General features: G+C 38.4%; 1 protein-coding gene across 1 annotated transcript; it reads left to right on the plus strand.

Annotated features, from left to right (window-relative positions):
* Positions 1–22,652: 22,652 nt before the first annotated feature.
* Positions 22,653–49,807, plus strand: Hpgd (15-hydroxyprostaglandin dehydrogenase). The gene is made up of 7 exons (XM_036166648.1): positions 22,653–22,773; positions 23,007–23,130; positions 25,353–25,459; positions 32,393–32,489; positions 45,720–45,796; positions 46,985–47,148; positions 48,869–49,807. Exons 1-7 carry the CDS (start codon positions 22,681–22,683, stop codon positions 49,005–49,007), a joined length of 801 nt encoding a protein of 266 aa, XP_036022541.1. The 5' UTR covers positions 22,653–22,680; the 3' UTR covers positions 49,008–49,807.
* The last annotated feature ends 22,282 nt before the right edge of the window (positions 49,808–72,089 follow it).

The following is a 72,089-nucleotide window of genomic DNA, read 5'->3' on the forward strand; positions in this document are numbered from 1 at the left end:
GCAATAGTAGATCTGTGGCCAGATTGGTGCCTAGACCAGTGGTCATCAGAGAAGCATCATCCAGCAACTGATGGGAACAGATGCAGAACCACAGCCAAACATCAGATAGAGTCCAGGAAATCCTGCAGAACAGAGGGAGAAAGGATTGTGGGAACCATAGGGGTGAAGGATACCACAAAAAAACTCACAAAATCAACAAACCTGGGCTCACAGAAACTGAACTGACAACCAGGAAGCCTGCATGGGACTGTCCTAGTCCTTCTGCATATAGGTTACAGCTGTGTAGCTTGGTCTTCTTGTGGGACTCCTAACAGTGGGAACAGGGGCAGACTCTGATTCTTTTACTAGCTTTTGGGACCTTACTTGTCATGCTGGGTTACCTTGCCCAGCCTTAATATATGGGAGGTGCTTAGTCTTACTGAAACTTGATGTGTTATGTTTTGTTGATACTAATGGGAGACCTGCCCTTTCCTAAGCAGACCCAGAAGAGGAATTGACTGAGGGGTAGGAACAGATGTGGGGGTGAAGGAGAGGAACTGGTAGGAGAGGAAAGAGGGGAAACTGAGGCCAGGGTATAAAATTAATTAATTAATTAATTAATTAAAAATAATATGTTTCTCTTTCACTTAAATATCTTGGACAAGTTTTCACATGTGGAGTTCCTTCTGGGGCTCCTGTGTGATTCCATTTTTAAAACTGTTAAGAAAATGACTAAAAAAACTTAAATGCTTTGTGTATATTACCTCACATGTGGTATTATGGAATTTAAGAATTGGCTTTCAGAAATGTCATTGTAACATATAGGACTTTTCCATAATGTAAACATATAGTTATTACAGCTTCATATCAGACAGGTTAAATGCTATATATTCATTCTCTCATTTTTGAACCGCATTGATACAAAAACATTATTTTCTCTTTGTTTATTTTCACAAAAAAAAAAAATAGATGTCCAGGATGATGATCAAATTTGGCTTTAGTTCACGTTAAAAATAATGCAATTTGCAGGGCAGTAGTAGTGCATGCCTTTAATCCCAGCCCTCAGGAGGTAGAGGCCAGACTGACCTACAGAGCAAGTTCTAGGACAGCCAGGACTATTACATAGGGAAACCTTGTCTGGGAAAACAAAACAAACAAACATACAAACAAACAAAAAAGTAATGCAATGCAATTCTGAATCCAAACTAAGTAACCTCAAATCTATTTATTTAGCTACCAATTCTTTAAAAACCAGTAGGTGGGAAAAAGCAGTGTTTAGAAATAGGATAAATTATCTTCAAACTCACTGGACTCTGCGTCTGCCTCATACTGGTTAAGTGTGGGAAAGTTGGTCTGAATCAGCCCCACCCTCTAGTGACTCTGCTTCCTGGTGGCAGTCAGTGGACAATAGCAGCAGTGAACTGCACGTCCAGTTCTAGTATGCTCTTGTGTCTCACCCAAAGCTCCTGGCTTCTTTCAACAATAGGTGGAGAAAACATTTGTGTGGTCTTGAAGAAGATTGTGGACCGTTACTAGCTTCTAGGAAGAAAGAGGGTTTTGTTGTTGTTTTGTTTTTTGCTTTGTTTTGTTTTGTTTTTGAGAAGGAAGAGAGGGCGCTGTACTATGTGACTCTGGAGCTCTTTTCCTGTATATGTTCTCTGGGTTGTTGGGGTGGAGCCATAGACAAGTAGGTTATTTTCTATACTTTGTTAGATAGAATCAGAGTGTCATGCATCCATCCGGAAAGTTCATCCCGGCAAGCTGTGTGTTTGGGTGCTGAACGACACAGCGTGCTTGATGGAGCACCAAGGAATACTAGCTTATCAAAACAGGACATTTATGGGGCATGCTGGCAATGATTCTGCTTCAGTGTACAACACACCTGACTCAGAATCAGAATAAACACAATAGAGGGGAAATGTGGACAAAATCTCCTTTGTGCAGATTCTGAGTGTCAAGAAATCCTTCGCTCTGGCAGAGCTCCCAATGAAAATTCGCCGGAGTCCACATTGCAGCTAGACTTGATGAAAATGTAGTAAATAGACATAAATCCTTGGGTTGATGCAACCTTGGCCAGTTCACAGTGGTGAAAGCCTACACGGTCGGTGTAAGGACTGGGGAAGGAAGAGCTCTTGAGGGGGAACTGTGTACTGACCTGAACTGCTTTCAACTTCCACAGTAGAGAAACGTCTGGGAAGTTCCGAGTTGCGTGAGAAGCTTTAAGGAACTATGCAATATATTTGACATGTGGAAGATAAGGTCTTTGCCAAGTCTAAATCACTGCTGCATTGTGGTGAATAGGCTCTGATTTTTATCCCAAGTCCAACAGAGTGGTGCTCACCAATGTAATAAAAAAGGACAGATGTTTTTCTCTCTCTCTCTCCCTCCCTCCCTCTCTCCTTCCCTCCCTTCTTACCCTTTTTTTTTCTTTTTTGAGAAAATTTGATCCCTCAGAGGAATATCGCTCTGTAGCATGAATCTTAAAAGTTCTGATTAATAAAAAACAAACCTGGAGCCAGGTATGGGGGTGAATGCTGGAAGATCAGAGAAGCAGAACAAGCCACAGCTACCTCACCTCGCCAGTTGCTGTTTCCTCAGACTGGAAGCCTCTGAGTCCTTATCCAAATGAATCTCAGCTGAACTGCTTCTCAAAAGCCTGAATGCTTAACCAGGCAAAAGCTTCTAGTTTCTGGTCTTCAAGCCTTATATACCTTTCTGCTTTCTGCCATCACTCCCTGGGATTATAGGCTCACTTTCTGGGATTAAAGGCGTGAGTCACCATGCTTGGCTGTATCCTTGAACACACAGAGATCCAGGTAGATCTCTGTCTCTGGAATGCTAGGATTAAAGGCCTGTGCTACCACTGCCTATCCTCTTTTTTTTTTTTTTTTTTTTTAATATTGTGGTTGTTCTGTCTCTGACCCCAGATAAGTTTATTAGAGTGCACAATATTTCAGAGAACATAATATCACCACATTGCTCCTTTCCCTGAACTTAGTTTAGGCCTCGACTGAGGTATCACATACTTTTACCTACTTTCATTTTTTTGTTTTTTTTTTGTTTGTTGGTTTGTTTTCCAGAGCTGAGGACCGAATCCAGGGCCTTGCACTTGCTAGGCAAGCGCTCTGCCACTGAGCTAAATCCCCAACCCTTCCAGTTTTTATCTAATTTGCATTGCTGAGGAAAGCTGCCTATGGAAATCCTACATTTTTTGTGGTACTAATTTGTGGCCTGGGTGCACAATTTTGGGGGTTTGCTGTTCAGAGGTCACACTGAGGCCTGGAAGGTTGCTGTGACAGCTCACACTGCTTTGGGGAAATCATAAATTAGTAACCCTTTTCCTAAAGGAAACACCCATAACGATTCAGGAGGGACTGTTCCTTGGACACTATACTGGGAACAAGTACACTAAGGCCCACAATTTTGTTTGAGGGTGTAACTTGTGCTAAGACTACCATGGCCAGGCTGAACTCACAATTAGTATAAAGACTTTAGCCAGGCGTGGTGGTGCACGCCTTTAATACCAGCACTCAGGAGACAGAGACAGGTTGATCTCTCCGAGTTTGGGCCACCCTGGTCTACAAAGTGAGTTCCAGGACAGCCAAGGACTGTTACACTGAGAAACTCTGTCTAAAAAAAAAAAACAACCTTTAGTGATATGACCTCAAAAGACTGTGTCATAGTAGGGAAGATGCACTCCAGAGAGTATGTCCACAGGTGTCCTGTGGTTGGTAGCTAAGTGTGATAAGAAGACTCACTCCATACTGGCGTTTTCCCTGGAATACACATTATTGTCAAAGCAAATTAGCGTTTGTTTGCTCTTGTGATGACCTCTTAGATATCCTTGAACAGTCAAGAGAATGGGAGAGAAAATATTCTTACTGTTTGCAAATACTTCCGACTGGAACATCAGGGCTTCCCTAAGCCAGTCATGGCGGAGTCAACGCACAGTTGCCAAATATTCTGGCTCCAAAACAGACAGATGTTAACTTTAAGCTTTCTTTTAAAGCCTTATTGAAGTATAACTAAGAAGCTGAGAGCATATATTTAATGTATAAAGCTGGACTGGCTTGGATACATGCGATATCCTAAGCCTATGTCATGATGATAACCACTCTAAAGAACATGGCCACTATCATTGTATTTACTTGAACTCTTTTATGATTTTGCCTGTTGAAGAGCCAGCACTCCAGGCATATGATTTATGTATGTTCTAAGAAAATTGTTTCACATTTTCTGGATGATCATATTATTTCGGTGATAGAGTATCTTTTAAAAATTATTCTGATTCATAAGTGCTGCTCATATGAATATTTTATTTCTATTACTTAGTATTATGCTGTTGTCACAGGAATATGTGACAATATTCCTGGAGAGAGATAAATAGTCTATTCTGCCCGAGATAAGTGAATCAACAACAGATCAAAGTAAGAATATCACCTAAGTTCAACTTGGTGAAGCAATGGCTTCTATATTTCATTGGGATTACTTACAGGAGTATGAGTAAGAGATTTCTTATAAGAATAGAAATGATTCAGAAATGGTTGTGACACCAAAAGCTCACTTCAATATCAGTGAGAGCTCACAAAAGCTCGAAAAGAAGAAGAAGAAGAAGAAGAAGAAGAAGAAGAAGAAGAAGAAGAAGAAGAAGAAGAAGAAGAAGAAGAAGGGATCAAGATCATGATGGGGAAACCCACAGAGACAGCTGACCGGTACTAGTTGGAGCTCACTGACTCTGGACTGACAGCCCAGGAACCTGCATGGCCCGCTGAATGTGGGTGACAGTTGTGTGGCTTGATCTGTTTGTGGGGTCCCTGGCAGCAGGGCCAGGACTTATCCCTGGTGCATGGACTGACTTTGTGGAGCCCATTCTCTGTAGTGGGATACCTTGCTCAGCCTTGATACAATGGAGAGGGGCTAGGCTCTTCTTCAACTTGGTATGCCAGACTTTGTTGCCTACCATGGGAGGCCTTACCCACTCTGAGGAGTGGATGAGGATAGAGTGGAAGGGAGGGGGAACTGGGGTTGATATGTAAAATGAAAAAAATTTTAATAAATAAATATATTTAAATACAAAAAAAGCTGGAAACCTGGAGTGCGCTGAACAACCAGCAGGCAGCTCGCCGGGTTGGAGACTGCCTCGTTCAGGCATGTCAGGAGAGCTCAGCTGATCTCAGCTTCACTTAAGCAGCTTAGCTAGTCTTTGCTATTTGTATATGCTTGGAAGGAAGGAGTCTAGTCTATCTCATCGGTTTGGGGAATTTCCTAAAGACTTTGAATTGTTTGTGTCTGAGATTAAGGAACTTCCTGCAAGAGAGAATTCACCTCACTTTATAACATCTTGTATCCTAATGGGCTTTCCTCCAAGATACCTTAGAGGAAATCACTACACCATATCTGTATGATTACATATTGTTTATCTGTTCATCTGCTAATGGACATTTGTACTATTTCTACTTTGTGTCTATTACAAGAAAACCTGTATGCTAATGATATTTGATGCAGTGTTTTAATATGTTCTTATGCTCTTGAAAAAATGTTGCTCTTGTTCCATTTAATCCATCCTTGTTAACCCACAACACTGTTAATACAAGGCAACAGAAAGGCATACATTATGAAGCTCCATGAACTCTTCCTCAGTGTTTTATTATCGTCTATAATTTCATTGCCAGGAGCTTTTTCTTCTCCCTCCAGTATACTATCTGGTAGTCGATTTATAATATCAGACATCATGTCATTGAATGGACAATACCTTAAAACACATCTCTAAAATGTAAGTGCTGTTTTACAACTAATAACTATCACATGGAAAAAATGCAAATGTTAAAAAGTGGATGTAGTAAACCAGCTGACAATTTAAAATAATCTAGCATATTCTATTAATTCTGAAAGTTTGCTTTTAGCAATTAAAAGAAAAATTACAAGAAAAATGTAAAACTGAAAATAAAAATCAATGATGAGGTGTAGGACTTTAGAAAACTAGCTTACCAAGATTTTGGCATGTACTTTCATGGAATAGTGCTATCATTTAAAGTAATTCTGTGACTAAGAGAGCAAGTACATATAAAGTCATAGCTAAATTAAAATAAATCTCACTTACCATGAACAAAAGTAATAGAATTAATAAAAATGTGTTTAAATATAGATTATATTAACTATTTTATAGACACAATGAAAATTTATTTGCATCTAAATGTGAAGTTTTGTTTCATATTGTTAGCAAAGTCATTGGCAGCATTTTGACAATTGAATAACAAATAAATCAATATGTTAGTTATGTTTTATATAGATGGATCATCTAAATAGAACAAAAACATTAAAAATGGTATTGTTTGCAAAAATACAATAAAGTGGCAAATTTGTGTATGCTAATACATTTATAAGGCTATAATTACTTATAACAATATTATTAAGATGATGATAATATGGTATCTATCACAGGGAGGGGAAAGGAAATAATTTTTTATTAGTGTGAATCTATACTGTTAAACCTTGTTCCCTTAAACTTGAATTATAATGGTTATCCTGAGTTCACATGAGAGAGACTGTACTGTCAGCAGGCCCAAAATATTCTGGGATGAAAGAATATTATATTGACAACTTTCAATCAAATGGACCCAACACAAATAGTTCCTTGTGAAATTTATTTATTTACTTTTTATTTTTTAATTTTTTTTTTTGTTTTTTTCCGAGATAGAGTTTCTCTGTGTATCATTGCACCTGTCCTAGATCTCACTCAGTAGCCCAGGCTGGCCTCTAACTCACAGAGATCTGCCTGCCTCTGCCTCCCGAGTGCTGGGATTAAAGGTGGCCAACGCAGCCACCGCTGCCACCACCACCACCCAGCTTCCTTGTGAAATTTTAAAAATATTTCTGTAACTTCAAAGTTATTACTAAAAAAAAAAATCCAGTTTATAATTTTATATAAGCAAGATACTCTAAGATAACCTCAGTGGATTATCCACAAAAGAAGACAGGAAAGTGAGAGGAAGATTAGAATTTCAGTGGGAGAAAGAGGTAGACGAGAGATGAGAATAAGGTGTGGAAATGAGTAAAATTCATTCTATAATATGTTGAAGTATCAAACCGTTTAAAAGAAAATAACCAAACATTACGTTATCAAGTGACTTCATAAGTTACCTCTGTCTCCTTTACTGCTTGCTAACACAATTCGGATCACACTTCTAGGCAACTGACAGTTTTACTTATAACAGCCTCATGGTTTTTACCAGCTTCATCTCTTGTCAGTACTCTTTCCTGTCCTAAGAATGAACAAACTCAATGTTCCATTGAATCAAGTATCTTTTATCACATGTAAACTCATTATTAATCAACTTCTTATATTGTATATTCATTATGAGTTAATTTGTCCAGTCTTATATTTTCAAAGAAAAATGTGGAATTTTTAGATAATAAATAAGAAAATTGAATATTCTGGGTACTGAAAACCAAAATTTCATTTACTTTGTGCACTTTGACTAGGAACTTGAATTTTTAAAGAGAGAGACCTATGAATAATGGAAATTTTATGGCATGGGACTATTGGCAAATACACTTGCCATTTCTAATGTAACTGTGTGTGAATAAAATTTATTGCTGTTTGTTTTTTGGGTGACCCAGTATCACTAGAATTGCTTGCAGAAGCATGGATAAGGATTTGTTTATAGGATTAGTGGCACCTTACTAGTAGCTACACCACTGAAGAAAATATCTCTCCATCTCTCATCAACCATTAAACGTGTATAAATCTTCAATTAGGAATGGGACATCTTGAACCCCTTTTGATTCCATGACAGGGTGTTGATATCCCCAAACTTATGCATATCTTGCTGTTGTGAGCTCAGGATGTCATGATCAGAAGTCAACATTCTAGAAGACACCATTCTCTACCACTCTTCTTCCAACTCTTCACTCTTTTGCCCCCTTCCTCTATTATGTTTATCTTGAGGGGATGTTGCAAATGTCATATTCATGGCTGGGCATTCCATAGCCCATTTATTCTCAGTATTTTGAACAGTTCAGAATCTCTGCAGTCACTACTGACCAATGAAGAAAGAAGTTTCTCTGACCCAAACTGACAGTACCTACCACTAATATATGGCCGTGAGCATTAGTGTTTAAAAGGCAATGTAGTTATCATGTACCATTTTAGTTAAACAACAACAATAGCTTCAACCACTAGGATCTATGGTCTTCACAGTCATGGACTTTTGTCTAGATGTGAATTCCTTCCTGTGAAGTAACCATCAAATAAAATTGGTTGGTTACTACCATGACAGACTGCAGCAACAAGATTACTGTGTGTTGCTGTCTTGTATTGCAGTTCACAGGGTCCATAGTTCAGTAAGACTATATCAATTACTATTTTCTCCTGACAGCCTGCATAGTACCTTCTTCCAACACTATGCGTGCTCTAGCCAGCATAAAAGGAGCTTCAGTCCCTGCTCCATCCATCTTCTCTGTTGAAGTATTTATACCCTCAGTTTTGAAAGATGGGGACCAGTTCCAGTATTTCTTTAGCAAATAGGAGTATTGAGGTGCTCAGTGTATAAAATAGTTCATCCTTAGTATTAGACTTTACCAGAATCATTACCATTCCCCTTTTAATTCATCAAATTCATAAGCTCACAATCCATAGTTAAGTATTTTTCACATGCTTTGTTCTTTGTCATAAACAGATGAAAAACATACACCTTAATTACTAAAACCTTTCAGTCTGTGCTGTCCCTGAAGGACTCTACTTACAGTCACCAGATTAACTCTTGTAAACTTATCATCTTCATTTTTAAAATCCCTGTCACCACACAATACATGTTGTACTTCTTGACTTTAAATGGAATCGTTAGATAATGAGTGTTAGGACATTTTGTAAAACCTCAGATATACAGCAGTAATTGGTGTTACAGCATAAGGTGAAGGTGGTTTCATAATAGCCACCTCTGCCATTGACTAAGGGTGTGATGCCATGTAATTTACCAAATATCTCTAGTCCTCACTTTCATAATAATGAAATAGCTGTCCATCCTTTTAGAGACTTATACCATTGCTTTAGAGAATAAATGAGGTAATATGTAACTCTAAATATAATACCTGTTACAAAGTGAGCACTTAATATATATCAGCCTACTCTAGTCTAATGTGGAATTTCTAGGTAACTGAGTTACTATAGATCCCATTGTTTTCTTTATGTACATAACTATGTGATGAAAAGAGTACTTCCCAGAAAAGTTGATCTAGCTTCTACATACAATTTTAATAACTTTTGCAAGAAAGAAAAGCACTGAATTAATAATCATTTTAATCTCATCTATAAAGTAATTAGAACAGATAATAATTAGTGACGTCACCACTGAAACCAATTCTTAAATTTCCCTTTGGCTAGTTCTGTTTCATGACAAAGAATGGATTACCCTCCAGTGACAGGTCTCTTCATTCATTTCTGGCTATCCACAATAATTCTTACACAACTTTCATTTCAAAACTAATAAACAGTGTTTCTGCTGTCTAGCAGAAATTCATAATGACCCAGAAATATTAATGCAATGCCAAATAGGCCTAATAGTGCATTCTTTTTGAATAAATACATTTGCTTGTCATTATTTTTACATCATCAATTCTGCCAAAATTTCTGTAAAGCACCTAAGTGGGATATAGCAGAAGCATTCTCACCTTACAGACAGGAAGAAAAGCTTGTGCAATACAAGAAGCTTGCATAGTTGGAGTAAAATTACTTGTAATGCAGAGAGCTCTACAGAAAAAACTGGATTGCTGAGCTTCCATATCGGATTATTTAAGTGGGATGAGAAATAGTGACGTGAACAAATGAGGAATCAAGTAGACGATGTCTTTTGGTTTTATTCAGATTGTTGATCTACCTGCCAAACAAAACAGATGAGATCAGCTGCACCCAAAGAGTCTAGTTAAAGAAAAAAAATGTTAGCAAGATTGTAAAAATATTGTCTTCACCAAACTACACAAAACTGACAGCGGGTCACTAAGAAAATACCCAATATTATCCTGCTGCCAACCCAGTTACCCACCCATCGTGGTTATCTAGTTGGTTAGGGACACTGTTCCTGTGGTGTGCTTTGGAGCAGGTGGGGACTCATTCCACAGCCAGGTCAGGAGGTGCTGTCCACAGAAATACAGACATCTCAACCCTTCCTCCCTAACCGCTTTGCTTCCTTTCTCTGTCTTCTCCTCTCCCACTCCACCCTCCCTCTGCTCTGCCTTTGGCTCTTCCATCCCTCCTGGTCTAAGTCTCTCTCTTGTCATTTCTATGGCTACAGGAACCTCAAGGACACTGACAACCATTATTATTAAAATCTGTAGGGATCTGTCTATCATTAACTTGTATGTTTATTCTTACCATACAAAGTACATTTTCACTTTTTTAGTTTCAAAAGGCTTTGGGGGCTAGGGGTATAATTGTGACAGAGTGCTTGGCTAGAATGCTCAGGGTCCCGTGTCTGATACTCTGTACCACAATTCATACATACATGAAATTGACCACAATCAGGAAAACAGTTTAAAAGCTGAGTAAATGTACAAGCTGAGTAAATGTACAAGCTGAGTAAATGTACAAGCGAGCCAGTGTATTGACATAAAACAAAATTCCCCAAAAGACAACTTCAGTGCCAACATTCAGCTGAGCAATTTTGAGTTATTTTAATGTGTGTACATGGCTTTACATTTCAAACCTTTTAGTTTTTTTGTTTTTTTTAAGAATAATCTTCATAAACACCTTTACCCCCATCTCCTCAGTAATAAGTGACCTATTGTGAGCCATGAAGCAAAAAAAAGGATTAACAGTCCGTTTTGATTAAAGATAGCTTCAGAAGTTCCAGCATGTTCCAAGCCCTATGACAGAATATTCACAACGTGTACCAAATAAACTCTAAAACTCATTTCACTAGTACTTCTTGCCATTAAATCATCTTGACTACATACCAGTTCCAGCTCAAAGACAATAACATGCAAGTTCTTTGTTATCTTAACAGTAAATCTAATTGTCTCCATGTGGGAAAAAAATGTACACTGTGACTCTTCTTAAGCCACTGGCCTAAAGAGGAGATTCCACATAAGGCTCAGGTCCCTCATGTTCTATTGCGTAATATTCCTTCTGACATTGAAACATTCCACATTCCAGGGAAGCTCCTTAAGCCAGAAGGTTAAACAACTTAAAATAGCTTTGGGAAGGCCCTGAAACTGATCAGATTCACTAGGCCCCTTCTTCCCAAGAGTAAACAACCCAAACTGCTGAGAGCAGTCTCAGACAAGCTCTGCAAGGATGACTCTGAGACCGGACCAGCTGCCTGGAAGGGATTTAAATCACTTAGAAAGAACACTCTCCAACCTGCCTGAAGGTTGTGCAGGGCATTCCAGAGTCCCAGCTTTTGTGCTCACTCGTGCTGGGGTGAGCTTAGTTGATGATGCAGCTGTCTTTGAGTTCCTTCTGCTCCTGTAAGTAATCCCTTACCACACTCCTGTAAACAACCCTGATAAAACAGATTGGCTTATCAAGTTGGATCTTGGTGGTATCCATACTCTGGTTGATTGTGGGCTCCCTATGTGGGGTGAATAGATGTGTGTATTGTGTCTCGCCGGGAAAAGTCATCACACAGCAATAGACATATATATCATTTATTGCATTTAGTGTTATGTGATACAACATGACAGACAAACATTATAAACCGCATCATATTAGCAAATGTTATAGCCAATTGCCATATCCTCTTCTAATGGTTCAACTATGTTGTTATGAGGCTGCATCGATCCTCATCACTATTTGCAGGTCAGAGAGTTAGTGTGTGGTGAGGGGAATGGGTAGGTACAACCACAGCCACCTGAGTTCTAAACTCTACCCTTCTCAATCCTGTTATCCCTGTCCACCCCTTTCCTCATCCACTGTTGCAACGATTTAAAATCCTCTGCCATGCCAATCAGGAATCAGCAGACACAGAATAGAGGTGAAAGCAGAGACCAAAGAAAGGTAGGAGTGTTCAGACAACCTGACTCAAGGTGCCCAATTCCTAATAGGACACATGAGAAAACAAAATCCACTTTTGTGAATGTCGGGTTGCTCATTCACTTAAACATATTTTGCCAGCAAATTTGCCAGAATACCAAATTACAGCTGCTGACAGTTCTGGATTGAATGTCTTTAGTGCATTCTAAATTTCAAAGCCAAAAACATATCTGAGGGCCTTAATGATAATTTTAAAATATATAGTTTATGAATTTCCTACTTTTAAAATCCAAAGAATTAATAAAAGGTAGAAACAAACTTCAAAGAGATTCTTCAAAATCTAGGCAACTGGATACTGAAAGTCACCTTCTCTATTACTGTGTATTACAGAGTGTGGTGGTATGAAAGAAAATGGCCTCCAAAGGGAGTGGCACTATTAGGAAGTGTGATTTTGTTGGAGCGGTTGTGGCCTTGTTGGAAAAAAAAATGTGGTACTGTGGAGGCGGGCTTTGAGGTCTCAGGCATACCCAAGTGTCTGAGTTCACTTCCTGTTGTCTGCAAGATGTAAAACTCTCGGCTTCTTCTCCCATACCATGTCTGCCTTCACACTGCTGTATTCCACCATGCTGATGATGGACTAAAGCCTCTGAAATGGAAAGCTGCCACCTCGATTAAATGTTTTCCTCTATAACAGTAGCCATGGTTAGAAACCCTAAGTAAGACACAGAACAAGGGTGACATTGACTTCTGCTGGAATAATCTCAAATTATTAATGACCTATCAACAACATCCTGGATTCTTAACCTTTCCTCCATGGAGGGTTAGTTGTTCACTTGAGCAGACTGAGCCATGAGTTAGTTGTGCTAGGACCTTCAGAGATCCTCCCATCTGATAAGGGCTCCAGTACACCTTCAAAATGAATGAAGACATTATTCCTACTGAGCATAAGGAGGTCTGAAAACAATATATGCAATCCCTTAAGTGAGGAAAACATGCATTGTGTTTCCTTGTCATACTGTAAAATTTGAAACAACTAATGTGATTATACATCTCTGACCAAGACAGTTGAACTACCAAACAGAAAAAGTGCCAGTCAGAAGAGATTTTTCTAGGACCCTGCCCAACAGTTCAAAAGGAATAAATTGCTTCTCAAAGATGGAATAGTTCAGCCAAGCACGAAGAAGTTGCCTTCCTCAGATTTAAAAGGCAAATGTACAAGCTTACTGTATTATACACAACATACTGTTTTCATTATTGTGAAAAATATGACAGACTCAAAAGCAGAAAATGCAGATATGAGTGACTGATGTTCCTCCCTTGCCTCCGCCCTGCCAAGTCAATTTTTGTGGTTGGCATCATGTTGCCGTCTCCCATTACTTTGCTTCTTCCTAGTACTGTACATTTCATAGCTGTGCAACTAAGTGAATAAGTTACTCTGCAGCTTTTGCCCCCATGGCAGTCCCTCCCCCAAGAGCCTCCCACATAAACTTGCAAATAACCAATATGAGAAAGCTCTCTGGCTTTAAAAGCCGTGTGGTGATTTTCAGCTGTTTGCGGATAAACATTTGAGATCCATTTTCTTTGCTTACACTGTTCTTAGTACTCTAGGCCTTGTTTTATTCTCCAGCATCATCTTCTGACATTCCCCCAACCCCCACCAATGCTCTCTCAGTGTCTCCAGCACTGTGATGTGAGACTCCGGTTTGTACTATCCCTTTTCTGGCTTCCCTAACATCTGTTCTACTCATCTTCCCAGTCTGAGAACAAATAACACTTCTGTAGGAGACCTGCCTTTCCCACCTCATGAGATTGAGCTCTTCTACACAAACTCTCCGGACAGTCTGTTTGGGTCCTGGAGAAGTCCCACAAAAGACCACCATCCACTCATGCAATCAGCAAGAGAAAGGTACCAACCAGTGTGTTGGAGCCACATATCCAATACAACACAAAGGCAAAATGGCGACCGTAAGAGTTAAGCACAACTGAAAGAATTCCTAGGGCAGTTAGGTCATGTTATCTACAATTGGCTTAAGCGAGTGTAAATTATGTTAGTACATTCCTAATTGGCTAGGGCCAGCAAGTGCTGACTAGGGCTATAGCTTTTTCATTTTTGGACAGGCCTGGACAAGTCCCGGCCTTTGTCCTTCTTTGTTTATTACCTTGAGTGGCTGTGGGGGGCCAGCTCAGGCCTAGCACATACTGTCTCCCTTGCCCCTGACAGCAGGGGCATTAACTATTGATTGTCCTTTGTTTGTGGCTTCCTCAGAAACAGCCTGCTCAGTTTCAAGAAGCAGGAAGTGAGGCCTAATTCTTAACTGAGTTATTGGGGGCCTGTCATGATATTTGCCTGGCCTTCTAAATGTCCATGATATACTAAATCCATGTTGCTGTTGAGTTATTGTTTGCGATAGATAGTCAATATGAGAACATGGGTTAAAAAATTATTCTGACTTTACTCAGAGTTACTTAGGAGGTATATTTCTTTTCTTCTTGCTTCCTGTCAACAGATTACCATCATACGACCACCAGGTAACAGGAACATTTACCGTTTCATTTTTCTTCTGTTTCTCCAACCTTCTGGTTCTTCCTATTCATAGGATTATGAAATGCTTTGTTACTTTCAAACCACAAGACTGGCTTAATCTAAATGAGACTACAAAATTTTCCAATACATATTTTAATTATGAAACAGAATTCTATTTCCAGATTGGAGTGTGAGGAACTTTGTGCCTGTACCACCAAATTTGAAACCTAACTCCCAAAAAAACAAAGAACATGAGTAACATATACAAAGATGGGACCTGTATTTGTCTTCTTAATAAGATAACTCATTAATTCCTTGAGAATTCTATACAAAGAATTTTGATTATATTCATATCCCATTTCTTCCTGTGACTCCTCCCAGATCAACCCCTACCTCCCTCATCCCTAAGTGTGTGCTCTCTGTTTATTCATTCTTAATTAATTCGTCAAGCCCATTTTGTGCTCACCAGGTACATCTGGGTACTGGGCTGTAACCTGGAGGGAAATCAACATGCCTTGGGCCATACCCTCAAAGAAAATTGAGTCTCCCTCTCTTAGGATCCATTATCTGTCCAAAGCTTCTCCATTAGAGGCAGGGCTTGTGAGCTCCTTTCTGTTCCATACTGGAGTCTGGGCAGAAAAACTGGTAGCTTCTCTGGACATCAAGTGCCATGAGTGTAGTGCCCCTGCTATGTCTAGAAGACAGTTTCTCTCTGCCGCCACCTCCCAACCTCTGCCTCTTGAAGTGTTTTTGTAGGGTAAAGCCTTTTAAAAGTCGGTTAACTTAAAATGAAAACATTAGGACAGCCCCTACTCCAGTCTGCCTGGTGTCATTATATGAAGAAATCTGGCCACAAAAGGAAACATCAGTGAGACATACACCTTCTAAGAGGCAGCTACTTTTTAACCATGTAACTAGGCCTCAGAAGAAATCAAGCTTCTCAGCATTTTGACCTGGAACTCCAGAATTAGCCACCAAAACTGTGAAATGTACATTTCTGCTGCTCTTCCCCCAAATCTACAATACTTTCCTATAGAGAGTCTAGCAAACTAAATGCAGCACGAGGAATTGGGGATATCTTACTTGCAATCTGGAGTTGAAATCTACCATTGTGATTCATTCATTTAGTGTTTGTGACTAATCATTATCTCTAAAATCCAGAAAGAAATATGCCCATCAAAGAGAAACCTGATATAAATAATTCATTATCATTAAATAGTGCTAGGCATGATTGTGGGTGATTCAAGGAATGACAGTTTGTTCTTCTTGTAATTGATCAGGAAACAGACAAAGAGAGGCTGAACTACTGACCTACGGAAGCACTCTTGTAGCTAGCAAAGGGAAAGAGAGGCTACATAAGACAAACAAACAAACAAACAAACAACAAACAACAACAAACCCCTGGATGTAAGGCAGCTGAGCATGGCAGAAAAGCAACGGCTCTGGGGCCATATGGCTTGTTTAAGGGCCAGGATTTGTGCCAAACTTCATGGTGATCTTGAGTCAAGTCTCTTGCCTTCTCTGAAGCTCAATTTCTTCACCTATAAAATAAAGGTAATGTTTACTGTATAAGGTTGATAAATGGATTAAGTGTGGTATATTCCAAAAGTACAAGAATTTACTAGATATTGAAAAGTAGACAGCAGCGGCTGGAGAGATGGCTCAGAGGTTAGGAGCACTAGTTGCTCTTCCAGAGGTCCTGAGTTCAATTCCCTGCAGCTACATGGTGGTTCACCACCATCTGTAGTGAGATCTGGTGCCCTCTTCTGGTGTGTAGGCATAGATGCCGGCAGAACACTGTCTACATAATAAGTAAATAAATCTTAAGAAAAAAAAAGGAAAGTAGACAGCTTGTATCTTAATCCATTTTCTATTGCTCTAATGAAACTGAAGAAGCTGGGTCCATTACAAGGAAGTGTATTTAGCTTATCTTCTGGAAGTTCAAGGTTGAGAAGATACATCTATACAGGCCCTCTTGGTGGTTAGGACCCTTCAGAATTTGGAGAACATAATTAATTAAGCACTCAGCAATAAAGAACAAGCAAGATATCTTTTCATCTACTAGTAGAGATAATAATTGAGTGGTGAGATCTCCTTGGATCTGAATGACCTCATAAAGGGCTCCCTCAGGTATCATTAGCACAGGGCTTTGGGAATTACCTTCCCAACACATGGATAATAAATAAATAAATAATAAAAATAAAAAGGGAGGCAGAGCTAGGCAGGATCTCTGTGTGTTCAAGGATACAGCCAGCATGGCAACACATGCCTTTAATCTCAATACCAACCATAGAAGACCTGGAGGTCTGTACAGACAGGCAGTGGTGAGGAGGTCATGTGGCTGGGTTTACAACCAATGATAAGGCAGAACAGAAAGTCAATATAAAAGACAGGACATAGGAAGTAGGTCTCTTGCGGAGAGGAAAGACAGAGCAGCAGTGAAGTGTAAGGTTTTCAGCTCTCAGCTATTACTCTGACCTCTTGGCTTTTAACTCTGCAATTGGCTCTGTGTTTCTTATTTAACAAGATGGTTACAGCTACAGCTGCTGCTCTGCTACTGTTTGTGTGTTTTGGTGACTAAACTGCCTGTCTCTGTACTTGTTTACATCAAACAAACAAGACGAAGCAAACATATGTAGACATGACTGAATGCATGCAAGACAATTTTATCAAGACAAAATAGTTAATTTTTTTTTTTTTTTTTTTTTTTTTGCAAAATAAAAGATACTCTACTCAAGAATCAGCCAGACACAAGTCAAAGCCTTCTCCTTCCATTTTCTAGGTAAGTGGCGTTGGTGTTGGACCATGTTCTCCAAACTCCCCAAACCTGTTTCTCTCATCTATAAAATAACCACAATAATAACTACCTCACATTGTTGCTGTAAATAACAGATGCAATTATACATGTATAGTACTTAAGTATAATAGCATTTATATAACATGTGTGGGGCACCAGTCACTGGCTTGTGCCCTGGAATTGTATTTAACTTATTATGGTCTTCACAACAGCTTTTCGAAATAGGTACTATTATTATCCTCACTTTGCTGGCGGGGAAGTTAGAACTGGGGTGCTATAGTTTCCTGATAGATGTTGAGCATGGCCTCAGGGAATCTGAGCTGTTTGCTGTTTTGAGATTTCTACCCCACCCTTCCACTGCAAATGATAAATATCCAATACTCACATTTTTCCCTTGGGAATAAGTATCCTTTTTGAAATTTCACAACATTTTGTTTTCATTTTAAGAGATCTTGATCAAAAACTAAAACAATCATAGGAATGTCCTCATAAAATTATATTAATAATACATCTCAGATTTCTCATCTTTCTAGCCACGAATCACATTTTTAGTAGTAACTCACTGTGGTAGTAGAAATATGTAGCTCATGTAAACACAAGTTAAATAATACAATTCACACGATTCATGGTTAAGTGGAAACGCATCTGTCAAAATCCACAGAGGAGTCAGCGTGTCATTACAGGATAAAGAATGTTTGAGGATTATTATTTTTTAGACAAGAATATACAATGGCCTGTAGATATTTTTAAATCAAAATGTACCTTTCTTATAAATATATTAAAATTTTAAAGTATTTTCCTAAAAGTATTAAATGTTTTTTCTGATCTTAAGACGTGACAGAAATCACCACAGTAGCTGAAATCTCAGCATTCAAGCAAACTTATCCATCTTCTCTTGACATGACTTATGTCCACCTCTGCTTTTCTTCATCCAGCATGCACTGAGCACACACATACACACTCAGGCCAGATACTGGGAGACACAAAGAGAAAAAGACACAGCCTTCTTCTGTGGAGTTGTTCAGATGGTCAAGTAAGTACAGTCAGTGGAAGGCTGGATAGCTGAAGACGGAAACAGGTGAAGGAAATGGGAGGAGAAGGAGATCCAGTGAGCAAGTCTTGCAGGGCAAGGTCATGAGGGTGGAGATTGGAATATGTTGTAACCGATACTTCTTCCCGGAATGTAGTGAGAGGCTACCAGATAAATATACTGCATTGATTAGATCATATACAGTAAGTACCCTGGAGTTAAAGAGTTTTCATCACCAGAATGGGGAAACATGAGCCCATCGACGTCTTTAGAACTTTCCCTGGTTTGGCATAAAAGCAGAACTGAATAAATTTAAGGACAGATAAATCCAGGATCCTAAGTGCTGTTGCTGTCATGGGAGGCAAGGTTCAACTGAAGCAATCAGAAATCTGTAGTGGAAAAGTGGAGATTGATAAGGAAGGTTAATAAGTCTTGATTTTGAAGTCCCAGGTCTTCTTAGGTACAAAAAAAAAAAAAAGTCCTTGTTTCCTATCTCTCATGTATGATTTATGAACAATCTAGAAACAATTTGTTAAGATGAATATTTATTGTGCTATTATTCTGTTCCAGGCCCTGTGGTAATGCTTCACATGCATTGCTTAATTCTTACTTAACAAATAAGGAATCTGAGGCAGACTAGAAGGAGCAAGGTCACCTTAAATCTCACCATAGACCCTCAAACTCCGGTTTTTCTCCTTAGCACAGTCTTCAGACTAAATCAACATTGTCCTTTTCTTTTTTTTATTATTTTTAAATTCATTTTACATATCAATCACAGATCCTCCTCTTATCCCTCCTCCTCATCTCCCCCTACTCTCCACCTCCTCCAACAGGGTAAGTTCTCCCATAGAGGGACAGCTAGTAAGTCTGGTACATACAGTTGAGGCAGGACCAAGCCTCTCCCAGCTTTATCAGGAGTGAGCAAGGTGTCTGACCATAGGTAATGGGATCCAAAAAGCTGACTCATGCACCAGGGATCAATCACATTGCCAGGGGCCCCTCAAATAGACCCAGCTACACAACTGTCTCCCCCATGCAGAGGGTCTAGTCTGGTCCCATGCAGACCTAAAGTCTGAAGTTTGTGACTTCCTTTGAGCTTCCTTCAGTTATCTCTGTAGATTTCCCGATCATGATCTTGACACAACCTCCACCCCCACCTTGCTCATAAAATCCTTCTTTCTTTTTGACTGGACTCTCAGAGCTCGCGTGGCTGTGGATCTCTGCATCTACTTCCATCAGTTACTGGATGAAGGCTCTATGATGATAGTTAAAGTATTCACCAATCTGACTACTGGGGTAAGCCACTTCAGGCACCCTCACCATTGTTGCTAGTAGTCTAAGCTAAGATTGTCCTTGAGGATTCCTGGGAATTTCCTTAGCACCAGGTTTCTTCCTTACTCCACAATATCTCCCTCTATCAAGATATCTCATTCATTGTTCTCCCACTCCATCCCTCCCCCAGCTTGACCATTCTGTTCCCTCATGTTCTCATCCCCCATCCCCTCCCCTCTATTGCTCCCCATCCCCAGTTTACTCATAGGGATCTCCTCTGTTTCCCCTTCCCAAGGTGATCCATACATCCCTCTTAGGGTCTTCCTTGTTTCCTAGCTTCTCTGGAGCTGTGGGTTGCAGTCTGATTATCCTTGGCTTTACAACTAGTACCCATTTATAAGTAAATACATACATGTTCGTATGTACATGTTTGTCTTTCTGAGTTACCTCACTCAGGACTCTGAGATACCATCTTACAGCTATCAGAATGACTAAGATCAAAACACTGATGACAGCTTATGTTGGAAAGGATCTGGAACAAGGGGAACACTCCTCCACTGTTGGTGGGAGTACAAACTTGTACAGCCACTCTGGAAATCAGTATGGTGGTTTCTCAGAAAATTAAGAATCAATCTACCTCAAGACCCACTGATACCACTCTTGGGTATGCACACAAGGGATTCTCGAGCATACCACAAGGACACTTGCTCAGTTATGTTCATAGCAGCATTATTCATAATAGCCAGAATCTAGAAGTAACCCAGATGCCCCTCAACCAAAGAATGGATAAAGACATTGTGGTACATATACACAATGGAGTATTACTTAGCTGTAAAAAACAATGACATCATGAAATTTTCAGGCAAATGGATGGAACTAGAAAATATCACCTCATCGTTTTCTTAAAAGAAAAACTTAATCACCTTCTAATATCCCCAGTTACCACCCAGCCCATGTTCTGTAATGATGGTCATGGCTCTAACACAATCTCTTCTCTACTCAGCTCCTTTCTTCTAAAATTTTAGCACTAAGAGCTGTGCCTTTGAAATATACTCACACTAGCCATTATTGCCCTAGCAAACTAAAAAATCTTTTGCTAAACTCCTACCCCTACCCCATCCCCACCACCCTCACCACCACTACCACCCCCACCTCATGTTCCTCAAAGAACTGGGCATTAGTAACCACTTTTTTCTTCTTGGAAACTTTCTCCTTGTTGAGCACAGCAAAGAGATGTCTTCAGACATGGTCACTCATATTTCAGTAGGTTTTGTTTACCAGCTCTGGCCAGGTCTTTCCTAGGGAAGGACCTGTTTCTTTTCTTTTCCTCTGTGCCATGCATGCCATCAGCGCTGGCTTTCTGTTATTTGTCTTTCTTTATTATTATTTCTTTCTCTTCCTTCCTTCCTTCCTTCCTCCCTCCCCCCCCCCCCCTCTCTCTCTTTTGACACAGGGTTTCTCTGGAACCTGTCCTTGATCTCGCTCTGTAGACCAGGCTGGCCTCCAACTCACAGAGATCCGCCTGGCTCTGCTTCTCGAGTGCTGGAATTAAAGGCGTGCGCCGCCCGGCTGTTATTATTTCTTGTCTCTGCTTTTCTCCTTCAACATGAGCCCTCATATGTAGCCACTGGAGTGTTTCCTATGCATCAGTGCCTGGTCTCATACCCACACACATACGGTCAGGACTAGCTGAACTTAGTGGGTTACTTGAAAAATAAGAGGAGGGGTTGGTGGGGCATAAGGACCTTGGTGGGAGCAAATAGGGGGTTAAGGTGGTCATATTTCCTTGTATCCATGCATGAAATTCAGAAGAATAAAGTAAAAAATGTAAAATACTGTCTCCCCACTTCCTCTTCCCAGTATAGTGCTGAAATATAAATATCTTCCTATCCTCTTTTCTCAACATTTTTTTTTCAAGATCGAGTTTCAAGGCAACTTTGAAACCAGTTGGCTCAACACCAACTCATATTTATGCACCCTTCCCAAACCCTTCCCTGAGGAACTAGACACATTCCCTAAAATTTCCTTCTATCAGCAGGCAAAGTACACAAAGAATTCATTCTGCTGTTAATCTCGGGCTGCCCGGAGTGCTCTGATTTCTTTGTGTATGAAAATAGATGCCAATGAATTAAACCGACAGAATGTACTTTGAAGCCTGCCGCTGTGAACGTGAGAAAGGGAGAAGCTTAGTCAGTGGACCTGCGCCCTGGCACACAGCGCTCCAGTTCTTGCAGGGCTGGGGGTGGGGGGGCTCCAACCCAAGTCTAGAAACTGAGCCTCGAGGGCCAGGACCTTCCAATGAGTAAGACTCCATCAAAGCCACAATAGATCACGCTACCAGCGATGCTGTCAATCTAAGCGAAGGCATGACTACCGACCTTTCAGGATGACACACAACTGACACAGATCTGAAACAGGATCACTGAGGGGTTCTTAAAGCTCTAGCGCTGAAATATGATTCAACTTAAGGTCAGAGCAAAATTAAACTCTCGTGCCCAATATTTGCACAAAACGCCAGTAAATAAAGTTATCGTCGCTCACTCCTATCCCACAACAGTATTCGTTTATGAGATGAGAAATTATGCAAAAGCTTTAATACACACACACACACACACACACACATCATCATCATCATCATCATCATCCCTTAACATTTTGTGTTCCTTCTTTTGCTTGCTTGTAGCTCAGTGTCTGTCAAGAGTGGAAAGAGAAATCCAAGTTCCCCAGTTGCTTCTCTGCTCTCCTATAGGATTAACCTTTGAGTAGTCCAAGAAACTTTTAAAGAAAGTTTTTCTTCCTTCCTTTCTGCGTTTCTTTCTTCCTCCATCAGCTCAGCACCTTCAAGCAACCAGAGGCTTGAGAGCAAATTCTCCCATGGGAATAGGCAAAAGCGGAAAGCCTGGAAGGCAAAAGTCACCTCGGGTCGACCCGGGTGCTTGGGGGCAGGTGACAGAGGGACAGTTTCCTAGGCGCTGGTTTGACAGTCTCATCCCCGCCCACTGGCAAGAGAGCTCCTAAGGCCGCTGCACAGGCGCGCGGAGGGGGCCATAAAAGCTGCAGCAGCCCAGAGACGAGGAGCTCGCCCATCACTGGCGGAGCCGCGACCCACCATGCACGTGAACGGCAAAGTGGCCCTGGTGACCGGTGCAGCGCAGGGCATAGGCAGAGCCTTTGCCGAGGCTCTGCTGCACCATGGGGCCAAGGTAAGGACTTCTCTGTCCACCCACACGCAGGAGCCCCAGCCCCGAGGGTTGCAAAGCCCCAGGCTCCCTAGCAGACCTCCAACGCCGCTGGCAGAGAACCCGAACTTGGATGAGCACATTCTGAGGTCTAAGAAGGGAGCGTCTTGTTGTTTATTCATTGCTTGTGTGTCCCGCGGCTTGGTGGCAGAGCTGCACACAAGACCTGCTTGCTCCCTCTCTCTTCTTGTTTGTAGGTAGCCTTGGTGGATTTGAATCTCGAGGCAGGTGTAAAGTGTAAAGCTGCCTTGGACGAGCAGTTCGAACCTCAGAAGACTCTGTTCGTCCAGTGTGATGTGGCTGACCAGGAACAGCTGAGAGGTAAGACATGGGAAATCAATCCATAGACTCGGAAACACGCCCTGAGCAAGCAGCAACCTGAAGACTGCCAGGTAAGAGCCTGACAAGGCTGAGCGCCAGCATCGCTCCCTTGGAAGAAGCTGCGACCTTCTAGCTCCCATGGATAGTTTGGATTGTTATGGTTCTTTCTGACAATCCAATGGCCATAAAAACTGAAGGGAAGACAGGACTGCCTAAGAAATCCTTTTATTTTAGTTACTTGGCAGCACATAATGTAATCAAATGTCTTTTGTGTATTCGAAGACAGTGCTGCTACAGTAATTACTCAGTGAGGGGACAGGCGGAGGAACTGTGGCAATAGCTCCCAGAAAGCTGGCAGATGCAGTTAAATGACAAGCAAATGCGGCATGCTTCAGACTACAAGTTCAAGGGTCAGGGTCACAGGCAAACCACATACTTTTAGCCAGATGTTTTCTCTGGGTTTTCCCCCTCTAAGATGGCTCTTAAAATAATCACTGTGTGGTGTTAGAATGAAAGAAGGAAAGACTCTATCGCCTTTCCCCAATGTTTTCCTGTTTTTCTGTGATCTCTTAAAATAGACTTGTGAAATATCAGGAAGGATATTGGCGTCAGCACTATACACTGGCTATATAGAGGGCTCAGAGAATTTTCATAAAGAAAATTTCCCAGGGGGGAAACATAGAAGGGGCAGGGGCAGATTAATATTCCTCGACCTTTTCTGGAACCAATTGAAGACTTAAGAAATGGTTTTAAAATTCCATTAAAAAGTAAAAAAAAAAAAAAAAAAAGAAATTGTTTTATTGCTATTAATTTTGTTGTCTTCCAGTTTGGCCCAATGAGTATAAAATGATGCTTATGCAAAAACTTTGAAAATGTGCTTCACAATCAACTTGCGTGTTTATTGCTTCCCCCCAAATATTTGATGATTGTTAATAATTCTATAAATTTGTTTCAGTCACGATAAAATTTGGATTGATCTGCCTATTTGAAGAAACCCATATGTTCACTTGCAGGCCTGGAATTAGACCTATGCCCTGTGAAAGAAAAAAAAAGTTGTTATCTATAGGCTGAAGTAATAGAAATAGAATAAAAGTACCACAGAACTTGTTAAATATATAGAACATTGTAAGAGGATGCTTTAAGAAATATGAGCTTCTCAATAAGGTGGTAAGGCCAACTTTGAACTGGATATAGAGGGTTTACAGACTTTGATAGATGGTTAGACGATGCAATGTGTGAGATTCAGGTCTTGGAATCTATATAAACTTCTCCAATTACTGAGCATAGTTTTATACAAAGCCATAATATAAAGTAATAATGATAATAAGAGGGAAGAATGAAATATGAAAGTAACATTAACATGAGGAAATCAACTGAATAAAAAGTTAACTTTTACTAATTAGGACAGCAAAGATTCCTGGAAAATGGTCGTAATGGATTTAAATGCATGAGTACTGAGTTAGTTTAATGCTTCCTATATACAATAGAGCTTATTAAAAGGGGATATTTGAAAAGCTAGGGTTATGGTTCCTATGGTGGAGTACTTTTCTGTAGTATGTAGGCCCTAGATTTGACCCTTGCTGCAAACAAACACAAAGAATATGTATTATAGTCTATACCAAAGAATTATAATAATTCCTTAAGGAGAAAAAGATACTAACTGCCCAGACGGAACTCAGGAGGGCTCTCAGTTTGCGATGCTTACTTCTCTAATATCTGCTCCATCAATTTATTGACTATAGAATGCTAACATGAATTCAAATCATCTAAGGATATGCTGAAGTAAGATTCTGATTCAGTGGGCATGCAAGAACGATACTACATTTCTAACATTTGGGTGACTCTACCTAGAGTCAGTCTGCAGACCACTTACTGGGAACCAGATTATGACTGTACTTCTTACTATGGGGTCAACTAGACTTAAAAATCCAGCCAAACTTTGTGGTGCAAGCCTATGATTTCAGCTATGGAAGCCGAAGCATGGGGATTCCAAGTTTAACAACAATGTAGGCAAAAAACCCTGACTCAAAATAAAAAGTAGAAAGATGGCTAGGGATATAACTCGGCTGTAGAGTGCTTGTCTAGAATGTAAGGTCCTAAATTCAACCTCTGGTACAACAATGAAATAGAATAAAATAATAAAGCAGACTCAATGGACTCCACAGGAAATTATTTAAATACATATATGGGGGAAATGAAAATCTCTCTCTGTTTTTTATTAGATACTTTTAGAAAAGTCGTAGACCATTTTGGAAGATTGGATATTTTGGTCAATAATGCAGGAGTGAACAATGAGAAAAACTGGGAACAGACTCTGCAAATCAATTTGGTAAGCGATATTAGACTCATTCATTCACTAAGACTGTTCAGTACCACTTCTGTACATAGAAAATGTTATTATGGCCATAGAACAACAATAATGGCCTTCAGTGTAGAAAAATGGGAGTTACAGAAAGCTAGCAAATTATCTTTCCATAAATATGATGATAATTGAGATTTGTAATTGTGAAAACATGTCTCAAAATATTAAAGAGAAGCAAAAACATACAGTTCACCAATAACTTGACATACATGAATAAGTGAAACTGAAATTTTGGTATCTATAAAGTTTTATTAGAATATAACCCTGAAGTCATCATTATGTTTTATGTATCTAGCTTTGTACAATAACAGCAGGCTGAATGTTGTGACAAAAACCTCATGGCTTGCAACTCTAACAATATTTACTGTCTTGTCCTTAACAAGTTAAGATTGCTAAACCCTGACCCAACTTACGTATTTGAAAAACAAGTCTTGAATTCTAGAAATAGATCAGAAAACAAGGTTAAAGAGATAACTGAACTTTATAGTTAATAACACTTTGGCCATGAAATTAAGTAATTCAGTGTGTGTGTGTATGTGTGTGTGTGTGTGTGTGTGTGTGTGTGTGTGTGTGTGTACATGTGCATGCAAGCTCTTGTGTGTGACATCCACATTTGAAGATGAGTTAGCTCTGAAGTAAATTATGAGTAAAACTTTAAAATGAGGTTTTCAATTCATCCAATGTTGTACAAGTGGGTAGATTATAACATTTTGTGGACACCCTCAACATAAGGCTGTTGTGGTTTAATAAAACTCAAACCTTTCCCCAGCATTGCAAGAAAACAAGAAGAAAAACAAAACGTTAAGAAGTGTGTAGCTAAAACAAAATGTCAGATGGATTTTATACAGGGCCACCATGCCCTGGCTCAAGTTATTACAAATTTGCGAAGCAGCCAAATGTCAAGTACAGCACAATGACTTCATGGGTGAGAATACAGAGTACTGTTCTTGAGCTTCCTCCTAGGAGATAGTAAGCTTAAAAACAGCAACTAGATGGGGCTGGAAAGATGGCTCAGCAGTTAAGGGCATGTTTTCTGTTTTCTTTTATTTTGCTTTTTCCCTGAGGAGTGAATTTAGGGGTCCTGATCTATTGATCTGTCGCCATGGATTTATTGCCTACCATTGATCTATTGCTAAAATGATAGTTTGTGATTTTGCAAATACTCATTTTATCTAGAACATTCTTGGTGAGCTCTGAGGGATTACAGATGGCTCACCGGTTGCCTTCAGATAAAGGGAGAAGCTCAAAAAATGCCTTTTGAGACAGTAGAATGGGTGCATTTCAGGTGTGGGAAGGGTTGATGAGATCACCAGGGTGAAGAATAAGAGAGGGGTAACCATGGTAAGTAATGAAAGTGCAAGGACACATGAGATGGTTTGGCAAATCACCAAAGATTGTGCCAAAACACTGAGATGCACACAAAACCACTACATATTAATTTGTACAAGATTCTTTGTATTTCTACCCTCTAAGAAGACAAAAAGTAATTTTCTGTCTTCAAAGAACTTAATTTGTACTACCATGAATTCTGCATCTAAAAGCATTTCTAATGGCATTACACACTGCAGAGTTTCTATGAGAATGGTGGAAATGTGCTGGGTGGGATTTCTCAGGAGGATGCATTGGGAATGGAGGTACAGAGTAATGGTATCTGTTTCATATATATGAACCCTGAACTCAGTCCTCAGGAAAAAACAAAAAGGATGCTCTTAACTGCTGAACTATCTCTCCAACTCTAACTAGTTCCTGTTTTTAAGTTTATTATCCCCAAAACTCATGAAATGGTACTCTGTATTTTCACATATGAAGTTACTGTGTTATACTTGACATTTGGTTACTTTGCAAATTTGTAATAACTTTGGCAGGTAGGTAGGTATAGAATTGCTTTGAATATTAGTAAATCAGTTCTACAATGTGATTCTTTTAACATTTTGAAGCTTTTGTAAACATAAAAAATTTATCTCTATGCAGATGAGAAATACAATATAATTTTGATAAATAATTAACATATATTGAATCCTTTAGCATATTCAAATAGAAAGCTGTTGTTGATGATTTTCCAGAAATACTAGTTGACTACCGATTTCCTCTGGGGGGGGGGGAAGGGTGCATATTCAAAATTAGTCAAAACTAAAGGGTTAGTCCTGAATGTAGCAATTTTTGGACTCTATATAAATATCTCTGACCTTGATATTCACAGTTGTGAAAGAAGTTAAACTTCTTACCTCTAAGAACCATTAAGGTTAAAATAGGACACAATTTGTGTGAAGGATACAGCCCAGTGTTACTACAGAGACCTTCCATAAAGCAAATTTCCTTTCTAGGTACCAGAATATATATTTGTGCGCAATCTCCTTTTCATGTGAAGTGGATTTTTCTGCCTTATTGTTCCTCTAATAAGGAGATGAATTGAGAAAATAGGCGGAACTGTTGCTGCTTAAATAAAAAGTTTATGATGGATTCATCAATAAGAGCTTAAGAAAAAGCAAAAAGCTTGCTGTTGGAGTTAAGCCCACATGGAGGTCAGCCATATGGCAGACAACAGACACACAGTGGGGAGAGTATCATCAGAAAAAGAATGAAAAAATCCCAAAGTATTTCACAAAGTATACAAGACTCTGAGCAGCTCAAAAAAAAAAAAAAAATGGAAGAGAGGGGAAAGAAAAGGAGAGTTAGTCCTGAGTCAGGACTCAGAAACGTGAGCAGACTCAGCAGAACCTCACCGTGGCTAGTAGGTGCCTGCTGCACTTGGGGTAGGGATTCTGAAGGGAAAAATACATTGTCTCATTAAGCTAATTATCTGCTCCTTCTTTAGGTTAGTTTAAAGAAGCATTGTTCTTAATGTGTTTGCTTTTGTTGGCTCCAAAGGAGATTAATAGCAAATGAAATATGTAACCATTTGTTGCCACTGATACTCTGTAACAACTAAAGTACTAGCTGAAGTATATTAACAAGAATTTGCTAAATTGTAAGTATCTCTGGCCAAGTAAAAGACATAATATCTAGCATTAAAACAAGGAAAGACTAAAAAAATACTTAGACTTGAAAAATTAAACAATTAAGGGAATTTAAGAAAAATAATCTCTGTTAATGTTCTTTGGGAACCGCCCTGGAGAAAATACAAGGACCTTAAAAAGCAAGTTTGCATGGTTTAGATGCCAGAATATTCTCAATTACAATGTAGTGTAAGAACTATAAACTGTGAAGTACCTCAAGTGGAGGAGAATGAGATGAGGGAAATGGAGAAATGACAGATTGGGAATTTTAGTAGTGAAAAATATAAATGTACATCTCTCTGAGTGTGCATACATGTACACCGTGTATGTGTGCTGTAGAAACATGTGAAAACTGATAAGAAAGAAAGCAAACAGGATATATTTTGTCTAGATGTTTGTGTTACTAAAGAATTGTTTTCAGTACAGAGGAATAGAAAAGCATGGATGTAAATTATAGAACCCTGCAATTAGCAAAAAATTAGAACACTTATAATAGGTTTTAATTATAATTTTAGTATTATGTATAAAAGTTGACTCTTCATAACTAAAAGTATTGAATGAACATGTTGATTTGATCATTTTATCAACAGTTAAAGAATTTCTCCTCTTTGAAGTTAGAGAATTTTTTTCCTATGAAGTCAAGAACAGAAATTTAACTACATTCACAAAGTATCTTAAATACCACAGACCCAATTTATATTCTGTTTTATCTAGAAATGTCATGTAATTTTATCTTGATGCTTCATTTAGTTATCTAATATTATATATATGCATTCCTCAAAACCAAGAAATATTAACAAGAAATATTTCATTCTATGATTTTTCTAAAAGTTCTCTCTCTCTCTCTCTCTCTCTCTCTCTCTCTCTCTCTCTCTCTCTCTGTGTGTGTGTGTGTGTGTGTGTGTGTGTGTGTTGTGTTATGTTGTGGGAAATCTGGAACAAGGAAAAGATTTTTTACAGTAAAACAGCGAAAATATCATTTGTATACAGCCCAAACATTGGATATTACTTGAAGTTTCTCCCATCAACACTTTAACTTTAAAAGTTATTCAGTTCTTTAACTTAGATGGTTAAGAAAAATATTCCCTTGTCCACCTCTACAGAAAATATGCATATGAATCCTGCTTTTTAAAACTTAAAACTAGGGAGCTGGAGAGACGGCTCAACAGTTAAGGGCATTGGCTGCTCTTGTAAGGATATGGGTTTGGTTCCCAGCATCCACAGAGTGACCCATCACCCTATGTAACTACAGTTCCAGGGATCGGATACCTCCCCCTGACCTTCAAAGGCACTGGCCACCCACATGGTGCCCCGCCATCCTGGCAGGCGGACAGTCATACATATAAAATAAAATAAATGCATTTTTAAAAAATTAAAATTGAAGCATAAACTTTCATACATTTCTTATCTTACTACAACTTGAAGATTTTAGAAACACTCAAGCAGAATGTCAGGAAAGCTTTCAATCTCAGAATAAAGGCATATCCTAATGTATGTAAACTAGAACCTTACTCAAGCATACTGAAGAATTGGACAGAAATTAACAAACATAATTGAACTGGTTTTAGTAATTTTAGCCATGTACATATCTTTCCTTCTTATATAATCAATTTAGGTTGTTTTTTTTTTTTCTATTTAGAGGGGAAACTGTGATAAATTATTTATGGAACTGCTTAACTGGAAAAATGCCTTAAATGAATAGAATTTTCAACTTACTCTTTTTGTTTGTTTGTTTTGTTGTTGTTCTAGACACACTAGCAGGAAAAGGAGTCTCCCTAAACACTTTCTTAGAAAGTGCTTTTTAAAATGAAAAGAAGGAAAACACTAGTATGTACTCCCAGTTTCAGACTCGTGGCCTTTGACCTTTTTCTGTGCATTACTATAAAGAATAGATAAAGCAAGAATTAAGCTGTCCAAAGTGAATTTTCAGTTTTCAAAAGCTTAAGCTGAAAGAGAGAAAAGTTCAGAGAAATAAAAGGAAAAATACTATCAGTTTTCTCTCGTTATTCCAGAGAGTAGGAAATTCTTAAAAGTTGAGTTCCCACTGAAGGCATGAGCAGGAAAACAGTGGACGATCGGAATGAAGCCATCAGCAGTGCGGAATAACATTAAGTAGTAGAGATGTCTAAAGACTGTGTCCAAGTAGCAGAAAATCTCTGCTCAAATTACAACTAGAAAAGAGTCATGTGGTTTCCCCAAACTGAAGGGCTCGAGATTATCTGATACTGTACACCACTGTTCTCCTCATGATCTAGTCTCTTTAGCCCCGCCATCCTTTATTCAGGTTTCATCTTCATGATGTTAGTGGCTTAGCTGGGCTTTACAGTGACTGAATAGTCACCAAGCAATGTAAAGGGGAAAACATAGCCATTTCTTCATACCTTTTTTACGAACAACAGATTTCACCAGATCCCGTTCTTCACCTCCACCTTTACCTCTCCATCCACAGGTCTCACTAGCCATAGCTGGGTCCTACTCTGGGTCCCAAACACAGGACTCTAAAGGGGGATGGAATTTCCCTGACTGAATCACATCAGCCAGTGTCTACACTAATTCTAGGAAGGTCACGTTCTACTGTGTTACATGGAGAAGATGCATATAGTTGTAAATAGATAGTTTATGATGTAATTTCCAGCCCAAAGGATGAAGAGGCAGGCAAGAAGAAAACTGCCTTGAGATCAAGGTTAGCTTGGGCTACATAGTAAGATCTGGGCCAACCTGGGTCATTGTGTGAAAAGCACAACAGACCCTGGATAGGCAGTCCAATCCTGAGAAAAGAACAATTCCTGAGGTAACATAATACCTGATTTCAAACTACAACTTGGAGTTATGGAAACAAAAACAACAACATGATACTAACAGAGAACATATATGTAGATCAATAGAATAGAGTAAAAAACTCACATTTATACCAAAATAGCTAAAACTATTTGAAATTTCACAGGGATGCTAAAAAAACATACATTAAAGAGTCTCATCAACAAGTGATATGTACATGTAGAAGAAAGAGGTTAGGTTTCTGTTCTTCACTCTGTACAAAAACCCACTAAAAATGATTCTGATATCTTAATGTAAGACCTAAAAGTCTGGAAGTCTTAGAAGAAAACACTGAGTAAATACACACATAGGCGAAAGCTCTCTGAAATGAACTTCAGTCCTTGGGAAATAATAATAGTAACTGACAAGTAGGATTTGTAAAAGTCAAAAGTTTCTGCACAACAAAATAAACAACCAAGGGAAGAGACCGCCCACAGAATGGGAAAAAAATTCTTAATTATTTTGTCTAATGGAAGATTAGTAACCAGAATATATAAAGAACTCAAAGAGAAAAAAAGTAAAGTAAAAAGCAAAACAATCAATAAATGGGCTAATGAAAGTGAACCAGCAAGTTTCAAAAGACAAAGTACAAATGAGACCCATAAACATTAAACTTCCAAAATTCTTAGCCACCAGGAAATTGCATGTGAAAATGACAGGATCTATCTCATAGCAGTCAGAATGACTGTCAAAGGAAAGCAAATAAAACAATGTTTATGAGGATGTAGGGAGAAGGGAGCCTTTGTACACTGCTGATAAGAATGTACATGCTTGCAAATGAAAATTCAGTTTTCTCTAAGGGTGTCCAAGTGAAGAAAGAAATTACTCTTAAGGGTAGGCTGCATGCCCAGCAGTAGATATGCTCATAATTTAGGTGAACTTACGTAGAAATATGATAACCTACACTAATGTTAGGAGGGCAAAAAAGCAAATCAGGAGCAATTAAAAACTTAAAGCATGCAAACACTTTTATTGATTATACTTGCAGATCTCCCTACATACCTGAGTGAGCAACATGTTTGGTTTGCAAACAGATGATAAAGACTAATAGCTATATCACTCTTTCCATTTTTTTCTCCTGGGTTAGGTTTCTGTTATCAGTGGGACCTACCTTGCTTTGGATTACATGAGTAAGCAAAATGGAGGCGAAGGTGGCGTCATCATCAACATGTCTTCACTAGCAGGTAAGAACAATTCTCATTTTAACAGGAATTTTTTTCTTACTGATAATTTGGACCACAGAAGTAAATCTGTAAAGTTATATGACTCCTCACAACAAGATTGAATTGAATCTGATTGTTTGTTTCCTTAAAGATTCTTTAGATTTTTCCACACTTAATACAAAACATTTGAACAATATATCTTTTACTTCTTTTCAAAGTTATCTTTACTGTGCTATTGCTTTAGTGTGTGTGTGTGTGTGTGTGTGTGTGTGTGTGTGCGTGTGTGTGTGTGTGTGTGTGTGCATGTGTGTGTGTGTTACCATTTACTTTTTTTTCAAAGATTATTTTAATACTTCCAAGCAGTCATACCTGGAAAAAAAACTTTTGACAAAATAAAAATTACTAATGTGATGCCAGCTCTCTCTACTCTCCTGTGAATTTAGTGAGAATGTGTAATTTTAAAATGTGACATCATCTGTACTAGTTAGTGGATGTTAAGCTGTTAAACAATAACCAAACACATCTTAGTTTGAAGATATAATAAGTTTTGACAACATCTGTATATTATCAAGGGCAAGATTTTTAGTCCTGGGTACCTAGTCTAGATACAGCAAGTTGGAAAACCTGGCTGACAGAAAGTCTTCACCTCCATCACAGAGCTGCTCGTGTTGATCTGCAGTAGGCAGATACCTTTCTCTCCAGTAGACAGAAGTAAGGCTTGTGGAGGGCACATCACTGCTCTTCCACCCCCACCTGCCCAAGCCATGGCAGACCTTACTGTGCTCACATTCCAGTGTAGAATTTGACCCTTGACTCATCTAGCTCCTTGAAAAATCTGGAAAATATTTTCTAATTGTACATGTAAGAAAAAAATGGTTTCAGTGGACAGCTGGTCTTTTGCTACACCGAGGACTGAAGAAATGAGGCTACACAAGCAATCCCAAGGTGGTTTTCATTCAGAATAAAGTGGTTTAATGTCAGCAAAATGCTGTATTCTTCAATAATAGCCACCAATGTGTGGAGCGACTCAGTTAAGGTACTATACTTTTACAACTCCACTCAGGGATGGATGTGCCGGTCCACACCTGTGTCACCAGGACATGGAAAAGCTCAGGTAGGAGGAAGGAGGGTGGCCCAGATCAGAGGCCTGTTTAGCCAGTAGCAATGCCCCATCTCAAACAAATAAACAGCAACAACAAAATTTCTCAGAATAATTCACCAATGCTTCCAGAAGAGTACAAGTGAAGTCATGACATTTAAGAAGCCTGCTCACACTTGACAGCAAGTCTAAACTCTTCATGTCCAAAAGAGAGGAAGACCTTAAGTCACCAGCTTGGTCTCAGTGTAGTAACTTCGGGATAAGAATTCACACACACACACACACACACACACACACACACACACACACACACAATCACAGTGCTGTATCAGAGGAGTCAGGAGAAGCCAGCAGTGGTATTTAGACATATCTATGACTCATTAAATCCCTGATTCTCATTCTCAGCATTTTCCTAATTTCTCCGGGAGTCATTATAAAAGTACCATTTGTGTATTTGTAAATATCCTTCTTTAGGTAATCTGAAGTGTGACTGACATCTCATTTTCTGGGTTGCTTAAAGTTAAACAGAGACCCCTAATATGATTAGAAACCTAATTTATAAAGCGTTAAAGATAATTGGGTTACTTTCCCCCTGTGTCATCTACCTATAAATGGTGATACTTCAATTCTAAGGATACACTAAATGACCCTGTCCCAAATGTTATTTTTAAATGAGAGAGGGGAGATTGGCAAGTTGGCTCCACAGCTGCTCTTGCAAAGACCAGAGTTCCCAACAGCCATTTTGGGCAGTTCATTATCATCTCTAACTCCACCTCCAGAGGCTCTGATGCCCTGTTTTAGCCTCTACAGGCACCTGAAAGCACACGTGCTCTCTCTCTCTCTCTCTCTCTCTCTCTCTCTCTCTCTCTCTCTCTCTCTCTCTCACACACACACACACACACACACACACACACACACACACACACGATGAATCTTTATAAAAAATAAATGAGTCAGGGAGCCTAGGGATATAGGTCAATAGTAGAGCGTTTCCTTTGTATGCTTAAAACACTTGGTTCAATCCCTAGTATGATGAGAAAGTGAACAGAAGAGGGAGGAAGAGAAGAGAACATTCTATGGATATTCTCCAAACAGTGAATTGAGTCAGCAGAGCTTGGAGAACCATGGATGCTATGCAGAAATATACATAGAGATCCTCTTAGCATTTTGTCAGTGGGGGCCTTGGGTACTTACTTCTTAGAAAACTTGGAAAGGTTGGCTCAATTCAGGACTCTGTGATAAAGATTGTGTAATATATAAATGAGCTTCATTGCCTCAAGGAGCAATTAATAAGGAGAGATACAAGATAATACTACTGTCATTTTTCCAGTTAAAATATCTAAACACATAACCAGGAGCACTTGTTGAATATTAACTGTTTACTCATCTATTAGCCTTCTTTCGCTGTAATCAAAGTATCTGAGATAATTCACTTAAAAAGAAAAAGACTTAAAGGAAAACGGCCAGAACTGAGTTCTGGAAGTTATAGGCTAAGTTCAGCAGATAGGGACTTGGAGCCTCTTCTAAGGGCAATGCACTGTGGAGGTGTGTCTGATTGACAGAAACAACAATGTCACAATCCAGGGTCCTCCAGTCTCCTTCATAGGCATGTTGCTCATGACCTAAGAACCTCCTCGAAGGTCTCTTCCTAATGGATTTACTACCTGTCAGTAGCACCACCCTCAAGATCAGGTCCTTAATACATTAACATCTAGAGGACATTGAGCATCCAGACTATGGCAATGCGGTACCATTGTAAACACTATATTTGAAGAGTCCATAGTCTCTACTACAGAAATGAGGACAAAGCAAGCAAATTAAGTACCATACCCCAGCCTCTGTGGCCAACCAATGCACAGCAGGGCTGAAATTCACACATGAAGTCTGATGTAATTCATATTAAATTCTAATCCTTCATTATCTATGTACTGATTTATGAGTCTACTTCTTTATCCAAGGTTATGAGCCTAGAAAGAACATAAAGAAAATTGAAACCCTGTCTTGAATAAATCTTTTCATTTTGCTGGTCCCTCCAGGACTCATGGGGGAGGGGGGCCCTAACCTCAAGGCTGTTGCTAACTTTCATGTGACACTGTAGCTTTCCCTCCTTTGGCACACATGCTGGGAGCTGGCCTGAATCCCAAGTTCCAACGCGTCATCAAGATGAGCAATTTAAGGACCTCAATTTTGCTTTCTTGGCTAAGAACTGGCTTCATTATGCCACTCACCCGTGGAGCTAATTTTTTGTGTGTGTGCCTATTTCTGACACAAGATCTATAACTATGTATAAGTTTTTGTTCCTGCAGGTGCAACTGTGGATTATGAGGAATTCAGTGATAGGATTGTTTTGGCTTTAAACTAATTTTCTGACCCTATCACCATAATGACTATTTTGTCATCTCAAATTCCTCGTTCCTTTGATTTTCATCCTAATGTGTAAGACACCCCATTTTAAAAGGCTAAACAATGGACTAAGTGTCTCTGTGTCCACTCTGCTCGGCTCTCAGGCCTCTGCAAGTGTCCTTTGCACAGCCAGTGCAGCCTCCGCACCTGCTTTATATCACTTCCTCATTCTCGTTAGCCATCTTCTGCTACCGCTCTTCCCACCCAGAGCTTTCGCTAACGTGCCTTCATTGCAAAAGTTTTAAAACAGTCTTGTGTTTTTATCAAGTAATGTCTAACTCATACACAGTAGATCAATTTGATACAATTTTAGGCATCGTCTCAACATTAAAGAGGAGCAAACAGGAGAACAGCCAGTCTGAAGCAAGTATGAGCTACGTAGTGAGACTCATGTCTCAAGATAAAAAGGCTGAGCATGTAGCTCAGTAGAAGAGCACTCACCTAGCATGAATAAACATGTGTGTGTACATGTACTTGCAGGCATGTAAACACACACACACATACACATGCATATATGAACCATAGGGTATTAAAATAATTCAAGATAACAGAGAACCCCTTATTCATAATTTCCTCAAAACCATATCAACAAATATATGACCTTGAGTCATAGTACATAGATTGAGATCATCAAACAAACAAACAAGAATCTTGGAGGTATTATTAAATATCAATAACTTTTTACTTTATTTTGAGATTATAATTGCATTATTTTTCTCCCCTTTTCTCCCTCTCTCCCACATACCCCTTCTTGTTATCTTTCAAATTTATGGCCTTCTTTTTTCATTAATTGTTGTTACATACATATTAATATATAAAGAGAAATTATATGTACAAAATATGTATACATATAATTTCTAAATATAAGTTGCTTATCTGTACAATGTTACTTGTATCTATGTTTTCAGGGCCAACCACTTGCTGTTAGATAACCAATTGAACACTCTTCTCTGGAGAAGACTATTTCTCCCTCTCAAAGTGTTTTTAACATTTACTTCCTGTTTGTTTTCCAAGCTTCCTTTACACGTTTTTCAGTTTGGGTTTTGTTTTTTCTGCTCACTCTAGTGCATGCAGAGTTGTAGGCCATATTCAGCTCATCTGGGTCAGCATGTAAGATTTCTTATAGACTGGCAGAGCCCTTCACTGCCCTGGTGAAACCTCAAGTTGTTATACTGGCTTGGGCAGAGAACTTATGAGTAATGACCACTGACGCAGTTTCGAAGGCAGTTATGGGTTTAACAAGCAGAGTGCATGAGCCTGAGTGGAGGAATGAATGTGCTCCACCTGCACCTCCAGAAGAAGGTCTGGCCATTGCTGAACACATAGACTCTTGTTTTTGATTAAACATGATATACAAACACTCATTTTGTCACACACTCAAGTATTAAAAAAATGCTGGAGGGAACAAGAGAGAATGAAGGCTGGCTTATTGCTGGTGGCTGGATAACTGTGGGGCCATCAGACACCTCAACAAGTCAAATGTGCTTCTTAGGATGGGAACATAGTTCTGTGAGTAAGACCATTTGACAGGCAAGTATGAAAACCTGAGTTCAAATCCTCAGCACTCATGCAACAAGCTTGGCATGGCCACCCATGCCTGTAACCCTAATATTGAAGGGTGGAGACAGGAGAATGTCAAGAGCTCACTAGCCAACCCAGCCTCCTCAAAACAGCAAACTTCAGACTCAATGATTCAGATAATTCATTGAATTATCTTCAATAGTCATTGAAACCACTAATAACTACATAGTGTGAAAAACATTGTAATAATGACTATAAAAGAAAACTCATCTTGCAATATTTTTTGTGAATGTCCCAGGGTGGATCAACTTTTCCTACTATATGGATTCTAATGGTTCTGATGCACACTGTCACGAGTATATGAGCCACACTTCCTGATTGGTACTGCCAAAGCTCCCCTTGCTAGTCCAGAAAGACTAGTATCAACTTTGTTGTATTTAATCATAAAATAATTAAGAAGACACATAATAGAAAGGATTGGTGTGGAAACTTAAATGGTTTTTAATGAGGTGTTAGGAAGTTGGCAGATTCACTGTTTCCTCGTATGGGAAATAAAGTCTTCTAGAGCTCTGTTTCTTACTGCAAACTTTACTTAGGACTAGGACTTTGGGTGATCCTGAAACTCTATTCCAAGGTAAGAGGACGTAGGTGTTCACTGCAAGAAGCTGGCTTCCACTGTGACTAGGGATCTTCGCTGGCTGGGTAAAGGGCATCTCTGTTTCTTCTGGTAACATCACAGTAGGGACTGGACTTCTAGGAAGTAGAATTTTGATGGAATCTTAACGGCAACTTTCTGAGAAGTAATCACTGAAAATATTCTTGGGTTTATCTTCCTGAAATAATTTTTTATAAAATATGTAATAGTTATGAATATTCTGTCACTTTTTATGTCATGCCATGCATATAACCTCGTGGTAAACCTAACAATAAAAAGAAAAGCCACCCGAGAATGAGGATGATGCTAACTCAGTATGAGGACAGTTTCCTAGCGTGCATCTGTCCCTATGCTGTATCCCAGAATCACACAAGGCTAAACAAAAAATTAACAAAACTGCCCTGAATAACGTGTTCTGTCATGTGAAAATCGTATAATGAGGAACTCCACGAGTTTCTTTGGTCACTTTTAGGTATAAACATAGATAAATAGATCCCCACTACTTCTCCATTTCCCCCTCATATAAAGAAGTGGAGATAAAAATAGACAGATAAGCAAATGGTTAGTTTCCTTTGGGGTTGTATAGAAAATGTGGCAGGTTTAGATCCTGTTTTTCTGCCTCCAAAATTAGCATGTTTGGATTCACAATTTATATTCATAAATTGAGCTATTTTCAGTATTTTTATATAGTATATTTTACATGATTCATATCTGTTGAGAAACAAATATGCTTGCAGATTCTATACAATTGTGAGAAAAATGTTAGCTTTTGCACAGAATAAAAAAATTAACTTTTTATTTATTGGGAAATGTAGCTATTAAGGCTGGGTTTTACAAGTATGGATAGAAAAATATTAAGAAGAGAATAAAATGAAAATAGAATTTTAAACTTTATGACTTTATACGTACATCAGTAATTTTCAAGTATTTCAAATGTCTTATATATACTATATAAATTATTTTATAATCTGGGTTATTTAGTAGTACCTTGAATAGTCATAGAAAGTGTTTGTTTTGTGTGAAGAATTTCTCCTTCTACTGTGTTATGATCTGCACAGCTTTGGGACTGATCAGACTTGAGAGATAAAGAGCAGATATAGGTAAAGAAAACCTGTGACTGGGTGGGCCATGAGCTCTGATAGCAATGAGCCAGCAGCCAGGAAACAGCCATGTTTGTTATCTACAACTGCACCAGGAGATGAGTTAGAGGGTCTCGGTAAGGGAGCAGTCCAAAGGTAAAGTTGTCAAGGAGGAAGAGGCTTGGCTTCATACTTTCTGTATACACTGTCAAGATCCATATTCAGAACAGGGGAAGACTTTACCATTTCCCTGAGCCTGACCCGCCAAAAATCCTGCTGTTCCATGGGTCTTGAAGCATTAGAGTCCTTGACATTACGCTTATGGCATAAATGCTCATTCATACAGAAGTACACACACTGTTTACACTACTGACTTTTTAGAACTGTATTTTATGTGTATGTGTGTGTTATTTGTGTGTACATCTTAACTTTTCAGACACCTAGAGCTCATCAAGACTGGCTAACCAATGAGCTCTCAGTATCTGCCTGTCTCTGCCCACCTCTCAGTTCTGGGGTTCTAGGTGTACACTACTGTGCCTGGCTTTGTGGTGCTGGAGATCTGACCTTGGGTCCTTACACTTTTACAAACATTTTACTCACTGAAGTATCTTAAATTTATTATTGTCGACAGACATAAAGGCTAGTATTAGGCTTGAGAATGTTTTAAAAGAACTATCTTGTATTTTATTAGTAAACATAAGGAACAAGACTATAATTATTGAAAACTACCATGCTTAACTTTTAAAATATCAAGTATCAATTTTAAAGCACCAATCAGAGATTTCTTACAGTGTTAAATAAAAGAATATGGTTGTGACCACATGGCTGGCTTGAAATAAGTTTGGAAGGATTTGTTTAACAAATCAGTTTAAGGATATAAATTATGCCAGGGAAGGAAGGAAGTTTACTTGTAATAATGGAGCCGGTTTACACTGGACAGATTGAGAGGCAAAGAAAATGGAATGCTGTCACTCTGTGCTCTCTCTCTCTCTCTCTCTCTCTCTCTCTCTCTCTCTCTCTCTCTCCTCTCATCTACTCCCCCTCCCCCCTTTCTCTTTCTCTGTCAAAACTCAGTCCAGGACTCAACCCTTCCTGGCTATACCTCTATAGAAACATCCTCAGAGACCCATGCAGAAGTGTGTCTCCTAGGTAATTCTAAAGGTAGTCAAGTTGACAATGAAGATTAACTCTCATAGTGATGTTATTACTATGTGTGTAGCATCATTTTAAGCATATTGTGTACGTTGATTTACTGTAGACTCGCAGTAGCTTTTATTATTACCCTGGCTTGCATCAGAAAGCACTACAGTATGTACCACTTATCTCTGCAGAGTTGACATGGCATATGGGCTCATAATTCTGGATTGAAGATTTGAGTTCAGTCTGCCTGATATCCAAGGTTTGATCCATTGTGCTGTAATCCTTCCGGATACATTTAATTACAATGATAGCTTTGCCTAGCTTAGTGATACACCCCTGTCATCCCACCACTCAAAAAAGTGAGGCAGTAGGATCTTGACTTCAAGGCTAGCCTGGGGTACATTATGAGTTCCATGCCAAGGTAGAATACCAAGTGGCCAGATCCTGTCTCAAATAAAGTGAGACTAAAAATATTGTTTTTGGTAGGCTTCATTTTAATAGAGACGTGTTAGGTTCCAAACAAAATTGGGCACAAAGTACAGAGAATGTTCCTACCTCTCTACTATCACTTAGTAGCAGTCTCTTTCAGTAACAGCACCCTTTCTAAAGTGCTCCATTTGTTACAATAGATGAATATACCCTGGCACATGTTCACTTACAGTTCATAACTTACATTAGGATTCACTCTCCTACCATCACCAACTCTACCATCACTACCACCACCACCACCTCCTCCTCCTCTTCCTCCTCCTCCTCCTCCTCCACCACCACCACCACCACCACCACTTTCTCCTCCTCCTCCACCACCACCTCCTCCTCTTCCTCCACCACCACCACCACCACCACCTCCATCACCACCACCACCTCCTCCTCCTCCTCCTCCTCCTCCTCCTCCTCCACCACCACCACCACCACCACCACCTCCTCCTCCTCCACCACCACCACCACCACCACCTCCTCCTCCTCCTCCTCCTCCTCCTCCTCCTCCTCCTCCTCCTCCTCCTCCTCCTCCTCCTCCTCCACCACCACCACCACCACCACCACCACCACCACCACCACCACCACCAGCAGAGCACATATTTGATTAGATTAAAAGATCCTCGGAGCAGATGAGTAGTCTTTATTCATCAAGCCTGCCTGAAATTTAGCATTCCCTTGATCATGAAGATAGGCATGGTGCTATAACTTCCTCATAAGGTCTACTCTTGGTGTAGACTTGAACAGACAACACTGACTCACATTGGCAACTATCTTACTGTATACACTGTCCTGTCTGCACTGCCCTGACTACCCTCTGCTCTACCCGTTCATTTCTCCCCTATTCAGCCCTGGCAAACACACACCTTTCCCCTGTCTCCACAGCTTTGCCTTTTTTAAGAAGTCATGACTTGAATCCTACCATATGTCATTTTTTCAGTTTGGCTTTGTTTCTTCATAATAAAAAATTTAGTTTCTGCCTCATCTGTTCACGGCTTGATATCCCATTTATCTTCAGTGCTGAGTACAGTGTACTATTTATTCATTTACTCATAGAAAGACATCTCACTTGACTCCAACTTTGGGCAATTACAAGTAAGACCATTGGAAGCATCCATGCCCAGGTTTTTGTAAGGACATACGTATTCAGTTACTTTGGGTCAGTGCCAAGAAGCACAATTGCTGAGTCGTGTTGTAAAAATACATGTTTGTCAAAAACTGCCAGGCTGTCTCCACAGTGCCTGTGCCATTTTGCATTCCCACCAGTAATGAGTAGGAATTCCTATTGTTCTATTTCACCAGCATTTGTGACTTTCAGTGTCTGGATTTGGGCTATTCTAATTAGTTACGGCTAGTGAACTAGAATCAAAGTATGAAAATAATTTGTGACTGCCTGTGTGCCTGTGACAAGGAGAGAGGAATTGAGAGTATGTTGTCCAGGAACAGTGGGTACAAAGAGGACCAAAAACAGCACTAAAAGATGAAGGGGTACCTCGTTTTAGTCTGAAATTTCATGAGGACGTATGATGTTGAGCATATTTTCTTTCTTCTTTTTCTTTTTTTTTTTTTTCTTTTTCAAGACAGGGTTTCTCTGTGTAGCTTTGGAGCCTAACCTGGATCTCACTCTGTAGACCAGGCTGGCTTCAAATTCACAGAGATTCGCCTGCTTCCTGAGTGCTGGGATTAAAGGTGTGTGCCACCACCACCCGGTGAGCATATTTTCATATACCTCTTTGCCCTATATAGTATCTTCTTCAGAGAGGTAGTTTTATCTGTATTAAAAAGTTTTTCATTTCTTTTCTGTTGAGTTTTAAAATTTGATAGGTATATTTTGTTAGCAGGCCTTTATGACATATAACTTTTAGAAGTATTTTCTCCCAGTCTGTGTGAAAGTTGTTAGTTTCTTGGAGAAAAAAAAGCAAAGAGGTCATATTTAAATACTAAAACAGTGTTTATAAGTGATATTTTAATATAGTACTAGTCGACCCATTGGTTATATGCATTTTAATTTATGTATGTTTGTCTTTGTGCTTAATTTTACTCATGTGTGCATTGGAAATGAATTCAGTGCAGCCCGAATATTGGAAATAGTATCCACATAATTTAAGTAAAGAAAATTGGCAGGAGAGGTGGCTGTGACTAAAACAAAGCTCCATGTCAGGAATGAACAGCAGATGAGGGGTTCTTGCTGGGAAGCTGGAGTTTAACCTTGAGAAAAATTGGCCCCATCTGTGTGTGCGCATATGCAACAAAAAGAGAGAAACCGGGAAACATGTTCACCAGGAGCAGATAAAGTCATCCAGAACAGGAACATACAGAAACCAGAGGGGCGGGGACAAGTCTAGAGTTGTTCGGCATGCTTATAGGTCTAGCCAAGGAGAGAAGCCAATGCTTCCAAAGCATAGCTGTATTTGCTACTACAGAGGAAGAGATTGAGCCAAAGGAAGACAGACGCTTAAACTACCATGTGAATGGGGTCCCAAAGTCACACTATACCCACCCAAGTACAAGAAGCACTGCAGACCAATAATCCACCCTACCCATTCAAAGTCTGAGAGGCAATAATTGAAATCAACACCCTCTGTGTGATGAAAAGAAAAATCTCCATTTAACCAAATCATCTAGAATTTGACCAAATGCATAACCAGTGAGTAGAGCCCAAATATCTATTGCCAAGTGAATGCATAGTATAGATAAATGCTATATCATTCAGTGGATTGCTGTTTAGCAGAACAATAATAGTAATGATGATAATATCAATAAGATACTGATGAATGAATCCCAACATAGTTATCCCAAATGAAAGAACAAGACCCCCCCCCAAAAAAAACCGAACTTCAGTGATTACATGTGCATAAAATTCTAGAAAATGCAAACACTAACAAAACATATCAGTAGATTCTTGGGTGGAGGAAGAAGGGCAGAAGGAAAGAATTAGGAAGAATCATAAGGTGATGGACTTGTTTGTTGTCATATGCTTATAGATTCATAGTTTATGCTCATAGTGTCAGTTGTTTATACATATGTCAAAACTTATAAAATTATGCACCTTAAGAATATGCTGTTTTGGGGTTGGGGATTTAGCTCAGTGGTAGAGCGCTTGCCTAGCAAGCGCAAGGCCCTGGGTTCAGTCCTTAGCTCTAAAAAAATAAATAAATAAAAATGCTGGTTTTTTTTATATAAATTATAACTCGGCAAAACTGTAAAAATTTAAATGCATTGAAAACTTACAATATTAAAATAAAATTCATAAAATCCAATGCTATTTTTTAATGGGAACAAGGTCACCGAGATATGGTAGCTCCTGCTTTTAATCCAAGCACTTGCAGGATTGAGACAGAAGGATTGAAAGTTCAAGGCCAGCTTATGTTACATAGAAAACTTGAGACCAGTCTGGGGTATATAGTGAGACCTTGATTTTTGTTTGCTTGGTTGGTTGGTTTGTTGGCTGGTTGGTTGGTTAGTTGGTTGGGTTGGTTTTTGTTTGTTTGTTTGTTTATAGTTACATATAAAATGAACAAGCTCTTTGGCATTCCAATTGCATTTACAATTCTACTTCTAAAGAAATAGCATATATATTTTGTGCTTGCTTGTGACCACAGCCAAAAAAAACACTAGTTGATCTATTTCTCATGTGTGACCCCTTGAAATAACTAGAGATCATAAGTTTGTCCACTCTATATATGTAACAAAAATTCATTCAGTCATCATCTTTGATAATATTTATGAACAGTATTCTTGTCATTTTTTGTGGCTGTGTCAATTAGCGTATCTGTGATTAAAGATGTACCTTTTGTTTTCTGCACAGGATATGAGCACCATCCTGCAAACACTACCTTTGTCCCATACACCTGTAACAAACAGGTGACGCAGGAGCATAAACAGCTCCATCTGGCTACTCTCCCCTGTTCTCCCTTATCTTACACATCTGACATCCCTGTGGACCCTATGGAGACACTGTAAATTCTTGCACATCTTACTGACTCAAAACTACAAGAGGGGTTGGGGATTTAGCTCAGTGGTAGAGTACTTGCCTAGCAAGCACAAGGTCCTAGGTTCAGTCTTCAGCTCTGAAGAAAAAAACCAAAAACAAAAAACAAGAGGACCAACATGTTCTAGTACCTTGAGATCACTGTGTCCTAGGTGTGATCTACCCTCTTCAGGGATTTAAACTGCTCTTGAGCAAACATGCTTCATAAAGGGATGCCCGGAAGGCACCCAGGGAGTGGCTAAGATCTGGCTTTATTGCTGAACTTTGGCATGACACTTTCAACTGCATGGTGGCAATGTTGTGTGACTAGTTAGCTGGGTGGAGACTGGCACATCTCAGCAGAATAACTTAACGTGAATATGACACTTGATGTGAATGGATCTCACAGTCACCAGGGGCCAGTCACTGTTTCCTGACTGAAAGGAAGTACATATTTAAAAAGAGTTGTTAAAACGGGATCCCCTGAGCCAGGCAAAGTGGTACACACCCATAATCCTGGTACTTGGAAGGCTAAAACAGGAGGATTACAAGTTCAAAGACAGCCTGGGAGACTCTGTCTCAAAGGGAAAATAAAGTTCGTGGAAGAAACTCATCAGACGTGAAAATATATAAATGACTAGTTAAATCTGACTGTTTAGTTTGTACTGACGTGAGAAATAAGTTTGGCAGCAACAGTCACTCAAGTCGAAGAGGTTCTGTGGGATGGTTGTTTGTTTGGGGTTGTTTGGGGTTCTTCTGTTGCACCAGGGGTCTGGTTTCACCCCAGTGTACTTTCCGGATTAATCGTAAAGTGCTGTGACCAACAGCCATCCTTTGTACAGTCTTTATAAGATAGTCCACTTTCGAAAACTTCACCTTTTTTAGGCTTCTTCTCCCTTTCTTTCAGGACTTATGCCAGTTGCACAACAACCTGTTTATTGTGCCTCAAAGCACGGCATAATCGGATTCACACGCTCGGCAGCGGTGAGGAAATCAGAACCACAGACTCTCTTCCTCCTTGTGCTCATAGATGAAGCCCACATTTTGTAGACTATAAAAAAGGAAATACAAATTAAAAAAAATAAAATCTAGCTGAAAGATGGAGGAGACATCCCACTTAGATCCTTATGATGAAAACATTTTCGATCATGTAGAAGACTAAATAAAGGATATATCACTGTCATTAGGTGACACTAATGAATATTTTAAATAACGGAGAAACACTCTTTGTTTTTGAAATTGTGCACAGTTTCTGCAATATTAATGTCAGGAGTCCTAAACAGAACACTTAAATAGAACTTTGCCTGCTGTTTGGAAAATGTATTATGAAGCACAAACAGCAGAAAAAGATAGTTGGGAAGTCTCTGAGTGGTACTGGATAGGATGGAAGGACCAGAAAGATGAAGTGTTTCGCATTAACAAGGACAAATTATAAGCAGAAGCATCAAGTGTTAATCATTCTCAGGACAGAAAGTAGTCTTTACTCCTAATTTGATTTGAATAGACCTCAGTACTTAATCTGAAAATATTTCAGTGTTTTAGAAGAAGATAAACCATTACCGAGCAGATATTTCACATTTAAATTTATGACTTACTGTGTCTATAGTCGATTCTCGTTGTTCACAGCAGTTAGGAAGTTACTTGCAGAAGCTGAATTAGTAAATGCTCAGCCATCATTTCTGGAAGAAACAAAAGGAGAAGTTACTGAAAGCCTGAGTTCCAAACATCTCTGTCAACCCCCCAGTATTCAGCCTTGTTTTATTGTATTTCTGTTTAATGAAAAACAATGTTTACATTATGTGACAATATTGAATTCACAAGTAGTAGAACTTTTATTATGATGTTTGCCTTAAAAAAAAAAAAAGTCTCACTTGCTTGGCTTCACATCCCCAAAGAGTTCAGTAGAGAAGAGCAGCTTGGCAGCTTGGATAATTCTATAATCTTAGGAGTTTTCCAGCAGTGGTACTTTTAAAACAGCAAATGCACTAAAGCTTTCATGAATGAATTCTGTGTGTTTATACCTCATATGCCCGCTGGTAATTGTTCCATATCTCAGAGCCTATCTGATGAGTGTGTTTTCCATGAGGATTTTAAGGAACTGTTTGTTTTGGTTTGTCCTGTACTGTACTTTTGTAAAGTTCCTGAAGCCCTCAACTGTGCTCTGATTGGCAGATGGCTGCCAACCTTATGAAGAGTGGAGTAAGACTGAATGCTATTTGCCCAGGCTTTGTCAACACACCCATCCTGGAGTCCATTGAAAAGGAAGAAAACATGGGCCAGTATATAGAGTATAAGGATCAGATCAAGGCGATGATGAAATTCTATGGAATCATGGAGTAAGTAAAACTCTTTTAACAGTGGATCAAAGCATTATCTACACAAGCAATCGATCTTTTTAAAGTTTTAAATTTTAAAAAAGGCTACAAACCTCAAGGTTTGGGTTGACAAATTTTTGACAGGAAAAACAGGCAGGAGGAATGGAATTGTGCTTAAATGTATGAATTTTGCTTTGAAAACAGATAGCCTTCAGCCTTTACCAGATTTCTATTCTAAATGATATTTGTTCACTTTTCAAGGCAATTATACCTTACTTGCCTAAACTTGAAGCACAAATCAAGTAAAACCCATGTGTAATGTCATATAGTTATATGACCCTAAAATTCCAACCACGTTCATAAAAACAATTGATCATCACACACACACACACACACACACACACACACACACACACACACACACACACACACACACACACACACACGGGCACATATACATGGACACAGACAAGGACAAGGACACAGACACACACATGGACACACAATCAAAGAACAGTGTCTAGGTTAGAACACAAGGAATGACATAAGTATGAACTCACAGAGACTGTGGCAGAATGCACAGGGCCTGAACAGGTCTGGACCCACTGAGATGGAAAGCAGACACATGCCCCCATCCCTAACCCAGAAGCTGTCTGCAATTGACAGCCACTGGAATATGAAAACATAGTTTCCTCAAGTGGAATCTCACTGGACATAGAAACCACTCCTAAGGCCAGATCCTATACCCCTTGGTAGACAGACAACACAAACACACTTAATGGCACTTTTACAGGCTGTCTCATAATGCCTTTCTAGGGCTTTTAAAAAAAGCCTTATTTTGTATTTTTATGGGATTTCTGGGTGTGTCTCTGTGTCTATATATACTTCTAGAGCTTTTTCTTTGGCTGTTTTTCTTCTATTGGTTTGTTTGTTTTTATCTTGTTTAATTTTATTTTATCATTATTTTTAATATCCCTATTTTATTTATATTCCAGTGTGGTAGAAAAAGGAAAGATGTGGATTTGAGTGGGTAGGGAAGTGAAAAGATCTTGGAGGAGTTGGGGTAGGGGAAAAATAATCAGAATATAATGTATGAAAAAGCATCTATTTGCAATAAAATTTTCACAAAAAAATAAATAGTAAAATCTAAATATACTGCCATGGCATAAGGGTATCCTTCTTTGAAAAAAATGTATGTGAGGCTTTTGCAAGATGAGTTAGGTGAGTTTTTCGCAACACAGAACTATAGCTGTTGTGTTGAAGGAGTCAGAGCTAAGATCAAAACTCAGCTTTAACTCCATCAAACTTCAGAAAGTATCAGTTTTCTCACATGTAAAGGCATAGTATAACAAACTTAGAAATCTTCGACAGACCAATAAGATGATATATCATGGAACGTACTTAAAATGGCACTTGGTAAAAATGGTCTTCAATAAATACTATTAATTGGTTCTATTTTTCCTCCAGTGGAGTTTCTGTCTAGTAAGTCAGATATCACTGATCTGGTATAGATGAGAAAGTGAATATTTTTAGTAATATAATTAATGACTTCAAATGCATTGCCTAATGAGCACTAAATTTGTTATATAATTTACTTAACATCTCAATGAATAAAATTGAAGGTAACAATAGCTTAATGAAATATATTTCCCTATGACAAGCATTCAGCTGCTTAAGAAAATATTGTGAAGTTATTTAGTTTCATTTATTTTCAAAATATAAATGTTTCCTTGATTTTTAGCCCATCAATCATCGCCAATGGATTAATAACACTCATTGAAGATGACGCTCTCAATGGTGCCATTATGAAGATCACAGCATCTAAAGGAATTCATTTTCAAGATTATGACATCACTCCATCTTTTGTAAAAGCTCCGTGAACATCTTAAGCATTGGCCATCATTGAAAATAAAAAGTACAAGTGATTTACTCAGACTGCATCTTTACTAATATAGCTTTTAAAATGAAATGCTGTAGTATGAAACCTACCTGTTGTATCTGATGTTGATATTTTTCTAAATGATTAGTTAAATGTATAGATAAATATGTACGATAAGCTAGCAAAAATACTTTGCAAGCCAAAACTGGGTTATAACCTATGTAATCTAAGGGCAAAACGAAGGATATTCAAGAGATATTCTGCCTTTCAGAAAACATATTTATCACTGTGGCTCATAAATATTAATGTTTTTCAGAGAGGAGATACTTGAATTGTTATTTAAATCAAAACAGATCTTAAATGATTCACTTTATATGTTTGCACTTCAAGAGGGGGAGTCTACTTTGTAATGGAAATATTTAGTAATAACAGCTTGTACATGATCTACAAGCTAAACATTTCAACTCTTTGAAGATCTGGTATGTGTGGGGGCCAGTAGTTAGGGAATGAATTCCAGTGTGACCATGTCCCAATAAAATGTCTGATGTATGGGAAAATGATACTGTTACTAACACTGAAGATTCACACTTTAGCCTCAAACAAAGGAAGATGGTTTTATTTTCCTTCCTAATTTTAGAAATTTAATGGATTCCATAAACCTCAGGAATGAAACTTTCAACAGCAGTTATAGCAATAAAAGAGGAAATTGTAAAATTTTATATGTACAATATATGCTTATTAAGAAATTATTCAAATGTATTTTTATTGATTATTTCTTTGTTGGTTTGTACTAATTTCAAAAGTGCCTATCTTTCAATAAAACTCTTTAATTCTAATTCACATAAATTACCTAGTCTTTTATGTACACCTAGTGAGATGATAAAACCAATTCTATTTTATCCAAAACTAAAAATATTTTTGTACATATGCTCATATTCATAATAACACAAAGTGAGAAATAGTTCTGCTTTGCCTTCTTCATTATCTAATATTTAAAGATTTTTAAATACACCCCTTTTGAGTAATGCTATTTATAAGCAGTAAATGATACTAGTATAAGTGAAAGTACATGATTTTCACATCAGTCAGTTCCTCAAAGAAATGCTGTGTAAGTGATTCACTGTGCCTGAAAAAAATCCACACTTCTCAGCTTGGAACAAAATCCACCTATTTGAAATTGATGAGTACTTCCCAAATGCTGCACTATTAGCAGATCTTGCACTATTTTAATTTTTCCATAAAGAACTAACCACTTAATTTTTAAGGAGTAACTTGAATAGGAATGACTAGTCTGAAGTTTCATCCAATATATGGACATGCAGCAGAAAACTAATATTTGTGAACATCTAGTAGAAATGAGTTACAATTAGACACAGATGCCTTTGCATATTCTAATAGTGACCAATCAGCAACTACTACATGTATGTGTAGTGTGTCTTACATCTTTCCTCCCTATAATGTAAAGTTTCAACTTAAACGTATTTACTGATAATTATTTTGTGCTCAGAGACATCAATGTATGTTATGCTTTGAATTAAAGTTTTTCAAATTAACTACAAATATACTTAAAATCAAATATTACATAAAAATGAAATATTATTTCATCATATTAAACATTTACTTAAAAATTTATGCTCTATCAGTAGCTTTAAATAAGTCTATAATGTCATGTCTCCATATGATAATTGAAAAAATAATTAAATTAAATGTGGAATGGAGACCTTGGTTTCCTTTTTAGTAAAATGTTTTAGTAAAAATCCTAATATAAATAATATGTAGTTTTAAATAATTTCCTTTATGAGTGGAATTAGAACTCCCAGAACATAAACTCTACAAATATAACCACATAAAAGAAATTGAGGAGTAGGTGAAAAGACATGGAAATGTCCAGCAAGCCTGATTTTTCTCAAATAAAAACTTTAAATAAGTGTTATATGAACACAAGAGTCAGATGCCATGACTGTTGGTCTGATAGCCAAGGTGCTAATTAGTGGGTAGCATATCCAATATTGACATGTTGGACAAAGTTATTCATGTCTCAAGCAAGAAAGAATGAAAAGACACAGTATTTTATCATGCTACGTAAAATGACACTAACTTAGAACTTATGAATGACTTATATCTGGGATTTTTCCATTAAATATTTTCAGACTATTGTTGGCAATGAGTACTGAAACCATGGATACTGGGATACTGAGTAATTATATCCTAGGGACTGGAGAAGCAGCTGATGGAGTGATGAAATACTCCTGTTCCCTTTGTTTCTCCAACTATAATCATTTGCTAGTTCTAGTGTGGCTTCCAAACTGTCATCTTCCCTGATCAACTTCAATGCTTAGTAACAACAACAGATGTACTAAAAACTTATACCAAGGCCAGCAAGATGTCTCGGTGGTGGCAAGACACTAATAGACCTGAGGCTCTGAGACCAACCCAGGATCCCACAGTGACAGAAGAGAACAGACTCTGAGAACTACCCTCTGACTTCCACACCCACACTTAAAGTGTCTATTTATACACAAATGTGTGCATGCACACACATACACACAAATTAAAAATAATAAAAATTTTAAAACTCATACCATATTAAGAGTGTGATTTCTTAGTCTTTCAGAAAACACCTACCAGAAAAACTGCTATGCTAAATGATCAAATGTTAGCAATAAAAACAACTTGGTGTAAATGGGAAAAGAACCAGAATTCCCAATATCTCCACTTTTACCCAACACTCTAGTTTAATCAGGCAATTAAAAGAAAATTTGATTGTGAAGGAAAAAAAATAAAATTATTGTTATTTCCATTGGATAAAACTATAATTGTTAAAAAGTCCAAAATTTTTAACTAAACTAAAGAGTGAATGATGAACTGAGCAGGTCTGTATGACTTTCGGCATACTTAGGGGATATTGCAAATTCAATGCCACACCCCCAATAAAGTAAATATCAAAATAAAATGAGTCAAGTGAGTTTTTTAGATTGCTTCTGCTTATAAAGTTATATTTACACTTTTGTAGATTATTAACTCTGAAAGACTAATGTACTCAAAATGCACATATTAAAATACTTTATTTTATGAACAATAAGATGCCAAAGATCACTTGAGCTTTCAGGAGCCTTCAGTGAATTCTAATGAGTTTGTTGGTGGAGAGTTTCTCGTGAAGGTTAATAGTAGCTGGTGGACCAGGGTGTTAGTTACTGGAGGATAGGATGGCTGCAAAAGTCCCTTAAGATACAACATTATAATGTGCTGCAACCTTTTCTGCTTCCTGAAGACTTTTTTGGCAGCATTTACCCACACTAGGACTTCTTAAACCATTCAACTACTCATTCTAAAAAAGCTCCTCAGCCAGTTACCAACTCTCCCAGCAGCCAGAACCAGATACACAAGTTGTACATGACACTTTTCCTAGGGAAGCATGACACACTTATCAATTCACCCTAGAGAATAAACCAATGAGAAGTAACGATCACACCAGAGTCAAACTTGGTGAGTTTGTTGATGTTCTTTCCAGGAATATGGGTGAGAAGTTACTTAGAGAAGCAAGGATGACTCCAATGCAGCTGTATCACTCAGGCATGGTGGGGTTTTGATGACTCATGAAGCTGGAATACTGAGACTCTGTAAATGTTGTACTTACACAGCTCAACAGGTAGAGCAATGTTTTCTAGACAGCTCAGTTCATGAGAGTCTCCTCTAGATAGCTTAACTAGTCAGAATCTCTTGCCCCAGATGTTTTTACTGTGCTTGTAAATAACCTTGGGGAAGGGTTTTGGGAATCCTATAAGTTTTAGTTCTCATGGAATCTGTAAAGGTTTTATTATAAATGTTTTCTTTTTTTTAGATGAGAATATAATTATACTATTTCCCCCTCTCCTTTCTTCCCTCCAAAACCTACTATGTGCTGGCCCAGCCCCCTTGATTCCTTTCAAATTCATCGCTTGTTTTTCTTTAATTGTTGTTACATGTGTGGCAGGAAGGGGGGTCGTGGAGAGACAGTTCTAAATACATAAATACAACCTACTCACTCTGGAAAGCATTACATGTATGTATGTGATTTCAGGACTGAAATTTTGTATTGGATAACCAATTGTTGTGTTCTTACCTGAGGAAGCCTGTTTTTCTTGCTCTTAGCAGTCTTAAGTTACCTAACTTCCTCTGTTTAGGGTCACGGCCTCAAAGCTTTTCCCTATTCACATTAGTGTGTCTAAGTGTTTCCCTTCATGCCATCTTTTTCATGTTTAGGAAATCAGGTTGGTAATACTTATAGATGTAGCTTCTGACACTTCCAGGAGACACAATCTCTCACAGAGACTCTCTGCTGTTCTTACAATCTCTCAGCCCCCATTTTCACAATAATCCCTTAATCTTAGGTGCAGGAGTTGTGTTGTAGATCTGTTGGTACTGGGCTCCACAACTCTGCATCTTGATCAGTTGTGGTTTTTTGAAATGGTCACCATACATATGTTTCCTTAATGAGGGTGAAGACTACTACACTTCTTTGTGGGAAGTATGAGAAGCATTCTTTTGAGTTGTTAGTAGGGATATCCAAGAGACTAAAAAAATACTGTAGACTGTTACTGTAAGGATATATACCCTGAGCCTCCTATCAATATGGAATATTACAACTTGGAGGAAATTGCTACACAAAAATGAGTGAGCCCCAACCAAAGTTAACCAAGCCTGACTCAAAGCTTCTCCACTATACAAAACTCAAACCATCATCATACAGAAGCAAGAAAAGTAGATGGTTGTTTGGAACCCTTGATGCATACGTGCTTTGTGATACAGACATGCTCCCTGAAACAATAAGGTCTAACAATAAGATACTGTACAGAGTCTTACAAAAATCCTAAAACAAAAGAAAACATGTAAAACACAGCAAAATGAATAACATAAAAATTATCAAGTACCAACTGACTTTGACAAGCTTTTTCTAAGAAAAGGTCAAAAGAAAGAAAGAGGGGGAGAGAAGGAAGAGAAAGAAGGAGGATTTTTCAAGAAAGATGGAAAAAAGGTTTTTAAATGAACATAAGATCTCCAGATGAAGGAAGATGCCCAGAGAAATGAAGGATAGTGAAAGAAATGAGAAAGAAAATCAGAAAGAATAACAAGTTTAAGTCATGGAAATCATGACTTCTAGGAAATAAAATATCCATAGAACTGAAATACACAAAAACACAAAGTGTAGATTGGAGTGAGTAGAAATAGTTTCCTAAGGCATTTGTATTAACTAGTATCTTGGGATGGTAAACATTCACTTTCATCTTGTTTGGATGGGCTCTAGGGAGGCACAGTTTGTCATGTGTTGGTACAGACATTTCCAGGGAGGATTAACCAAGAAGGGAACATGGTCGGCAACCGTGCTGAGGTCCTAGACTGAATTATAACGGGTAAATAAGAGAAACTGCTGAACATCAGCACTCATCTCTCCCTGCTTCCCAGCTGCTGATTAATTCTGGCCAGATGCTACGGCTGTTCCTTTTCCACCAGGATGGGCTTTAGACTCTCAAGACATGAGCCAGAAAAAAAGCTTTCCTGTGTCATTGCTTACTGCCTAGCGTTGGTCACAGCAACCAGAAAAGTAACAAATACAGACCCCTGATTAATATTAAATATTACTAAATCAGGAAATTCTAGTATAAGATAGGAAATAAGTAGTACAAAGCTGCAATCAATTTAGGAGAAATGTTAGTAACACTTAGTAGATGTGTCTGAAAGAAGGTAAGAAGGCGCTACAAACAGGTTCAGCAGAGAACAGATGTAGACAGCCCTTGACATGTTGCCTTTCAATGTACACTTTTCAGATTTATGATGGCCAGAGAGTGATACACCGTAGGAAGTGCAGCTTAGAATAATCATTGAAGAAACCAGGATTCTCAATCACGGGGGCCTGTTTTTCTGCAACAGAAGGAAATGAATGATGCCCAGTCATCTGGAATGCCAGAGTGAAGAGTGATCCATCAACCTGGTGATTCTATGCCATTTTTAGGAGCCAGCTTCCACCTGAACTCCTCCAATTTATTCAGCATTGTTCAGTCCCTAATCCTGCAGAGAACAGAAGATATTCTTCTAGACCCTATCCCTGAGCTCTATCAACCAATAGGAATGAGTAAATGTCATTTACAGGTATACTTTTTTTTTTTTTTAAATCACAAAGCATGGCTCTGAGATTTTTGTTCTACTTTGTTTTCTTTTTAACTATTATGGTGTGGCTGGTCTCCAACACATTTAATATCTGACTTATTGTGGTGGGAATATCTTGTGAGTTATGCAGCACTCCCTTCACTGAGGCAGCCCCACGATGATGGCCACCAAGGTGTCTAATTCTCTAGACACTCTGGCTAGGGCCTGTTCTGATAAGTCATAGTAGCCACCTAAATTCGGATTAATCCAACACATATGTCTATTTTATAGTGAGAGAGTTATGAAATCTGACTGATCCACTGTTTCTGTTCATGTGGAAGTGTGGGAAGAGGAAGTTTTCTATCAGGGAGGATGTTTTGAGTATCAGTTGTCTTAAGTAAATTTCATTGTCCTTATCAGATGGTTACTTAACTGCTATGTGAAAACACGGTTATGTTTTTACCCTTCCTGTATCTTAATCAGTACTGGCCTAGTGTAAATTTAAGAGAACAACACAGCCATCTAGGATTTTTCGGGAGTCAACATGATGCAACTAAGGTTTATGAGATCATCAAGTCAGAAAGTGTGATCTTTCTAGACTAAGTTCTTATTTTTTCCCAACCATTTTTTTCTCTGACCGATGTCCACTATACAATGTCAAGCTCTTGTAACACTGTATAAGCCTTAATATATTTTTATTTTTATTGTAATTAATCTCAAGCCTGAAGTTTTTAACCTTAGTCTATTAAGCCCAAATACTGTTATTGGGGTCATTTATCTTACTCTTTTAATTGGGTAGTTTCTCAGCTCCAAACCATGTCTGCTATTTCCAGAAGCATGAAACTGAGCCCTCTAGGCAGACATACCAGACACACACAATCAGATCACAAGTAAGTATCTTGTCCCTGTCAGAGCTTAGCAAATTACACACTTCTCACCCTGTGCTCTGGCTTTGCTCATTCCATTTCCTTTGCTTGTAAGTCTTCCCTGCTCTGAAGTTGGTAGAGAGGGGAGGCAATTCTTTCAAGCAGAAGAAAATTAAAATTGAGTTGGGATAGGCTGAGTATGTAGACTCTAAAGTAGAGATACGAGGAAGAGAATTGGACATGTCTCAAAGAAATGTGCCTTTACCGTTTAATCTAGCATAAAAGCCTAAGGAATAGATTTCTGGATTCAATTCTCTGCACACAGATGTTCGCAATCATGGTTGATTCAGAGTCAACTGAACAAAGAGTAAGTTTTTCATATTATAAGAATAGCACTTGAGATGATGAAGCAAGCCTCCCCATGGTGAAGCCTTGTCCCACAGTGGTGTACAGCAATGCGTATGACTTGTGAGTTGATCCGGACCATGAAGGAAGGAGTTTAGTAGTCAGTCTGAAACAGTACTGTCATCATCCCAACACAATTCTTCTCCTCCTTTTCTAAAACTTCACAAGGTAAACTCCTAGGATGCTGGCCAGCTTCCATTCTGCAATATAATTTTACATACAGCACCACAGAACACTGATGGGTCTCAACTCCTCATTATCTCTATTTATCTTATCTACCTCAGCTTGGAGTAGGTGACTAATGAAAATGTTAAATATACAACACTTCTTTCTGGGTCAGTGCACTAAAACATTTAAGTCCTGAAGAAAAGAAAAGGAAAAAAGCAGGGGTAATAACACTTTGAAGACCTCTATACAAACACACACACACACACACACACACACACACACACACACACACACACATGCTGACATATATTAAAATATAACTTGATGAGGCAAAAGCCAAGCTGGGTACAAACAGCAATATCTGAGAAAATTTATTCACTTTAAGAATGTAGGTACTTCAGATATTTCTAAGGCAAAGTCTAGTCCCTAGGTCACACTCTCAGTTTCTTATGCTTCCTTATAACAAAGGGAGGACTCTGAGTCAAATATTGCTATTCTACCCAGATATTCTCCACATAAATGAAATCTACATTTGCTCTTTCTGCACAGCAAATAGAGTTCATACCTATTACCTCGTTTCCAAATATGGACTTTATAGTATGAATGTAGAAAAAAAATCCTCATAGCTAGGATCAGAAGAGTAAGAGCCAAATACTTAATTTTCTTAGCTTGACACAATGATCCAATTTGCATAGTTATTTACTGGAAATGTTTTCAATATGTGTTTAAAACAACGTATTGTGGCAAAATCTAAAAGCAAATCAGACACGATTGTTCAGCTGTGAATGGTAGACAACAAAAGGCTAAAGGTACTTTTAGATATACAGACCATGGTAACAAAAAAAAAAATGGCCTCTGGAGCTTGATGACTATGGGTCCATACTTCCCTAATAAGCAAGGAATTACTTCTTTTAAGCTTTTGGTCATTTGAGTTGTCCTTATTTAAATGTGATAATCTGAGAGAATAAATCAATTGAAGAAAGTATGTCTTTTTACTATTCCCTTCACTTGTTAAAAACAAAATCAAAATAGGGATGCCATCAAAAATAGCCAGTGAATGTTAGAAGACTTGGTAACAGTAGGGTTTAGAAAGTTGATGATTTATACGATCTGGAAAGGATGCTGAATAGAATCTAGAAAAACTGTAAAGATAACTGATTTTTTTAAGGCAATAACCAAATTTGTTCTTTCTTGAGAATTTCATTGTTTTTCAAATGTGTGTTTACACAATCCCTGATTTTAGTCTTGGAATAAACATTGCAAATCTTAGAAAAAAAATCACTTGGAATCAAAAAGCTTGGCTGGATATAATCATGATTCTTTTCCTCCTGAATTAGTCGTACAAGGTATCTCAGAACTTCCCCATATAACATGAATTGGATGTAGCATTTATTGTATATTGTGTAGTATTTAAATGCTATAATTTAATTCATAATCAAAGTCTGTATATCCAGTTCTATAAAATACATGAAAATTTGATTAGTTTAGAAGAGGAGCAAGGAATTCTCTTTGCCAAATAGGATGTTAGTCACACACACTTGTCCCTGTTTGGTAAACAGTGAACTATATACCTCTAGTTTTCTTTCACTGTTCAGAGAATAAGTTCTACCCAAGAACTTCTGTGAACAACATTTGCTTATACCCCAGAGTTCATTCTACTGTTACTGTCTGCACTCAGATTTTCCTTTGAAAATGGCCCTTCCCTGGTGTATTATAGCCCTGAACTCTTGTGAGGATTGACTCTATCCCAGCTCTACACGAGGTATGTTTATTTTCTCTAAAAGCAGAATAATTCTATAGGGGCTTTTGTCTAAACCCAGATCAATCCACATTTCCTTTCCCCCGTCCAGGCACAGCAATTAGAGTAAGTCTCAAAACATGGGTTCAGTGCTTATATAAAGTGATGCACTGGTTAGCAACTATTAATAATCATTCTGTGAAGATGCTAGAAACTGACCTGAGGATGAAGTTAGATGAAAGAATTCAGGAGAGGTCACAACTGAGAGAATACAGGAAAATGTAAATCTGCATTAATCTAAGTATGCCTTGACTTTCCACATGTGGAAGGCAATAAATCTGGTTTTTTTGTTTATGATGATCGACTTGGAGGTCTGTCAATTGGAACAATACACTGCTGCTACTATGTAAAATATCTGGGAAGCTATTCATACCCAGTAAAAGAATAATATAATATAGTAAAGGTTAAATTAATGATAAATAATAAACTATCTTTTTTATTGTCATTGAAAATAGATTTTTTTCCACAAATAATATGTCTTGATTACAAATTCCCTCCCTTTACTCCTCCCAGTTTCTCACTCCCTTTCCTCCCATCCATAATCCCTTTCTGTCTCTCATTAGAAAACAAATAGGCTTCTAAGGGATAATAATAAAATAAAGTAAGATCAACAAAAACTACTTCATCAGGATGGACAAAGCAAACAACCAGAAGAAAAAGAGACCCATTTGTTCACACATTCAGGAATCCCATAAAAACACTAAACTGGATGATAAAGTTTTGCACCCCGATAGGCCTCTCCGCCGACGCAGCAATCCAAATCAGACTGAATTAGAAAAAGTCTTGGTTTAATAGGTAAAGCGTTCCCATTCCCAGGTGATTCTCCAGCCCCCCAGAGAGCAGATGGGGATGAGAGACAGGAAAACCAAATAAATACACACACACACACACACACACACACACACACACACGTCAAAATGCGATAAAATATGAGACAAAGAATCTCCAAAGATTCCATTGAGTTCTTTTCCAGTTGGCCATCTACTGCTGGGCATTCTTGTTCCCCCAGTGAGACTCCCTTGGAGGAAACTAAATTTTCATTTGTAAGTTGTTATCAATTGGAGATCGCCTCTGGGTTAACTGTGAAGGCATGTGTCCATTTCTCCTTTCAACTCTAGGACCCCATCTGGTGCAGACCCATGCAGGCCCTGTACATGCTGCCTCAGTCTCTGTGAGTTCATATGTATCAATCATGGTGATTTATCATGCCTTGTTTTCTTGGTGTTCTCCATCCCCTATGGCTCTTAAACTCTTTCCACCTCCTCTTACCCAGGGTTTTCTGAGCCCTGAAAGGGGGAATTTAATGGAGACATCCCACTTAGGGCTAAATGTCCCAAAGTCTCTCTCTCTGTATATTCTCTGGCTGTGAGTGTCTGTATTTGTCCCATCTGCTGAAGGAGGAAGCTTCTCTGATGACGGTTGAGCAAAGCCCTGGTCTATGAGTACAGCAGAATATCACTATGAGTCATTTTATTGCTATTTGTTTTTACCAAACAGTAGTATTTGGTTTTACTCTAGGTCCCTTGACTATCTAGGTTCAGATTCTTGGTCACTCAAGCAGTATGGTATGGGTATGGGTATGGGTTCCATCTCATGGAATGGGCATATAAATCAGATATTGGTTAGTTACTCCCACAAGCTTTGTGCCCCCATTGCACTATCATATCTAACATGAAGGGCAGCATTGCAGATCAAAGGTTTTATGGCTGGGTTCACGTTTACCCTTCTCCTTTGGTAGCATGCAGAATACCTTCTGTATCAATGATGTCAGCCTGTAGAGGTGAAGGATCTGTATAAGCACTGGCTTGACTTCTCCATGTTCTATGAATTGTGAAGGTATTATCTTCTCTAATGATGTATCGGCATGAGTTTACATGAAGTAACCTGTAGTCTTGACCAACAACTCAATTAATTGTAACCCAGTGGAAGTTTTATATGGTGACAAGAGGTGTCCTGTGAGGGCTCTCTGTCTCTCTCATTATTTGGTTAATCTATTTCAGTTAGGCCATCTTCATGTATATGTGCATTTTAGGAAGCTTCTGGCTTTTAAAGTCTCCATTGAGACCTTATGTATGTGGGTGTGTCTTTCCCCTCTTTTGATTTGCTCGTCAGAGATGATCTATTCCTAGTGTTGTCTTGTGCGTGATTAACCTCCTTAGGTTGGAGTTTTCCTTTTAGATCCTTCTGTTGGGCTGGCTGGGTATGTAGACAGATTGTCCTTAAATTTGCCATCATCATGGAAAAGCTCTTTGACATTAATCTAGTAGTGACTGTTTCTGAGAGGACATCAAAGGGACTGATAGCAAAGGCAAGAATAAACAAGTAAGACTACATCACAGCAAAAACCTGCTGTGCAATTGAAAAACCTATTGGCAAAATTAAATGGCAGTGCACGAAATTAGAGAAGCTATTTATAAACCATAGATCTGATAAAGTGTTAATATACTAAATCCATAAAGAAGTCAGACAACTTGATAGTAAAAAAATAGTAATTTTTAAGGTAGGCGAAGAATTCAAACAAAATATATGTGGTTAACACATCAGAGAAACAGGTCTCCAAGATGCTCAGTAGGCAAAAATACTTGTCAAAAAAGTGATTACCTGAGTTTGACTTTTGGGACCCATACAGTAGAAGAGAACTGATACCTATAAGTTGTCTTCTGACTTCTATGCATGTACTGTGGCACACATACCCACACACACATATATGCATAAACAAATAAATGATATTTTAGTTTTTATGTAAAAATAATAAAAGTAAATCTTCCATATAATCTATAATCTCTTAAAATATTTTATTAATTTTTATGATAGCATACAAAATAATGGGTTTCACTCATTCTACTCTCCCTCAAACTCATTAACTCTTCCTTAATTTTATATATATATTATAGATATGTAAAATATTACATATTATGTATTATGTATAATGTATATAATGTCCTCCTGAGTCTATTCAGCATTTCTCATGTGTATATGTGCTTAGAGCTGGCCACTTAGGATTAGATAACCTATCAGAGAGGGCTCTTCTCTGCAGAAGACATGTTATCCCTCTTTCATCAACCATTAACTACCCATAGCCTTTTATTCTAGGGTAAGACCTTGTGAGTGTTCTTTCCACATTGGATGGTATGAAATGCTACTGTCCTCTTGCTGGTCTTGTTTGGGTGACCATATTTGTGGCCTTTTTATGAGTGCAGCTCCCTCTTAAATACAGAAGACACTTCTCTTAGAAGTCTAGTTCCTCCGGCTTTCCCAATCCTCTGTGATGCTCCCCGAGCCTTCAGTGTAGTGATCACATTGTAGATGAACCAATTTGGAATGATCTACCAATCTGACATCTGGGTTTCTTCCCAAATGAAATGAAATTGTGTCTCAAAGAGATAAGTGATTCCCCTATTTATTGAAGCATTATTTCCAATAGAAAAAATAAGGAAATTACCTAAGTGTATACTGATAGGTTAAAATATAACATGCACAGGAATATTTTTCAGTCATAAAAGCAAAGAAAATCCACCATTTGCTTCAACCCAAATGAACATGGAGATAATAATGCCAAGTAAAATAAGTCTGACACAAAATAAAAAGTACTGCAAATATTTTACACACATGTGTAGAATCTAAAAACAAACAAGCAAGCAAACAAACAAACAAACAAACTCCTAATTCTTATAGGCAGAAAGAGTAATACTGGTTGCCAACAGCTAGGTTGTAAAGCAAGTGGACAAAGACTACAAATTTTCAAGGGGAGTAAGTTCCGGTTATTTAATGTATACCAGGTGATTATAGTTACTCGTTTATCATGTACTTGAAATTAAATGAAAGCAGATTTTTAAGACTCCTCATCATCCCCTTCCCCAAACATTAAGCACTCATGCACACACAAACACACACACAGAGAAATGGTAACTGATTAGACAGTTAATTTGGCTGTGACTGTCATTATAAAATATGTAAGTATAGTAGGTATTTTTCTATTGCTGTGATAAAACGTCCATGACTGTGACAACTTATATAAGGAAGGATTTCTTTGGGCTTAAAGTTCCAGATGGTTAAAAGACAATTGCCATCAAGTCAAGGAGGCATGACAGCAAGCAGGCAGGTGGCTAGAACAGCAAACTAAAAACTCACATCTTAAACTTCAAGCGCAAAGCAATGAAAATGAACTGAAAATGGCCAACTCTTTAAAAATAAGAGCCTGCCACCAGTGACACATCTCCAACAAGACCACCCTTCCTATGTGTGCCCAAATAGCATCCCCAACTGGATATCAAGTATTCAAATGTCCAAGACTATGAGGATACATCTCATTTAAACCAAAATAAGCACATTAAATCATTATGTTACATGCCTTGAACATGTGTGATTTTTTTTTCAATTTTGTCAACTTTTAATCAAAGCAGTATCAAGTTGGGAAAAAATAACCAGTTAACCAAAATCACACATGCTTGATATTGTGTATGTGTATTAGTCAAATAGTCTACATTTTGTAAATGCCTGGTACTAGGTTTGAAGAGCATGCCCAGAAAGGGGAATGAATCATTTTTGGCCATCACTTGTTCTAAAATGTTCTCTCTACTAATCAGTTTCTCTACTACACAATATTACATAAAATATCTAATCTTGTTCAATGATTCATTCAAATCATTGTTGAGACTCTGAAAGATCTTAGCAAGCAAAACCATAGTCTTAGATGGGCAAGAGAGACACTATTATTTGACATTAAACAACTCATTACACATTAGTTTATCAGAGTCTCCCCAGCAGAGATAAGAGCCCTAAGGAAACGGAATCCAAAGTTTATTAGGTGGAGAAAGGACAAGGCAGAAAGTGTTCTGGGACACAAGAACTTACAAAGGAAACAGCTATGAGTAGGACCAGATCATGAGCATAGGCAGTGGGGATGAAGGGTATTGAAGTCACAAAAATGGTCTCCTGTCCAGCTCCAGTTACTACCATGTCCCAACGCCAGCCCTGTGCTACATTAGGTACGAACACTTGGAATGCTTATTTATATGACTATGAACTCAAACACCAGCAAACTGGCAAGGCAGTCAGAACACATTCTAGGACTAGTTGTGAACGCAGGCCAGGAGCCTGCCACAAACAACCTGAGGAGACACTGAGTTCTAAAGCTCGACTCTCCCCTCCCTTCTTCCTTTCCTCAGCCCTCACCCCACCCTGTCCATCCAGTCATTGATTTTGCTTGGCAATCATCTGTCTTTACAACATGTGTGCATGACTTCGCTGCTGTATTTTCCATCCAACTTGGAAATTAACCCAAAAAAAGTGATGAATCAGTTCTAGGACAGCATCTAGACATAACTGAAACTGGTTCAGATTGTAGTTAATAAATTTTCCTTTTCCAAAAAAAATGAAGCCCTTCTCTTTCCTCCCAATTTGTTACTCTTTGGCTACATCTTTTGCTGCTCTTTTCTAGCACATCAAATGAATTTGATTTTTAGATCGACTTCCGGCTCTTTATGGTGTGGTTTGAAAGAAAATCTTTAGGAAAATCACTTTAGGGAAGCTATTTTTCCTAGAATAAAGGTCTTAAAAATAAATATTTGGGGCTGAGTGTGTAGTGCAGTTGGTGAATTGCTTTCCCAGCACCCATGAAGTTAGACCCCCAGCAGTACATGAACTAGTGATGGCTTGCTGTTGCTGTCCAGTCCTTGGGAGGTAAAGACAGAGGAGAAATGCATCCCCAGTTGCCTACAGTTCATTGTGTAGGATTGTTGCCTCCTGAAGCTTGCCTCATCTTCTGTGGTATATCTACTGCTGTTGCCCTTGTTCAGTTCAATTAAAAACAAAAACAAACAAAGAAACAAAAAACCTTCCCTCAATACAGAGAAAGTTCCAAGCTATTCTGAGATGTAGAGATATATGAAAAAAATGTCTAAAAAAAACCCCAGAAAGTAATTGTTTTCATTTTTTTCTAAGCCAAAATAAGAAAGGCAAGAGATAATGCACTAAAGTAGAAAACTACCATAGCCTTAAATTAGTCTAATGTCTTTTCAAAATACAATTTAAGAAAATACTTTGGGTTGTGAAATTATAGCATTAAGAAAAAATAATGCTGTGTAAAATTTTTGGAAATTAAAGGTCTTCCTTTATATGTCTAGTTCATGGTGTGATTTCAGTGATATCCCTCAAACCTCATTTGAACTATAGAACCAATCTGTCAGCAGAATAACTTCTCGTGCTTCCTTTTTTGAGGTGCTGACCTTCTGTTTTTATTTTGTTTCATCAGGAACAATATTTGCACTGTATTGTTTAGGCTTTTAGTCTTCAGATCATCTTCTATGCCAGCAACCTGACGTCCTCCTCCTGGGTTCTGGCAAAAGTAGGCAGTGTGGTAAAATATCAATGTTCCTGAAGTCATAAGGGACACAAAGGCTGCATTTTCCTCATTATTTATTCTACATCCCCTGTTCCCAACCTACAAATTAGTAATGGAATCCAGGAAAGAAACGTGGTGTTCTTTCTAAATCAAATGGAGTGGAACATAGAATCTGAGACTCAGAAAACAAAGGATCATTTACAGAAATATGTAAGTTATTCATAATTATGATGGCAAAACATTTACCTCAGGGAAAGTTGGCTTGCACATACTCAGTTGCCCATCTCACCGTGTCCTATCACCAGTTGATAACCATGTGCCATTTCATAACCAAGAACTCTGAATCTGCTTTGAGAAGATACAGAAAAAGCTGGAGAAAATAGTGTGAGGCAAAACCCAGAGTTCATTTTCTCTTCTCTCAAAAACTGTCTTCTTCCAAATAGACAATTTGGTTGCATAAGTGCCAGCATTAAAATGCAGTACTTGCTGGTCTTTTTGTTGTTGTTGTTGTTTTTGTTTTTTTCAAGATAGGGTTTCTCTGTGTAGCTTTGGAGCCTATCCTGGATCTCGCCCTGTAGACCAGGCTGGCCTCAAATTCACAGAGATCTGCTTGCCTCTGCCTCCCAGGTGCTAGGAATAAAGGTGTGTGCCACCACCGCCCAGCTATTTGTTGAAGTCTTAAATAACGTTTCTAACCATCAGTATGCTGGCTAGTTTCCAAAGGTAATAGAAGAAAAATTACAGAAGCCATAAGATTCTTTGTGGAAAAAAAATACTGAATATTCTCATATTTCTTCTACTCACCATTTTCAATGGAGAGACTCATGATAGTTTATTAATACAATACTTTATTATACTTACTTTCTAATAGCCCCAACAAAGTTTAAAGATATATTTGGTGTTATTTACTGTTTTTGTTTTGTGTGTGTGTGTGTGTGTGTGTGTGTGTGTGTGTGTGCGTGTGTGCGTGTGTGTGTGCGCGCGCGCGCACAGGTGCCCATGGAAAACATAAAAGGGTATTGCATCCCTTAGAGCTGGAATTACAAGTAGTGGTGAGCCACCAGATACGGTTCCAGGAGCCAACTTGCTTCCTCTGGAAGACTAACTAGTGGTCTTAACTGCTGAACCTTCTCTTCAGCCCAGACAACACTTTTAAGTTGGAAAAATGCTCAATTGCAAGCCTCATTTTTGACTATAGGTGTGTAGAAATGCATGCATTACCTGTGGTTTTTCTACTTTGCAATGTACTCTAGCTCTTGGGGACATGGCTCCTGACCTGAGCTTTCTACTTTCTCACCACTTTTCTGACACATTTTTAAAAAATTGACCAAATTCTTTGGATGGTGGAAAAATGACTGGATTAGGGGAAAAAAATTTAGAGCTTTAGCAAACAGCTTTGTTTTCCTATTGCGGTCATAAAAAAAGGATAAGACCTTGGGTTTGAGATGTCTTTCCTTTAGAGCATTTAAGCATTATGTTTTCATTTTTGTTTTTAATTGATTGCATAATATCCCCATGACATACTTAGAGCCATTTAACTCACTAAAAGCTAAGCCTCCCATATATGCCAAAGTCCACTCCTCTGGGTTGAGAGAAGGGCTGGCTCCTGAGGCCTCCACCTCCATGTCCCAAGGCCTCAAGATAACAGCAGAAGGTCATGCCACTTTAGATAGCTTTCCCTCTATGTGTGAGCTCTGACCCTTTGTGACAGAGCTCATTTTGATTTGTAAATAAAGCCCTATGTTTTTTCCCTTTGTTATTATCACCCAGGGAAAGAACTGTTGCCTTCAGGGTTGGGTCACTTGCTGTGATAGACTTTGCCAAGCCCTGGTAGTGTTTTTCCTGATGCAGATAAAAAGGAGGACCTTATCAACATCTCAGTCAGGAAGTCAGGCTTGGGTGGCAATAAATACAATTCTATTCACTGTAAATTATTATCTTAGCTGGAGGTGATGACATGCTTCTAGTCCCAGCACTCAGAGGCAAGGTGATCAGAAGATCAAGGGCTGACTCAGCTACATGATGAGTTCCAGGGCAGCCTGAGCTGCATAAGACTGTTCCTAAATTAAATAGATAGATAGATAGATAGATAGATAGATAGATAGATAGATAGATAGATCACTCAATTATTTTACCTCAATTTTAATATAAAAATGGAATTATAAAACTAATAGTAACTATTATGGAGGAAAGAAATGTAGCGAATGAGAAACTACATGCCTTTAGAACAATATCTAAGTTTCAAAAATACTCAATTTCATTTAAAAAAAAATATGTGTCGATTTTATTGTTACCTATACTCTATTTCTAACTATCCCAGCAGATCCCATGCTGAGCTCATGAATGCCAACTAACAATGAGTCTATCTTCTTCTCTCCCTCCAACCACCTGCCCAGATATATGCTTCCACTTCTTCCCTACTCCTCCCAGGCACTTAGACAGGATGTGGAGAAACTCAGCAGAAATACTTTGATTGAGATAGAAATTTACTCAAAGATGAAACCATTTTAAAATTCTGGCTCTTTTGTGATATATGCTAGTGATAAAAATCGTTGATTATTTCTCCACTTGAAATGTCAGAATATGGTCTCACAATTAAAGACGTGTGTGTGTGTGTGTGTGTGTGTGTGTGTGTGTGTGTGTGTGTGTTACTCTGGTTTAACTCACAATTTTTCCACTTTCCAGAAGTATGAAGGTAAATACATTCTGTAGAAACTGAGGCTTCAGCTTTTCACTTTTGATCTCTTCTCTGCTAGCAGTTAAGTAATTGAAAATGCCTGGCAGTGAGCCAAGGCTTCCAGTCAGCATGGCGTCATGCAGCTAAATAGCAGACACTCCTCTCTGCACCCTGTTGCTCAGCTTCAATGTTTAATTGGTTTATACGTATTAAATGTTGCCTTGAATTACAGACATCAGTTTATGATGGGATTGTTGGTGTGTTCTTTCTCCATCACAAGCCAAAGAACTTGAGGATCCTAAGACACTAAATCATCAAGTATTAAGATTGCTCAGTGTTAACATAATGACTGTTTAAATGATACATGCAAGACATTGTTAAAAGATGGAAGTATATGTTTCATAGGTCACAAGAATTTTATTTCACTATTTTAGTTTTACATACGGTTTTGCATACAGTGTATTGTGTGTGATACTAAACTTTTTAAGTCTTCATATAAAATCTTATTTTAATACTTCAATTATAATTTTCTAAAACAAAGTTTGTTATTGTTAAATTGATGGTTTAGTCAATGTGAAATTCACAATTAAAGCCCATGAAGCAGCTCAGCAGGTAAAGGCTTTGTTACCAAGGCTGATGACTGAAGGACCTGAGTATAGTTCCAGGACCCACAGGGTAGACTGAGACTACTAATTCTACCATGCTGTCTTTTGACTTACACATAAACACACACACACACACACACACACACACACACACACACACACACACACTGGAATAAGTATAATTAAAAAAAAATATTCCTTGCCCCCTCCTATCTCAGCCCCAGCAACCAACCAGTAGACAAGAGTCCTGCAGGCAGGCTGCTCCCTCACCACTGTCATCCATTGGACTCTGTAACCTACAGGACCTACTCTGCTGCCTATCCCACTGAACCCATCATCCTCCCACTAGCCAACTATCCCCCACATGAGCAGACCTTATAGGCACAAACACCATCCACACCAGTTGGAAGAACAGACTCCAAAGGCACAAGTAAAGCCCACACCAGCCAAAAGAACTGGACAATATGCTAGATCTAGGCACCCAACCCCCGACAAACCTCCACTGAGAAAACCCTACTTGACCCAACAACAGGCCAATCACCAGAACCCTTGGCCATTCAGGCCAAAAGACCAAAAAGGAAATAGACAATAAAGGAACAAAAGACCTATCCAGCAAAGACATCAGAAGAATCAACACCTGTACCTATAATTATCCCAAACACAGATGGTAAATGGCAGTGTAAGAATACATTCAACAATATAAAGAGTAATATGTCACCACCAGAACCTAGTGGCTCTATAACATCAAGACCTAAACATCCCAACACAGATGAAGCAAAATAAATCTACCTTAAAAGTAACTTTGTGAAGACAATAGAGGCACCTCTTGCACCTATTGGCAGAAGATATGGGTAGACACCAGTGCAAAAATACATACAACAACATAAACAGCAATATGGCACCACCAGAACCTAGAGATTCTATATCAGCAAGTCTTAAACATTATATTGTAGAAGAAACAGAAGAAAGAGACCTTACAAATAACTTTATGAAGATGATAGAGGTCTTTAAAGAGGAAATGAAAAATTCCCTGAAAGAAATTAAGGAAAAGACAAACAAAAATTGGAAGAAATCAATAAGTCCCCAAAGGAAAGTCAAGAAAAAAAATCAAACAAGTAAAGGAAACAGTTCAAAATTTGAAAATTGAGATAGGAGCAATAAAGAAAACACAAACCGAGGGAATTCTGGAAATGGAAAATCTGGGTTAAATGAACAGGAACTACAGATATAAGCATAACCAACAGAATACAAGAGATAGGACAGAGAATCTCAGGCATTGAAGATACAATAGAGGAAATAGATTCATCACCCAAAGAAAATGTTAAATTCAACAAATTAACAGAAAACTTTCAGGAAATATTGGACACTGTGAAAGACTAAACCTAAGAATAATAGGGATAGAAAGAGAAGAATTCCAGCTCAAAGTCACAGAAAATATATTCAACAAAATCATAGAAGAAAACTTTTTCAACTTAAAGAATGACATGCCTATGAGGGTACAAGAAGCTTATAAAACACCAAACAAACTGGACAAAAACAAATCCCCTCAACACAGAACAACCAAAACATTAAACATAAAGAATAAAGAAAGAACATTAAAAGCTGCAAAAGCCGGGCGGTGGTGGCGCACACCTTTAATCCCAGCACTCAGGGGGCAGAGACAGGCAGATCTCTGTGAGTTTGAGGCCAGCCTGGTCTACAAAGCGAGTTCCAGGAAAGGCACAAAGCTACACAGAGAAACCCTGTCTTGAAAAACCAAAAAAAAAAAAAAAGAAAGAAAAAGAAAAAAAGAAAAGAAAAAGGCCAAGTAACATATAAAGGCAGACCTATCAGAATTACATCAGACTTCTCAATGGATACTCTGAAAGCCAAAAGGTCCTGGATAGATATTTTGCAGAAACTAAGAGACTACAGATGCCAACCCTGATTACTGTACCCAGCAAGACTTTCAATCATCATAGATGGAGAAAACAAGATATCCCATGACAAAGCCAGGTTTAAACAATACCTAGACACAAATTCAGCCCTACAGAAAGTATAACTGTAATTAATGAGGCAATCCCATGTAATTTATCTGGTAATCAAGAGAGGTTTATTTCTGTGGTAACTAACAGCCAATAGGGGTTGGTTACAGGATCCAGGAGACACCATCCAGCAGAGAACTCTGGCTTGGTCTCCCATCCAGCTTCCAGGACCATGAGGTATCTAGAAAGGGCCAGCATGTATGTACCTCAAGTCTTAAGAGGCTCCTTCTCAGCCATGCTCCAGGGGCAGGTTATAGGCAGATGTGGCAGTTACCTGTTGTCACTGTAGGGGCACTGTTTGAAGATCAAAGCTGGAATAGCTACCCACTACAAGAATGGACTAGAAAGAAAACTCCAACCCAAGGAAATTAGCTGCACCCATGAAAACACAGGCAATAGGTAATCTCACACCTGCAAATCCCAAAGAAGTAAAACACACACACTACCACCATCACCACCAACAACAACAAATCAGGAATTAAGAATCACTGGTCAGTAATATCTCTTAATATTGATGGACTCAATTTGCCCATAAAAGACACAGGATGACAGAGTGGATACAAAAATAGAATCCATCCTTAAGCTGCATACAAGAAACACACCTCAACTTCAAAGACAGACATCACCTCACAGTAAAGGGTTGAGAAAAGATTTTCCAATCAAATGGACCTAAGAAACAAACTGGTGTAGCTATCCTAATATCTAACAAAAAGGCTTAAAACGAAAAGTAATCAAAAGGAATGGAGAAAAATATTTCATATTCATCACAGGAAAAATCCATCAAGATGAGGTCTCAGTTCTGAACATTTATGCCCCAAATACAAGAGCACCCACATTTGTAAGAGAAACATTACTAAAGCTTAAACCACACATCAAAACCCACAAGCTAATAGTGGGAGACTTCAATACCCTTTCTCACCAAAGGACAGGTCTGCCAGACAGAGACTTAACAAAAAAACAAGGTAACTAACAGATGTTATGACTCAAATAGACTTAACAGATATCTCAGAACATTTCACCCATACACAAAAGAATATCCTTATTCTCAGCACCTCATGGAAATTTCTCTAAAATTGACCACATACTCTGTCACAAAGCAAATCCCAACAAATACGGAAAAAAAAAAATGGAATAACCTCTGTATCTTATCAGATCACCATGGCTTAAAGTTAAAATTCAACAACACAAATTACAGAAAGCCTACAAACTCACAGAAACTAAATAACATTCAACTAAATCACCACTGGGTCAAGAAAAAATAAAGAAATTAAGGACTTCTTAGAATTCAATTAAAATTAATGCACAACATACCCAAACTTATGGGATACTATAAAAACAGTGGTAAGAGGAAAGTTCATAGCACTAAGCACCTACATAAAAAATTTGGAGAAATCTCACACTAGCCTCTTAACAACACACCTGAAAGTTCTTAGAAAAAAAAGAAGCAAATTCACCAAGGAGGAATACACAATAGGAAATAATCAAATTGAGGGCTGAAATCAATGAAATAAAAACAAAGGGAACAATACAAAGAATAAAAGAAACAACGAGTTGGTTCTTTGAGAAAATCAATGAGATAGACAACCCTTATCCAAATTAACCCAAATGCAAAGAGAGAGCATCCAAACTAACAAAATCAGAAATGAAAAGGGAGACATAACAACAGACAATAAGGAAATCCAGAAAATCATCAGGTCATACTTCAAAAACATGTACTCCACAAAATTGGAAAGTCTAAAAGAAATGGAAAATTTTGTGGATGGGTACGACATATAAAAATTAAATCAAGGCCAGGTGAACAATTTAAATAGACCTATAGCCCCTACAGAAATAGAAGCTGTCATATCCCAAACCCCAAAAGCCCAGAGCCAGATGATTTCAGCACAGAATTCTACCAGAATTTTAAAGACAAGTTAATACCAATACTCCTCAAATTGTTCTGTACAATAGGAACAGAAGGAACATTACCAAACTCTTTTTATGAGGCTATAGTTATCCTGATATCCAAACCACACAAAGAAAGAGAAATATAAACCAATCTCTTTCATGAATATTGATGCAAAAGTGCTCAATC

This window comes from Onychomys torridus, chromosome 17 (assembly GCF_903995425.1).
Source record: "Onychomys torridus chromosome 17, mOncTor1.1, whole genome shotgun sequence".
Lineage (NCBI taxonomy): Eukaryota > Metazoa > Chordata > Mammalia > Rodentia > Cricetidae > Onychomys > Onychomys torridus.

Excerpts from the sequence above, each read along its gene's own strand:
- Hpgd (XM_036166648.1), top strand. The coding sequence starts at position 22,681 with ATGCACGTGAACGGCAAAGTGGCCCTGGTGACCGGTGCAGCGCAGGGC. Across the intron at positions 22,774-23,006 it reads TGCTGCACCATGGGGCCAAG|GTAGCCTTGGTGGATTTGAA; the intron begins GTAAGGACTTCT and ends TCTTGTTTGTAG. Across the intron at positions 45,797-46,984 it reads GATTCACACGCTCGGCAGCG|ATGGCTGCCAACCTTATGAA; the intron begins GTGAGGAAATCA and ends TCTGATTGGCAG.